Source organism: Thalia democratica, chromosome 8 (assembly GCF_965202585.1).
Source record: "Thalia democratica chromosome 8, ktThaDemo2.hap1.1, whole genome shotgun sequence".
Lineage (NCBI taxonomy): Eukaryota > Metazoa > Chordata > Thaliacea > Salpida > Salpidae > Thalia > Thalia democratica.
The window spans coordinates 11,220,637-11,278,647 of record NC_139172.1 but is presented as its reverse complement, the minus strand read 5'-3'; the positions used below and the strand labels follow the sequence as shown (position 1 = coordinate 11,278,647).

The 58,011-nt window shown below is 25.6% G+C and overlaps 2 protein-coding genes across 3 annotated transcripts; both read left to right on the top strand.

The window, feature by feature from the left end:
• The first annotated feature begins 9,389 nt into the window (after positions 1-9,389).
• Positions 9,390-32,794, top strand: LOC145841872 (F-box only protein 8-like). 2 transcript variants are annotated; one of them, XM_082949163.1, is made up of 9 exons: positions 9,390-9,514; positions 11,702-11,811; positions 15,215-15,300; positions 21,912-22,029; positions 24,091-24,209; positions 25,292-25,360; positions 25,473-25,591; positions 29,787-29,896; positions 31,972-32,794. In XM_082949163.1, exons 1-9 carry the CDS (start codon positions 9,433-9,435, stop codon positions 32,131-32,133), a joined length of 975 nt encoding a protein of 324 aa, XP_082805289.1. In that variant the 5' UTR covers positions 9,390-9,432; the 3' UTR covers positions 32,134-32,794. The 2 variants fall into 2 exon arrangements, with proteins under 2 accessions (XP_082805289.1, XP_082805290.1); XM_082949164.1 differs by having other exon boundaries at positions 9,396-9,508; positions 11,798-11,811.
• A 7,195-nt stretch (positions 32,795-39,989) lies between these two features.
• Positions 39,990-57,481, top strand: LOC145842912 (serine/threonine-protein kinase PLK4-like). Its single transcript, XM_082950386.1, has 15 exons — positions 39,990-40,064; positions 43,620-43,969; positions 45,331-45,532; positions 47,181-47,277; positions 48,700-48,858; positions 49,576-49,838; positions 52,319-52,562; positions 53,302-53,454; positions 53,626-53,736; positions 53,819-53,943; positions 55,326-55,435; positions 55,659-55,896; positions 56,181-56,410; positions 57,103-57,292; positions 57,385-57,481. The coding sequence occupies exons 2-15, from the start codon at positions 43,648-43,650 to the stop codon at positions 57,479-57,481; spliced, it is 2,541 nt and encodes an 846-aa protein (XP_082806512.1). The 5' UTR covers positions 39,990-40,064; positions 43,620-43,647.
• The last annotated feature ends 530 nt before the right edge of the window (positions 57,482-58,011 follow it).

Below are 58,011 nucleotides of genomic sequence, written 5' to 3'. Positions count from 1 at the left end.
AACCTAATCGTAGCGCTACAAGATTTAACGAAACAACTATATTACAAAAACCTTTCAAATAATTCAACACAAGTTTAATTAACAAAAGTAAATTTAAAATTAACACAAAATGAGTTTAATTATTGTTTTTTGTTTTTACACAATTAAAGTTTTACCAATTTGACCACTGAATCATAAAATGAGTCAAATCAATTAATAGTTGCAATAATATATAGCATAAATTCTTTAGAAACTATTTTGTTTCATTCTATTAAATGTTAAAAATGTAAATAAAAGAAAATAAAAGCAAAAAATATCTTACAATGCCGAAGTCTGGATTTTTGTGAGCTGAGAGACAAGCTCAAGTTAACATAAAGTTTTGATCATATTATTTCAATTTTTAGACCAAGATTAAGCCCAACTTATACAGTATAAGAATAATGATAGTTTTTTAAGTATATAACTGCACCAAAAACGATTAAAAAGTGTAATAGTAAACGAGTAGAGAATATAGTTAGTTTAAATAAACAGGTTAATCTACTATTATGTAATGATTTTAACTTAACTACTAGTTTAAATAAATGTTTTAAACCAGTAAAGATTAGGCTTAAACCTATTTAACTATACATCTGTACCAAGACTCAAGTCGGGGCACACATACTTTACTATAATCAAAACTAACAATATATACACCTATTTGGGCACGACTGTTTTCGATAACTTTTTTTTATTCATTTAAATGTTGTTAGAAAAGTTATTGTGTACATTTTGTTTTCAACTTTCTAAGTAAATATACTATTTCGAATTTCCTTTTTTCTCTTTTGTTTGTTAAATTGTTAAAAATTAAGTTGTAAAAAAACATTTTTTATTAAATCGTAATAATTTGTAAAAGCTTGTGATGTACGATTCGATAAGCAAAATGTTTTTTTGTACACCAGGTATTTAAACCAAACTTTTTGAGCGTTTTATATTCTTTTGATAAACAAAAATATTAAGCATAAGCTTTAGCTAAAATTCCAAATTTGTTAGTATTGAAATACAAAAACTAACAAACAATCTAATAAAGCATTTATATTTTATTTTAAAAGGAACTGTTATTTTTAATAAGAAATATAAACGAAAACCTTTTTAGTACTATAAACATATTACTTTAAGTTAGCTGAAAAGTTAGTCTTCTTCTTCTTCGCAGGGGAAATGACTTCCCGCACTTAACAAATATCTTATTACATTTTGTTCTATTTTCATCCTTTTACCACGACCACTTATGTGGTCCTTCAGGTGTCCCTAAAACCTTTCTACCGTTTGGGTATGAAGTATGAACCCAACGGTTAAAAGGATTAACAAAACTGATATGATTATTAACTGTATAATGGCAATAATCCATAATTGTTAATATTTTTTTTTTTAGTTTTAGTCAAATACAAGTTTTCATTAAAATAATAATTTTTATATATGCGACAATAAATTGTTGATATAGTTAAAATAAAATGTCACTAGTAGTAACAGTTTTCTATTTTTGCTTTAAAGAGCTTGTCTTCGTCTCTGATAACACCTGTAAAAATTTGAAAACATTTAGTTTTAAATATTAAGTTTTAAATAAGTTTCCTAAAACCCATATTAAATTGTTCAAAAAAAATTTTAAAAACTAAAAAGTTTACTGCGTACCATACGCGGGTGCGTATTTTACCGATGTCTTTACTTTGTTAAAAGCACATTGAAGAAATCCGGACTTTGTAGTAAAAATGGGTAGCTGTCAAATTTGCACGAGCGTACAAAATTTTATGAGGGGACAAAGTTGCACGAGTGCACGAAATTGCACGAAGGGTCTTTTTGGCACGAAGACACTTTTGCACGAGCAGACAATTTTGCACGGATTAAATATTTTACTCATTTAATTTTTAATTTTTTAATTAATTTTAATTTTCTTTTTTTTAAATTCAGTATATATTTATTTTTGTTGCTTTTTTTTGTAATGTTTTTTTTTTACTATCACTTTTACCCCTAACCCTTACCATTGGTCGGTAGCTTTTTTTTTCTTTGAATTTTTTTTTCTAATTATTTTTATTATTTATTTTTTAATCTTTATTTTTACTATCACTGTTATTCCTAGCCCTTATCCTCGGTCAGTAACTTTTTTTTTTATTAAATTATTATTTTTTTTCGGTTTTTTATTTTTTACTCTCGTGCAAAGCTGACCCTTGGTGCAAAATCGCCTTCGTGCAATTTTATCCCCTGGTGTAATTTTGTGCCCTCGTGCAATTTTGTGCACTCGTGCAATTTTGTCTTCGTGCAATTTAGACCCGTTCCCAGTAAATATATACTGAATATTATATAAAATAAGAAACATTTCCTGCGAATAATGTGAAATAATGTGTGTTCCGATTCGTGTATATAACCAAATTTTAATCACGACCATAGATTTTCCTATGACTCGACATAAACTATTATCAAAAATCCTTTAAAAAATTAAAAATATTTTATTCCTATTGTCTATTAAACGATAAAAAACGCTCAAAAAGTTTATTTCAGGGACTTGATAAATTACGGAACCTTTCGGTTATCGAGTCGTACACAACATTAATGAAAACTAAACATTTACTTAAAATACTTTTTATTAATTTTCAAGAAAATTAACTTGAATTTATTAATGTTTTATTTTTTAACAAGACAAAAAGTTTTTGTTTTAATAACAACATTTTTATACGCTTTGATGATGATAACTAATTATATTAAACTAATATGATTTTTTATATGAATAATCTAATAATCTAATACTTAAATATGTTTTACTAATCTAAGTTGATGACTTAATTTAATAATCAAAAATTGCTGATAAATTATACTTTTACTTAGAACCTTAACTTTTATAACAATTAAACCGTCTAATCTGCACATATTTTAATGCATTTTATGACAATTTTTAATATTAAAACAGTGGTATACTAACATTTCCCACCCACGCTCAATTCCCAGCCACACAATTCCCACCCGGATCAAATCCCACCCGAATCAATTCCTAGCCGATCAAATCCCACCCGAATCAATTTCAACCCAATCAATTCCCACCCGGATCAATTTCCACCTAAATTAAATTCTACCCGATCAATTCCCACCCGATCAAATCCAACCCGAATCAATTCCCACCCGATTCAACTCCCACCCGATCAAATCCAACCCGAATCCATTTCCACCCGAATCAATTCCCGCCCGATCAAATCCCACCAAAATCAAATCCCACCCAAATCAAATCCAACCCGCACAAATCCCACCCGATCAACTCCCTCACGTTCAATTCCCATCCAGGTAAATTATCACTGGAATGAATTCTCATTCGACTCAATTCTGTTCATAAATATTTTAAATAAAATAACTATCATCCTTTATATATGTTATACGGTTAGTTCAGATCAATATTTTTATGCATAAATTCTAATCCGTTTAATTTTTGTACATGTAAAGTTTAGAAAAAAGATTGATTATAAGTTTCAGTCAAGTTCCATTCTTTTTAAGTTTAAAATTTCATATTACCTCATATATTTCGACAAAAAAAGTTTTCTTTAATAACGTTTAACAATTAAAAAAAATTATAAAAGCTTTTAGTAAGAGAAATTATTAGTTTAACAAACTTTTATTGTTTTCGTTTTCAGTAAGCTGTACCTTACTGCAGGGGCGTGTTTAGACTGGTTACCTGGAGCCTGTGCGACCATAAAAAAATACAAAAAGAGAAAAATAAAGTTTCATTTACTAACCAAAAAAGCTGTTTATTCATAAACTTTTACTTGTTTCGCTTGTGCTTTCTTTCCAAAATTGTAAATGTTAAATCAACGAGTATAAAAAATGCTTTAACAACCATATGAAATAAGAAAATGCAAACATTTTATTTTATCGTAAAAAAGGTTTGTTTTTGTGATATGCGCTAATAAGAAAAAGCTTTATTTTCTTTTCATTGTGTCATAAACGGCTTATAATTTTTGAAACTTTGTTTGTAAAGAAGACTTTTCATTAACTTATGCGTTATTTACAACTTTATATTGCAACTTTACTTCTAACTATATATTTATTAAAGTTATACATGCTAATTCAAGCACATCTTTTAGCATGTTATGTATAACGTGTGTTTTTTATTATGATTCCAGCTTTGATTCTTATACATTGAAAAAGACTTTAGACTTTACAAAACTATTTAAACAAGACCTCTATATAGTGACATTACTACATGTTTTTTAATTTTCCATTTAACTTCAATTTTCTCGTGTTCTTTTATATTTTAAATCAATTTTGTCTTTTCTTTTTGTTTCGCTATTAGATAATGAATTATTATTAACATTTGATAAATTAAATGAGTTAAGTAGTTTTTAAATTTATTTAAACTAACAAGGTTGTTAAGTAAGAAACTATTTATGAATTAGACAAAAAAAATTATAGATATTTGACTGAAAAACGTTATTGATAGTTTAACATTATGTATTTAAATACTATGATTAACATATATGTTAACAGTTGATTAGATGCTTATATATTTAAAAGACAACTTTTATTTATAGTTAGAAGAAGAATGATTCTAAACTAAAGCAGAAAATAGTGTTTCTCTATTTGAAAAGGCCTAGAAATGTTTCTGCCACACTGAGATAATTTTTTTTTAATGATCTACACAACGGTTCGACAAACTGTGGCTCATACTTGTAAAAGTGTGGCTAGAGAGCATGTTTATATTTTATATTGCGACCAGTGAATACGAAAGTTTAGTCCTCTGCTAAAGAAAATTCGCTCAGTTACGCTATAACTTAAGTTCTAATAGTTAAATATAATTAAGAATTAAGAATAATTAAAGAACATTGTTCAATATTGTAACATATTGTTAAACAGTTTTTAAAAATAGATAAAAGCAGAATTAAACTATTTCAACAATCACAAGAGTATATGAAAAAATATCAGTTATGAAGTCAAAATAGATAAAATAATATGTAATATGATAAAGTATTTCAGAGTAATATAATGATAGATAATTATTTATACTGGTCAGAACACATCAAAATTTTAAAGAGCATTATAATAAAACTACGTAGTTTTCAAACTACAAAAATTTATGTATAGTTTAAAATTTACTTTTCATAAGTCATACAAGGTACGTTTTGTCGTCTTGAGGCAGAACTAATATAACTAATATTAATTAAATGAACGTTCTGTAGTTTATTACCCAGTACTTTCTCGCTAATCCGGCCGGTTTCAGTCGAGAAGTAGACTTATTTATTTTAGCTAAAACCACTGTTTTAATACAAAAAAGTATTCAATTTATTTTTTATAACGAAGCAAGAAATATATTGTTAAGTTATAATGTTAGTATTTCTTCCAAACTTATGTTTTATTTCATAGTTTTCGCGCTTAGTTATAATAAATAGTTATAAACTCCAAACAACGAGCTTATACAGCAATTTGCGTACACAATTAATAAAAAAATAGTACACAATTATTTTAGTTGGTTTAAAAGCTAAGATTTAAAGAAAAAATTGAATAACAACTGAACAACAACTTTTTTGAATAACAAATATTTTTTAAAAATGACCAATTTTTCTATGATAAGCTATTCGTACCGCAGGCATCAAATACTTAAAATTTTTGTTAAATTAAACTTAGGAAGTATTGTTTTAAACAAGAAATATGAAACATTAAGCTAATTAAAACAAAATATCTTCCAAAATTTGCACTTAAAAAAATTATGCCGAGCAATATTAGTTATTATAGTCGTTACAAAGGTAGATTTAATTGGATATAAAGCAGTTACCGTAGAATACTTTGTTATAAAAATAGTTCGGGTACTAAAAAACTTGAATTTGCGTTGAACCTGATTTAAACTAAATTGTATTAGCCGTAAAAGCATTTTACAAAAGATAGGCCAATTTTCCTTGCCGGCCGTAAATACTTCAAAAAATCTAGTAATCAACGAACAGAAGTAATTTAGGTCTAGAGTTTAATAAAATAAGCATTATTATAATTTTCAAATTCCAAAGTTCTTATTAAAGAAAACTATGTTGTACAGTACTATATAATTTTGTTGTTTTAATTAATTACAAAAACTAAAATATAATTAAGTGTCAATGTCAATTATTCCAAGTCGTTAAAATAAATTAATTGGGCATAAATTAATTACCATGATAGAAAATGGTTCCGATACTAAAAACTTAATTATTATTTAAACCTGATCTGGATTAAACTTTAGTAACAATGATAGCATTTTACAAGTAACAGACCAACTTTCTGTTGCTCGCAAGTCGTAATTATTTAATTATCGTAGTTATCAACAAACAAAACTAACATTAAACTAAAATTATGATAAAATAAGCAACAGTAACAATTTTAGCTTAAATAAATAAAATCGGTTTTACCTTACTAATTTCATATTTCAAATGATTTTTTAAATCACAAAAACAAAAATTTTAATGTGAGTTCCAAACGTATTAACATTTTTACCTAGTACAACAATAAATTTAATCGGGTTTGATAGTTTAGTGGGAATTGACCGGTCAGGAATTATGTGGATGGGAATTGATTCGGGTGGGAAATGATCGAGTGGAAATTGATTTGGGTGGGAAATGATCGGTTAGGATTTGATTGGGTGGGATTTGATTTGGGTAGGATTTGATCGGGTGGGACTTGATTCTGGTAGGATTTGATCGGTTGGGATTTGGTTCGGGTGGGAATTGTGCGGGTGGGATTTGATTCGGATGGAAATGCTTGGGTGGAAAATGATCGAGTGGGATTTGATTCGGTCGGGATTTGGTTCGGATCGGATTTAATCGGGTGGGAATTGTGCGGGTGGGAAATGATCGGGTGGGATTTGATTTGGGTTGGAATTGATCGGGTGGGAATTTTGCGCGGGTTGGAACTGAACGGTTCCAAAAACGGTAGTGTTCTATATTAAAACAAAGTAACTGGCAAATTTTCTTGGGAAAAATACTTTCAGACTAAACTAAATATTACAATAAACTGTAATAACAAATTAAAAAAAAAACACTTTTATAATAGAAAAAAGCCTAACAGTATATTTTTACTACATCGTTTTCTTTAATGTTTTAAAAGTATTTTTTGTCTAAAAAGAACATCGCGTGCCGTAGATTTTTGGTTCTGACATGCTAGCATAAAAGTTTTCCGACCAAAGTATTACAACTAGTTTTTTATTCATCAGTAAAAATTTGTTCTACTTATTTAAAAAATGACATTAAAACAAACACTAATTAAAATCTAATGATAAAATACTTTTATTTATTAGTCCTTAAACGTTATAAAATAAAATAAACACGTTTCCAATGCGGTTTATAAAAAATTTAGTACAGAAATAGTATTTTGTTTAATTAATAAAAATTGTTTTACTAATCTCAACTTTTACAAAATAATAGAAATTCGCTTTGCATTTAGTTTCAATTATGCTTTTTTGGTTACTTTAATAAAATTAATTCATCTCTTAAATCTCAAAAGAATATTAATTTAACTAAATTAACTTTATTTATATTAAAGTCTTTAACACAGCTTCTCTTATTTATAGTTTGATATAGTACTTTAAAATTTATTCATTAACTAATAATATGAACAGGTGTACTTTCTTTAAATATTAAGATAGTGTTTTTTATTATAATTGTTTTGTTGTACCTTTTGTATTTTATCAATTGTCCTGGACATGACGTCAAACTGTTCCGGTGTATGACTCTATAACCGAAAGGTTTTTTCGTGCACCAGGTCATTGGACTAAACTTTTTAAGCGTTTTTTGTCGTACAATACTGTGAACAGGCGTAATTTTTTTTGTGAGCTTCCAAAAAATTTTTTTTTAAGCTTATTAATACTAAAGTTATTTTTCTTTCAACAAAGTTGTGAGCTGATGTGACATTCTTTATTTTTCGTTTAGATAGATTTCATTCTCTTATAAATCTAGTTTAATCGAAGCTCTAGCTTAAACTATATCCTTTGTAGTTTGTACACCTATTTAAAGTTCCTTTGTACACCAGGTCCTTAGACCAAACTTTTTGAGCCCTTTTTTATCGTTCAATAAACAATAATAATGTCCTGGGCATGACGTTAAACTGTTCTAGTGTATGACTCGATAATCGAAAGGTTTTTTGTACACCAGGTGCTTGGACCAAACCTTTTGAGCGTATTTTTTGTCGTTTAATAAACAATAATAACCATATTTTGGTTCAGTTTCTATCTAATTCTTATCGAAATATTAATTTTAAAGTGTTTATTTAATATTATTGTTATAATCGTAGTTAAAGACATTTATATTTTAAGCAGATATAATTAAATTAGTGTAGTTTTGCCACCATAGGGTGTAGTTATGTTGTTTAATTAACAATAAAATAAACTTTTGGTCTAAAGACTTAGCCTAGTGCACGAAAAAACCTTTCGGTTATCGTGTCAAAATGTTTATTTATTGTTATTTTAAAATCTAAAATAGAATTCATAAAATAAAAAAATGCTTTTAATGTCGATTATACTATTTATTTAATCTTAAATAAACTTAAACGCGTATTTTGTCTTCAATTCATAACTGGTACCTAAGAAACACCATTATTTAAAAAAAGTAAATAAATTTTTCAGGCTAAATAAACTCTTACATTTATACTAGTTTGTTTGATTTTTTTTTACTAACTACTACCACAATACTAGTTAAATAAACTTTAATACTTTTCGTGTAGTAACAAATTAAAAATACTGACTTCCATAAGAATTAGAAATATTATACAAGTAAATATTTAAATACCATTAAGAAAAACAACTAATTTCTTTAATTGTCATCATGATATTAATGATTATAAGAATAAAAAAGTTTTTAAATTATGCGTAAATTATAATGTTATGTTAGTTCTAAAGAAAAGTTTAAATGTCTTTTTTTGTTTATTTTTGAAATTTTATATATCTTTCAATTTCAAACAAATAAAATTTTGGCTTGATGATACAGATTAACAGACCGGTTTTTATTACCGAACAGACTATGTTTTTATTTAAACACTAATATTTACATGTAATTAATTGAAATATCATGATGTTTTTTGTAAGAAAGATACTAACCTTAACAGGTAGTCTTGTCCTGAACAAGACGTTAAAAGGTATCCGTGGTGTGCGACTCGATAACCGAAAGGTTTTTCGTGTACCAGGTCCTAAGACAAAATATTTCGTGAGTCTTGTAATAAAGTCTATTTATTTGGTCCTGGTAATAACCAAGTAGTGGATGTCAAAACAAAAAGTTATGAATATCAAAACTAAACTGACACAAAAAACTAAAATGCGTGTGGACCTTTCGTACTCATCAACCCTTTTTACTATAAACATTTTTATCTATCAATTTTCAATGTTATGTTCAGTGCTTGAAAGATTTTATTTACATTTTGACTATAAAAAACAGAAAATTTTATTTTTCAGTATGAAGATATTAAATATGTTAAAATAAATCCAAATAAACAATGGGTCAGAAGGCACTCCGAAGATTGATACCAATAAATGAATACGAAACCATCAATGAAGACAATTGCATTAAAAGTAAATGTAAGCAAGTTTTAAACTACATCAACTAAGTTATTGTTTAAATATTTTCTGTTCAATAACACTTTTTCCTTTATAGTTATTAATTTGAAAACTTTAATTCTTTTTACATACTTGTGAGGTTTAAAAGTGAAAAGACATGTGATAGCTCCTCTTTCCCTTGCAACAATTAACATTTCAACAGGAATAATCTATTTAAGAAAAACATGCTTATTGCTTGTATCTAAACTTTCTATTTTATATGGTTGCCACACACTCCAGATATTTTGAAATTTAAGAAAATCTCTGTAAAACTCATGACGTCTAAGGATAATTTGAATTTATTTCTTAATTTCAGCAGGGTTGCCAAAACACCTGGAATCCTGAAAAAAACCTAAAATTAGAAAATATATAAATAAGAGAAAAATAAACAAAGATCACAAAAAAAATAGAATGTTGGAGAATTTATCTTAAGTAATAAATTTTTATTAGATAAAAAATATCATGGTTTTTGGTATCAAACAAATATCATTAAAAAACCAGGAACTTTAAGCTAATTTTACTTATAAAGTAATTAAATTTAGATTAGATACAAAAATATATAATGTAGGTAGTTTTTTTTGTACAGTGCTTCCTCACTTGTCCAACCCTTGCTTATCCTTGCTAATCTGGCCAAGAAGTAGATTTATATAATTCAACTGGAATCAATGCTTTTTTATAAGTACATGTCTAATTTGATTTTCAATAACTAAGCCAGCGGTTTGTAATAACTTGAAAGTTCTTAAAAAATTAAACTTGTTCTTGAATTAGTTTTTTTCCTGCCATACAAATATAAGAATATTAAACTAAGGGATACTCTAAACATCAATTTTTTAATTGCAATGATACTGGGTTGTATTTAAAAGTGTTGCCAGGACATACTTAGCACCAGTGCACAACCAGCCGGAAGAAACTAAAAACTCAAAAAAAGTGTTTCACCATATTCTATTCTGTGAGTTTTATGCTAAGAAACACAAAAGTTATGTCAAACAAACCCCTAATCTGTCTTTTTTTAGAAAGAGTTCTGATACTAGTTAAACAGTTTACAATGAGGTTGTAATTTGTTTTTAATAAATTGTTTTCAACCTTAAAAAGTTTTGTTTTAATCAATTTTTGTCTGTTTTAATTATTTGGTTTGTTGAAGAAAGTTAAAATTAATAAACATATATTAAAATGTACTTTTCATTATATTCATTGTATAGTATAAATGAGGTAGATTAATAGAAGAAAACAATTTATTTTTTGTTGTTATCCGGCCTTATTTACAAAAAAAGCTTGCCTAACATGACCGTATAAGTGAGGAAGCACTGTATCAATAAAAACTTTATTTATTATAAACACATTTTAAGTAGCTTTACATTATCTTTTCAATGTAGTTATACTATTTAAAACAATTTTACAATGCTAACATTAAAATGATGTTTTGATTAATTTAGATTTGGTTTCTAAGTAATTTTAGTTTTTTGTACAGTAAGAATATAATCCCAATAAGTCTAAAGAACACCTGTTATTAGTTTAAAAACATTGACATGTCTTTCATATTTCCTTATTTTTAGTACATTAGCTCAATTTATTTTACAGTAAGGTATGTTAGATATATTGCAATGCTGTTAATATATTTTGTGTATTTTTTCCTAGAACTAGTTTTACTTAGTTTAATATATTTTAAAAATAGAAAGACACTACCAGGGTTGCCACTTTACCTGGAAAAACCTGGAATTTGACAATTTAGGCATAAATAACCTGGAAAAACCTGGAATTTGAGATATTTTGAAAAAAAACATGGAATTTTGATGAAAAAACCTAGATAAACCTGAATTTTTAATAATTTTAACATTTTAAGTAGTAAAATTTGATTTGACACAAAAAATCTATCATATAAATATTTTTTTTTTGTCATCATCAAAAATTTTTAGATTAAAAAACACATTTAAAGTAACTTTACAGTATCTTTTCAATGTTTTTATACTATTAAACCCAGTTTCTTATATAGAAATTAGCTTAAAACAAAAAATAGACCAAAAATGTGTACTTTTAAAAACCTGGAAAAAATTTGGAAAACCTGGGAAATTTTTTGAAAAAACAAGTGGCAACCCTGCACTACTAAATTGCTAACATTTTTTATACTTAATTTGTTGTTTAATTGTTTTTCTTAAACAATTTTTTTTGCAGTATCATTTAGTTTGAAAACGTTGATAAAGAGTAAAAATCCACAAATCTCCCAAACACAGTTTAACAATTTTGTTGATTTGCATTTGTTACCACCAGAACTTGCACTTCAGGTTTTTTTTAATTTAACTTGATAGTTCTATTAATATAGTAAAGTAAATTTTAATTTGAACACCAGGGATTGGCAAACTATGGCTGGTCACTAAACCGTAAAACAGTGGTTTTATATACACTTTTATAAAACAGTTAAGAAATATTTTTGTGATTTAAGCAAACAATTAGGCTCTTAATTACGTAACTACTAATTATTTTCCTCGACTACTAAGACATTGAAAGGTATACAAGTGGTGTGTGATCCAATAGCTAAAAGAAGTTTTGCGCACTAGGTCCTAAGACCAAATATTTTCAGAACATTTTTTGTTGTTCATTAGATAAAATATTATTAATTCATTATTTCATATTTTGTCATATTTTTTGTTTAAAGTGGTATTTTTTTATTAATTATCACATTTTAAAAGTAACTGTGGTCAGAATTTTTCTGCATAGTTCAGCTGAGAAACTTTTTCTATAAAAGTTCGCCCTTTACTTATAAATGCTTATAAAAGGCTGCCAACCTTGTTGTACACTAATTAGGTAATTCTTTTTCAATGAAAATTAGAACTAATTTTATTAGTAACAAATTTTTAGTAGATCTTCTTATGTTGTAAATATTTTAAGTTATTTTGTATTTAGTGTGGTGTATTCTTGAAAAGTTTTAAGGGAATAGGAGGGGGTCTAGCATTAATATACAAAAAATATCATTGACTCCTATATGAAAGCTTGAAATAAAAATTACAAGCCAGTTTTTACATAATTAAAGAAACTTATTAACTTTTGAAATATTTTAATGTTTGTAAAAAGTTTAAAATACAAACGTATAGATTGCAATTTTTTCATTGTCTATTTTCTAAGGAATGTAAATATTGAATAAAAATCTATCTGATCTTTCATTTTTTGAGCTGGAAACCTCAAACTTTCCGGAAACGTTTCTTTTATAGTTTAGAAGACTTTTAATGTTATGAGTTAAAAAATATTAATAGTTTTGAATTTTAGTTAAAAAAAATTTTTTTAGTTTAAAAAAGTTTAATAGTTAATATTTTTTTCCAAATTAAAAAATAATCCTAAATAAAATTTATTTTTAATTTAGTAATAGTAAAATTTGAAGAAGATTTGTTAAAAAATGAAAGTGAAGAGAGGTTTTTAATAAAATAATCTTTTTTTTATTAGGAACCTATTGAGCAAACCGACTTTAATTACTTATATCTCAAAAATTGCATTGAATTTTTTCTAAGCAGTCAAAAATGTCTGATAATTCAGATAAAACAAAATAAGTTCAACTTGTAAAAATCAATGCAAACCCCTTTATGCCCTTTATATGGTACTAATTTTGATAATTGTTACTTTACTTTGAAAAAAAAAAAAAAAAAATTAAATACTTTTGTTCAAAACTTTATCAGTTATTAGATACTAAAGCTAAAATTTACACAAACAATATTTTTAATTAAAATTAGGTAAATATTGCAAAACCATATAGGGTTGCCACAAACTCATTCTAGCTAACTCATTTAGTGTTACTAAAAAGATAAAGTATATGGTTGGAAAAGCTTCTAGAACAGGGGTTGGCAAATTGTGGGCAGGGGCACAAGTTTGGCCCTCAAAGAGAAAGTATGTAAACTGTGTTGTGCCTTTCAGCTGAAAAAATCTTCAAAACAGTAGAAAAAGTAAAGTAAAAATTCATAATTAGGTTCTTAGTTTAATAAAAAGTAATTACTAGAGCTTTATCATTGCTTATTTATTCATATTTTGATTTAAATTAGTATACTTTTTGACTACTACAATTATTTCTAATAACTGTGGCCTGCAGAAGACTTTTTTTCTACACAACAACTTCTAAGACTACATTATAATAATTAATTTAAAAAAAACAATTTGTAAGTATAGTAATTTAAAAATTAGTAAAAAAAATTTAACCAGGAGTTTTTATTGAGGCAAATAAATCTTAAGCTCGATTTTTCATATATTATAGGATGCTAACCGATTTTCATGGTTATTATAGATAGTTAACTAAAAATTCTTACATTTATTTGATGACTGTAAAAAGAAATCTAAAAAACGTTACATGACAATTCAACTAAAAAAATTAAAATTTCTTATTTTTTTTGTCATAACTAAAAAAGATAGATACATAAAAAAGAGGTTGTAGGTCATATAAATGATATTATGATAACAAAAAGTATTTATCAAGAAGAGCTCTCAAAATTACTAAAGGTTATTATATTTTGTAACTTATTTTAGCCATGTCTAAAAAATATTGAAAATTTTCCAAGAATAAAAAGTGCCTTTTTAAGTAACTTATAATATTAAAGTAGTATAGAAAATATTTTGATAAAATCTTCATTAGAATAGATAATTAACAGATATTAAAAACTATAGAAGTTAAGGGCATAGGGGGGGGGGGTAAACACCCTTTTTTGGTTTTTTATCTTATTTTATGTAGTTTTTACTAAGCTACAAGATGCTTTTTACAGATTAAAAAAATTCAAAATAATTTTCGAGATATAGCCGGTCAAAGTTGGAGGCAACAATAGGAACCTTATGGGAGGCGCAAACTAAAACGACAAAAATAGACTATTTCACTAAAAATCTATCTTCTCCTAAGTTTTTTGGGATAACTACCTCAAATTTTTAGGAAATGTTCCTTGATAAATTTAGAATATTCTGTCGGAACAGAATTTAAAAAAATTAAAAAATAAAAATTTTATAACAAAAAAACTAAAAAAAAATGTTTTTTTTTGTTTATTTTTTATATAAAATTTTTATTTTTTAATTTTTTCAAATTCTGTTCCGACAGAATTTTCTAAATATTGCAAGGAACATTTCCTAAAAATTTGAGGTAGTTATCTCAAAAAACGTAGGAGGAGATAGATTTTTAGTGATTTCTAGTTATTTGCAGTTTTAGTTTGCGCCTCCCATAAAGTTCCTATTGTTGCCTCCAACTTTGACCGGCTATATCTCAAAAATTATTTTGAAATTTTTAAATCTGTAAAAAGCATCTTGTAGCTTAGTAAAAACTATATAAAATAAGATAAAAAACCAAAAAAGGGTGTTTACCCCCCCCCCCCCTATGCCCTAAAATAATCGTGCACCATGCATAGAAAAAATAGAATAATTTACCTAAAATTATATAACTTAAAACAAATAAAAACTTCTTTTTCTCCACAACAGTAAAAAATTGGTGCATGTCTCAGCACCTAAAATTTTCATGTAACCCAGAATGAATTTTCTGTGCAAGGTTGCACACCGTGAAAACCACCGGTCTAAGGACCATATTTTGATTTTAGTTAAATAAGTCATTTAAAAACTATATTCAGAAAGTATACATTCAAGAAGTTATATGTAGTTATAAGTGTTGTAAAATTATTTCTAATTATAAAGTTTATGTTACTAAATTAATTTATTTACGATATATTCATACAGATATTGCGCAATTTAAATGCCACAGATTTGTGTCTAGCTTCATGTGTTTGGTCAGATCTTGCTAGTGATGAATTTTTGTGGCAAAAGTTAGTTTTAGATTGTGGTGTAGGTGTCTTAAATAATATTTTAAATAACCAACAACTTTTAAAGTATATACAATGCCTATGTTGGTAAAACAAAAAGTTTTTGTTATTTAAGATTTGTAGTATACGATGCCTACCATAGTTTTTTTATTTTATTTATAAGTATAAGTTACATAATAGTAGTTACAAAAACTTGATTAGATTTCATTTACTTTATAATTATTATTTTAGTATTATTTTTTTAAGTCCTAATATTTTACATGAATTTAGGTTTAAAAATACACCTTTTAGCAGGGTTGCCACATGGTCAGGAAATCAGGAAAAGTCAGGAAATTTTTTTTAAAATGACAAAAGTCAGGAAAAAATAGGGAGTTTTAAAAAATGTCAGGAAATTTGATAAAGTTTCAAAAAAAGTCAGATTTTGTCAGTTTAAATTTACAAAATTCCTTATTATCCAAAGCCTTCAAATGGTAAAAATTAATTAAAAATCCTTTATAAAACTGCAAAATTTTTCTATTGTCATATTGAACAAGTACCCTACTTGAAAAACTAGAAATTTTCTACATACACTAAAATAAAGTTAACACTAACATACAACCACCTCTTCTTTTTGCCCATTGACCTGTTTTAGTCATCCAAAAGGGGTGATATTGTTTACTTTAGGAAACCATGCCTTTATTTATGACATTTAACAAATATAATAAGTTTAATTGTGTTAACTTTTCTTAAACAAACAATATTTTATCAAAATACTTGACTACTAAATAAAGTTAGCTACAGTCACCTCTTGCGAATCTACGCACTCGTTTAGTTACACTTTTTAAAATTCTTAAAAATTACAAAAAAAAAAAACTTTTAATATTGTAAATTTATTGTAAGTCTTTAGTTTACAATATATTTGTTTTTTTAAGTATATTTTAAAATTAGAAAAAGATAAATTTTTAATAAGAATGATATTTTTGCTTTTTAATTTTTTTCCTTACACAAGGAATCTATTGAACTCTATGGCATTACTCTTTATATTTTAGGTGTCTTAGCCCTCTAAATACCTTTAAATCAAACAAGGTACAATGTTCTTCCTCAAAATATTTATTTCACTCTTATATTTGGATATAAGAGATCATCAGTTGTTACAAATAAATCTTATTCAAATAGAATATTTCTAAAGATTCTCTTTGAATAAGATTTTTTGTAACAACTGATGATCTCTTATTTTTATTCAAAATATAATTTTTAGTGTTTGTTAACAAAAAATCCAAAATAACTTCACTGGAATATATAATAATAACAAATTATACAGTATCCTTCTTTTATTATACTGACATATGTTTCTGTGTGTTAACGGATTAACATACTTCAACTGGGCTATGAAATGGAAGGAAGATCTCATATATCCAAATATAAGAGTAAAACATTGTTTTTATTATAATAAACTGTAAAAATATAAAATATATAAAAATCCCCTTAAAGCTAATTAAGTTGAGAACTTTGAATTGTTTGATATAAAGCAAATTACAATATCAAAATATTTATGGCATAAAGTTTCATTTGCAACTCAATTATTCTTACTTGTTGCTATTTGTTGCTAATCGAGTTTTCAAAATTCAAATAAGCTTTTCTGTTAAAATATAACTAGAATACCTTTGTTAGTACTATACTGATAAAAGTTAAAGACGATAATTAAAACTATATACACGATTAGTAGTTAAATAGACAGATGTTAAAACATGTAATTATAAGAATTTTAAGCAGCGATGTTATTTTAGTTTCCTTATAAAGGTAAAATTATTATTGTAAGTTTATTGTCATACGAAGGACCCAGGCATCAAAACCTAGGCCACTTATACAGAAAGACATACAACAAAAAGACAAAAATAAACCAAAATTGTACATTAAAAATGAAAAAAAAAAACAGAGTTTAACTAATTAAAGTTTAAAAATTAACATAAAAACACAAAAATTATAACACAAAATTTATAATTCCGGTGCTTCCGAAAAGAGAACAACAATATCCTACTTCAACTTCACCCGAACAGATGGTTTCACTCCAAAACTGGTTTCACTTTCATTCGAACGACTGGCTTCACATTATTTGAACAACTGGTTCAGCTTTCATTTGAGTAACCGGCTTAACTTTTATCCATACAACTTGTTTCACATATATTCGTATAACTAGAACCGCTTTTATATGAACAACGTTTTTCATTTTTCTTAGAAGAGCCTGCTTCATATTTACTTTCAAATCTTTAATACTCAGATAACTCAGCGTTTGTTGGACTTTCGTAGTAGCTGATAAATGTTGAGAACACTGACTATAAACAAAACTTAAGAACCTAAGGCCTCTAGCACTTTAACAGCCCAATAAACTATGTATTAAGGAACAGGTTTTGTTACACAGAGGAAAGGCGCCGCTAATAAAATAAAGCTATAGGTTAAACCAAATTAGACAAATACAACCAGTGGTTAATGAAGAAATAACAACAACAAAAAAATCACTTATGAATTTTGCTAACAAAATATTTATTTAAATCAAACTTTTTTAACCTTAACCGAAAATGCTCAACTTTTTTACAAGAAACTAATTCGTTTGGAAGCTTGTTCCTTAATTCAACTGAACAATAAAAAAAAGAATTATGCCAAACATTATTATTGAAATTATGTCTGCATGTAAATTTTCTGCTGTTACCTCTCAGTAAATAAGTGCATTTATGAGGTTCAAAAATAGACTGTAAATTAATTGTAGTTTCACTATTAATCAGTTTGAAAAAAGTAATTAAGTCAAACTCAATCCTTCTATACTCTAAAGACTTAATACCAAGTTTTGAGAGTCTATCAAAATAAGATGTGTATGAGATGTTACAACGGTTGAAGACTATTCTTGTATATTTTCTTTGAATGAATTCAAGATGGTTAATATCTTTCTTCAGGTATGGAGACCAAATTGGTGTGTTGTATTCTAACTTAGGACGAATGTAAACGAGATAAATTTTTTTGAGAATGATATATCTGTAGATTTAAAACTCTTTAAAACTTTAAAAGAAATAGTTGATGCAATTTGATAAACGTAATTGATATGGTGGTTCTATTTTAGGTTTTCAGCAATAAAAATTCCCAGATCTTTAAACACTTTAGTTGAAGGTAACCTTATGTTGTTTATTCTAAATTCAGAAGTGATACTAGATGTATTTTTTTGAATGTTTAGAACCTGACATTTACTAGGATTTAAAACTAGTTTTCTTTCTTTTAGCCAATGATAAATTTTATCCAAAGATTTTTGTAGAATTGAGTTAGAATGGCTAAAAATTTTTGTATCGTCTGCAAAGAGATTTATGTTGCTATCGACATCTACTTCTAAAGCTATATCATTGATATAAATTATAAATAAAAGTGGGCCAATAACCCCTCCTTGAGGCACTCCACTGAAAACAGGTAAAGACTCTGAAAAAGTGTTACCAATAACTACTTTTTGGGTTCTGTTTTCAAGAAACTCTTTGAACCAGCTAACTAAACTTTTATGAATTTTGTATTGAGTTAAAGTCTTTATTAGTTTAAAATTGGATACAGAGTCAAAAGCCTTTTGAATGTCTGTGTAAATAACTTTAGTTGACTTATTGCTTAGAAATGAAACCAACCATGAGTGTAAGCAATTCAACAGTTGATAACTAGATGATCGATTAGGTAGAAAACCAAACTGTTTATGTGAAATTAGCTTATTTAAAAAAAGGTGATCAAGTATTTTTAGAGAAATTATATGTTCGAAAATTCTACAAAAACTGCTTGTTAAAGAAATGGGTCTGTAGTTTAAAGGGTTGTACTTACTACCTTTTTTGTGCACTGGTATGACATATGAGACTTTCCACTGGTTTGGTACAGAGGATGTAGCTAGTGAACAATTAAAAATTAGTGAAATTGGAAGAATTAGGGAATAAATAGTACGTTTAATAAAATATGAAGGAATGTTTTCAGGCGTTCTGATTATTTTATCTTTTAAATGATTAACAGACTTAATTATTTCATCATTGCTTATGAAGAAGTTTTCATTTCCAAACACTTTTTACTAACAAGTGTAAAATTTTTGTCATCACAATCTTTAATAAATACCTTTTGAAAGGACCTGTTAAAAAAAGAGGCTTTATCAAGTTCTGATATTATTGGAAAATTATTTTCATTAATTAATACAGGTAAAGAAGGTGTTAACTTGAGCTTTGATTTTACATAGCTGTAGAATTTTTTTGAGTTTGTGTTTTGGCAAAAACGTTTTTCATGTTCTATGTTGAACACTTTCACTGCTTTTTCATATTTTTTTGATACAGTTTTGTATTTTTCTATCATCTGCTTATCTAACTTACATTGTTTGTAGAGTTTTAGTTTTTCTCTTAACAACTTTTTTATATCAGACGGATATGTTTTCATTTTTCTGTCTTGTTTAATCAAAGGCACAAATTATTTGATTGAAAAGTTTATTGTTTTGATAAATTTATCATAAAAAATTTGTAGATTTTTTGAGTTGTTAAAAAGAACTTTCTAATTTATATCTGATAAAAATTTATTAATATTCTCAAAATTTGCTCTACGAAAATCTGGATAGAGTGATTTAGGAGATGGTTTTTTACTTTTGTGAACACTTATCCCAAACAAAATAACATTGTGATCATTTATATTTGTTAAAGGTGAATCAACCAAATGAAACTTAACTCTATCTAATGCCATATAATTACAAAGCAGTAAATCGAGGATATTACCGTTCTTATGGGTAGGTGAGTCAATAAGTTGTGTAAGGAGATTATCTGAACAAAATTTAATAAAACATTTGTGACAGTCATTGTAGGTTGTGCTTGGGATATTCCAGTCTATATTTGGCAAATTAAAGTCACCTAAAATGTAAAAAGGAGACTGTTTTGGAATAAGGTTTCTGATTAAGTCGATCATGTTTGAAACAACAGCTAGAGATTTAGAGGAATTTGGAGGGATGTAGACACATAAAAATCTCAATCTGAGTCCTTTAAGAATCAAATCAAAACACAAAAATTCAAAACCATCAGATGAAACAAAATTAGTTTTTACTTCAATTAATTTTAAATTTTTTTTAAATATAACAGCAACGCCTCCTCCCCTGCCTATTCTGTCATTACGGATTATATTATACCCTAGAGGACAAAAATTTGAATCAATAACATTTGAATTTAACCATGTTTCAGTAAAAAAAAATAAATCTAAATTATGTGTACACATATAACATTCAATGAAGCTTATCTTGTTTAAAATAGATCTTATATTAGTATATGAAACATTTAAAAATAAATCTCTACTAGAGGTTAAACTATTAGAAAAAACAGTGCCTGAGGCCTTAGTATTAGAACAATTGAAGATTAAACTAGATGACTTAAGATGCATGTCAGTGTTTAAGCTAGACTTATTAGGCCCAGAGATCCTGGGCGTTAAACCGAAAGGGCAGTTGAGTACTTTCAACTATTTTGTTTTGTTTTATAACGTATCTCATGTTCAAATTTTTACTTTCAGCTTCTGCTTGTTTTTGTTTTAGTTCAAATCTCAATTTTCTAAAATGTTCCATCTCTGATTTTGTTCGATCAATATTAATGTAGATACTAATTTGTTTTCCCAGATGCTGTATTTTAAGGTTTTTTAGACTCAACAGTCGTTTTCTGCTAGATTGTGTCAGTAGCTTCAAAATTATTGGTCTCGTTTTATTGCCGTTGTATTTACCGATACGGTATAATGTATTTAATTCAGTTTCAGCTATCTTGTTGGAACCTAGAGAACTTTGTATTTTATTCAGGTCATTTTTTGCATTTTCTACCGTATAAACTGATGTATTGCTAATGTTTTCTGGAATATTAAATACTATTACATTTCAAGTTTTTTTTTCTTTCAATTTCCTCTCAGTTTTAGCATTTATTTGATGTGTTACTAGTGACAATTTACTGTCAATGTTACTAATAAAGTCTGGTTGTTTTTGAAAGGAGTTTGTTGATGCTTCTGCATACATTGAAAGTTTCTTTTCAAAATTATCAAACTTTTTGCAGAACTCTGTTTTAAATTTCATAGAACTTTCATTTAGTGAACTGATTTTGTGATCAAGAGACTTTTCTGTAGTTTGTTTCTTGTAGACCTCCTCATGAGTTTTTTGTGTATTCTGGATACTGATTTCAAGTTCCTTGATTTTTGTTTCATACTGACTTTTCAAGTTATGGATTTCTTTTTCCATTGACTGAAATTTTGCATCATTCTTTCTTCCTAGTTGTAGCAAACTTTCCTTTGTTGCTTTACTAACTTTGCAGTTTTCAATGATACTTTTTATTTCCAATTCAGACATTTAATTTACTTAAATATAACCTTTCTTTCTTTCTTTTATTAAGAATTATTAAGTAAAACCTTCATAAATTGTTATGAAGGTTTTTAATAACCTGTAACTGTCTTTAAAAGTTAGTTAAGTTTATTTAAAAGATTAAATAAAACATAGATTTTTATTCAATATAAACAAAATTTACCAATAGTAAAATTTGTAACTTGTATTTATTTAAAGTTTAGTATTTAATTTAGATAAAACAAACAACAAAAGTATTTTAAAATCCTTTTTTTTTTGTTTACTGCAGGTTGTGCAAGTCTTCATGGGGTTATTGCTCAGCATACAAACAGTGGAAACGTTCATATAAAAAATTATACTTATTACTAGACGAAGGCTGTCTTACATTTAATAATAAACCTGAATGGGTTAGTTTAGTTTTGACAAAAAAAAATTGATGTTCTTAACTAGTTTGTTTCACTTTTCTAAAACTCCTGAGCAAAGTAAACAAAAGTTCTTTTTTAACAACCGCTCTTTCTTGATATGTATTAAACCATAGTTTGTTATGTACAAAGGAAATTAAACTAGTTTAATGATTTGTTTTACATTTACTTGTTTTAATTAAGGCCATAGGGGGGGTAGGCCATGTTTTTTACAAGTTGATCTTATTTTATAGAGTTTTTACTAAGCTTCATGTTGCTTTTTACCGTTTTTAAAAATTCGAATTAGTTTTTGAGATATGACCGGCCAAAGTCCGGCCGCATAACAGGTTCCTTATGGGGAAGGAAAAACTAAAACGGCGAAAAAAGACTAATGCAAAATATATCTCCTCCTTCATTTTTTAAGCAATCTTATTCAAACTTTCACAGTCTATTCTTTATACAATAACAAAAAAACGTTATTTGTGACTTTAAAAAATTTCAAGTAAAAATACCTATTTTTTGAAAAAAAAAATTTTTTGATAAAAAATCATTTTTTTTTTAATTATTGTCATAAAATTTTTTTTTTTTTTAATTATTAAAATTCACAAATAACGTTTTTTTCTCATAATGTAAGGAATATTTTCTGAAAGTTTGAAGAAGATTGCTTGAAAAATGAAGGAGAAGATAGATTTTAAAGCCCGTTTTTAAAAACTCGAGAAAAACGGCTTTAAAGTTACCCTTTATATACCCTTTATTAAGACAACCCTTTATATAACCGGTCATAAAAAAAAGTTTCTAAATATTTTTAAAATCTAAAAAGAGCATCTGAAAGATTATGAAATTTACTATAATATAAGTCTATATGTTATTTTTGGTCAAAAAATGGCTTCTACCCCCCCTATGGCCTTAAATCAATATAAAAGAATATTTTGATATATAAATAGTGCTTTGAACTAAAAATAATCTTTTAAAACTTTGTTAAATGGAAAAATTTTTCTTGAATATTTACTTCTAAAAATATTTACAATTTAACTTTTATAGCTTGAGGCTAGTATGTTTTTTTACATTAAATCATTATAGTTGTGTAAATTAAAATTTCTTTTATTTAGTTTAAAGTATTTTTTCTTTTAAGTTTAATCTCAAGTATATATATAATATTATTTTATAAACTTTAATGAGTAAATTACAAATATAATCAGTATGTCCTTTTTAAACAGAGTTACTGTTATAGTTTATGCTTTACAATTTTGAACCATATAATAGACTGATTAAACAAAATTGATAGTCGCTAAATACTATTAAGCTTCATAAAATTTTACTTTAGTTGTTTGTTTCAATTTAAAGCTCAAAAATTTAAGGATTCACAATAACAATTTGTAAGTTATTTTAAATACTGAAAAATACTATGAAATAAGGGTTGGTATAAGAATTTTGAAATTAGTTCATTGGGTTATTAGCATAAAGTTATCTAGTTCAAATATTAAATAGTTTGACAGCTGAAAGCCAATGAAAATAATGATTCTTTTTTTAATACAAAATTTCTCTTAATATTCACAAAAATACTTACTTTTATTTAATTGCTATAAGTATGTATGACGACGACTTATGTAAATACAGCTCGAAGAACGGTTATAATACCAAATTATAGGTTATTAAAGTTAAAAAGAAAAGAAAACTAGTTAATCGGACTTTTGAAATGTAAAAGCTGTTTTTTAATAGAATTCATCATATACCTTCAACTACTACTTTTTATAAAAAAAAGTAAAAATGTATTATATTTACCTGATCTTATATGAGTTGATTCGTAGATAATTTAATTTGATGATGAATACAGTAGTAACCATTTAATGTTTTATAAGTTTATTAAATAGTTAACAAAATTATACTTTAAAACAAAAGTTAACCGCAGATACATTAAAAAAAAAAATAATTTGTTGAAGTAGTTATTTAGCTATATTGAAAATCTTTACAAATACTAACTTACGATATATAATACTAAAAATTATATACTAAAGAGTTTTAATTAATAAAATTGACTTAGACGGTGTCTACATGATTAATTTTTAGGGAGTGAAATACTTAATTGACAATAATGTTCTTGAAAATGAAGATTGTAAAATTGCAAAGTTTTTTCATTCTACTAATCGCTTATGCTGGCAACAAGTGAGAAATTATCTCAATACAAGGTATTTTTAGAATTATTTTATTTGGTCGTTAACAAACCTTTTAATTTACTAAGACTTATTTCTTCTGTATATTGAACTTTATTTATCTTCAACAACCCTTAACTTTTTTTGATAAGTAAAACACACCTTACTTTTAAAAGCACATTTCAATTAAAAAAAAATCTTAAAGAGTATAGAACTAGTTTAAAAAAAAGTATAACTTTTAAAAAGCTTATCAAATATAATTTTCAAACTTTTGTAAAAAAGTTATTAGATTGTTGAAAATAATATATCTACTGGATCTGTAGATCCATTTGTAAAAATTAATAAACTATCCTTTATAAAACTGCAAAATTTTTCTATTGACAAGTTGAACAAGCAGTTTTTGTATGCTTTTTAGTATTGATGATCTGTGGTAAGCACACTTCCATGTGTTTATAAAATAGAAATACAAATAGTTTGCTGATAGAGCTGTTTATTGCGAATACATCAATCATACACAGATGGAAGTTAAGTGATTGAATTCAGCAAAAAAAAACTGTTGTTTTTAACCTGTATAAAAATTAAAATGAAAGCTTAATATACTTTCAAGTGTTTGATTATGTATTTTAGAATAAGTTTAAATTAAGAGTTTGATTTAGAAAATTCAGGAAAATTATAGTAAACATTCAGGAAATTTTTCTCAGTTTGATCTATGGCAACAACTATAGTTGCTAAACTTTTTAAAAGTTTTTTTTTTTTTTTATAAAAAAGTTAACTACATAACAAAGTGTTCAGAATGTATTTTAGACTAGCTATCTAAAAACATTTCAAAGATACTATTAAACATTTAAAATGTAAAACTAAAGGTTATTTTTAATATTTTTTATTTCAATTTTGCTTTACAGAACAAAATCCGAATAGTTAGTTATTTGTGAAACTTAAACTTATTGTTCCTTTATTAATAGTCACATCGATTTCGTTGTTTTTCCAAATACTACTCTACATGCTTTTAAAGCATATTTTAGTATTTCTTCTTTTAAAGTTTGATAATTGTTGATTTATTAATTAGCTCTAAGCAAATTAAAACTTAATGTAATTTTTACTATTTTATGTTTTTGCAGGAAAGGAGTTTTAGACGAGTTTATAAAACTTCAGAATTTTAAAAAACAATTTCTACCAAATGCATTAAGGTAATTATTGATCCTAATTTGTATTAACTTAACTAAAATAATTTTTTTTTAAATCATATGATTATTATATAACATCATGTATATGAATTTTAAGCTTTTTTAATTTTCTTAGAAAGTTTTTCAATGCTATTCAAGCTCCTACTTTAAGTGACCAAGAAAATTTGCAGAGTTTGATTGAAAAGTTTTCAAGATTATACTGTGAAGACAATCCAGAAATTAAATTTAAGTCAGGTTACTTCAACATGTATAATGGAATTGAAATATTTTTGTTACTAAATTTTGAGAAAATTGTAATATTTTCATACCCTTAAAAGCCTTTTTGATTTTAAATACAACTCTGATATAATGAATAGACTAACAAAAAAACTAATGTTTTATTATATGCATAATTGTTTTGTTTAATTGAACGTCCTTAAAATTTTAATCTGATAAAAGATAGTGGAATATTGTTTTCTACTTTTGAAAAGTTATAAACTTTTTAACACAGATCAAAACTCTAGCAATATTAAACATAATCTTATCATAACTAAATTTAAAAAAATGATAATAAGAATCTTTATTAAAAGCTATGAAAATGCACAAAAAATCGTATCTAGAAGTTGTCTTGGTCATATATTTCTATATAGGCATGCTTTATATGTTTCTTATTAATACTTAGTACTGCTTACTTTACGTTCAAACCTTCCTGACGCATATGATCCTTAAGTAAGTGGATATAATTTATTTTTGCAACTACCTAAATACTGTGCTTTTCTTCTACTTACCTTGTAAATGGTTGACCAGTAGTGGCATTATCAGAATGGTCACCAAAATCTTCCAACAATTTATGACTGATAGATTTCCAAGATATTTGATTGGATAAGGGATTCTGACCTAATAGTCATTTTTATGTCTGATAAGTAGATGATAATATCTGCTCCTGCTTTAATTTTTTGGGCTGGTCTATATGTATCTGGATGAGGACGAACTTTTGAAGGGAGATTTTGAGTATCTGCTCTCACTGTAGAGAGGAGAGCGCGATTGTCTATAGCTTTGGCGGCTAGAGGTGACTTATAACCTTCATGTCTTCTCATTTTCTTTAGACCAGCAGCAAACTGATTCTGCAATTTCTTGTCATGAATCGTCTTTTGTATCATTCTGTCCATGTCATCTTTCGCGTCTCTAATATGTTGATGCTTTGGTTTTTTAGCCTGTTTACGCGTTACAACACCTAAAATTGTCTGAATGCCATTCTTCCGTGTGCCTGCTCCTGTGGACTTCGATCGACTCCTTCTCTGCTGAAGTCATGCTGTAAATCTTACACTTGAAAGGTGGATCTTTGTGTATGCGACAGGTATGAAATCTTGGTAGGAAAAGAGTTTCTGTACTTGCTCTTTAACATTTTATTTCTCCATGTTGCTCCTTTAAGTGTGTCACTTGATCATGCTTCTTCCCGAATATGAGGTTGTAAAACATGGGACACGTCAAAGACCTCCTTCCTAGCGAATTTGGTTCATTTAGGCAGTAAATGACCTCTTTAGGTCATTAAGTTATTGTTTCCATTATGTTGCAGACTAGTTTCTTTATTCTGCTAACACATCTCTTTTGAAAGTCATTTTATAAGTTTTGCTCTATTTTGTAGAACTTTAAATTTTAGTCGAACATATTACGGTATCAATACTTTCTAATGCAAATAATGGACTATTTTTAATGTATTCCAGCTATTGTCATCTTCCTTTTCGACTATCGAATATTGCATATTTAATATCAACCATCTGATGTTTTACGTTGACTACTGGATGTTCCCTATTGATTGTTAAATATTTTATGCAACCATCGGAATTTTTTCTGTAAACTATTGAATCAGTGATTACAGCCACCCACTTTATTAATTTAGCTACGCAATTTTCAGATTTTTTCATAATCAATTACAAACCAGGGTTGCCACTTTACCTGGAAAAACCTGGAATTTGACAACTTAAGCAAAAAGAAAACTGGAAAAACTTGGAATTTTGAACAACAGTCTCTAAAAAACCTAGAAAAACTTGAAATTTTGACAATTTTCACATGTTCAGTAGTAAAATTTTGATTTTACTCAAAAAATCTATCGTATAAATAAAAAAAATTTGTCATCATCAAAATATTTCTTTATTAAAAATCATATTTAAAGTAGCTTTACATTATCTTTTCAATGTTTTTATACTATTTAACACAGTTTCTTACCTTAAACTCAAATTTAAACTAAAAATAGACCCAAAAATGTGTACTATTAAAAGCCTGGAAGAAATTTGGAAAACCTCGAAAATTTTTGGAAAAAACGAGTGGCAACCCTGCAAGCATAAGATCACCTTATTTGTCTTGCGCACATTTAAATAACCGATTTCCTGCAACTACGATGGTTATATTTGACCCGATTTCAAATGCTTACTACCTGCGAATGAAGGCAACCCATGTCCTTGGCTGGTCCCACGGTCGTCAACCCTTGGTCAAATCAGCTGAGGTGCCTTTGACATTACTCCAGCATTAGAAAACTTAGAATCTTGCTGATGTTCCACTATGGTAGAGGTCAAGAAGTCTACACACTACATTACAAGGTAGGTTTGGCGTCTGCTACTCTCATTCAAGGATCAGACACTTTATTACAAACGTTTTCAGCTGTTTTAAAGAAGATCATTTATGATGATTAACTTCTTATTTAAGTAGTGCAGTTTGTTTAGTTGTTAAGTAATGCATGATCTGAAAACATGGCAACAGTTGATGAAATACGACATTACGAGCTACATAACCTTCCCGTCTAGAAATTTAATTAATTAAACTGTGTTTTTCAGTTTTTGTTGGATATCAATACATATTATAGGTATAAATATAAAAGAAATTACTAAATCTTATATATGCTTTGCACCTAAAGCATAAAGCTTTATGTGTTCATCATGATCAATGTTAACTACTAGACAGTCTGATGAACTTTAAAGTTTTCTACCTTAGTTGCAAAACATATGTAGTCCGTTAATTTTTGTTTTTACCATTGATATTTGTTGCTCTGTTTTATTATCTAAAAAGTATAGAAAACTTTCAACCAAATTTAAATAAAACAGAAAAATATGTATATAAAGAAAACAGTTTGAAATTTTTATTCGATACTTTTTTAAGGGCACAAGGGGGGTCAACCTTGTTTTATTCTAGTTCATCTTATTTTGTAAAGTTATATTTGAGCTATCAGCCATTTTAAACAGCTTTAAAATATTCAAATTAATTTTCGATATATAAGCGATCTAAGTCAGTGTGCTCAATAGGTTCCTAATGAAAGGCGCAAACCAAATACGAAAAAAAAAATCTATTTCATTAAAATTATATCTTCTTCATTTATTAACAAATGTTCTTCAAATTTCCAGAGAAAGTTAATTACTAATATTTAAGTCAATTGAATGCAGAAATTTATTCAATATTAAAAAATTAAAAAATAATTAAAATCAACACCTATATTTTTTGTTTTAACTATCTAAAGTTTTAGTTTGTAAACATTTTGTAAATTGCAACATTCAAAGTATTTTTAATTATAAAACGAACGTTTCCTAAAAAATTGAGGTCTCTAAGCTCAAAAAATAAAGAAAAAAAAGAATTTTAAGTGAATTTTTAAAATTCTGATAATATTGACAATGAACAATTTGTTGTCCATACTTTCGAATAGAAATTTTTTTTCAACAACATCTATATCTCAAAATATAATTAAAATTATTATGTTCGATAAAAACTTAATAATAATTTATATTTTTAGCTTTAGTATAAAAACCAATGTTAGATTTAGTAAAAACAAAAAAAGTTTCACTCCCCTATGCCTTTAATTCCATTATACTTACTTTTAATTTCATTTCAATACTACTAATCTTAATTTCGAAATTGTATAAAGTTATTTAAATTATTTAAAATTATTAATTTTTGTTAATTAAAGATTCTAACGATACAAGTGCGTTGGAATACAACAACTATTTCTAAAAGTGTTAAAATATTGATAACTAACGAGGTTTCTCTATTTTAAACTAATAAAACATTTTTCATAAGTTAAAAAGTAATACAACAAAGAATTTTTTACAACTTATACAAGCTCCGTAGAACTGCGGTTATTAATTTCACTTAGAGAAATGTCGTTAGTTTTCAATAAGTTTTTAACAATTTTTGAGTTTTTATAATTATTGTTCAATTTGTTATATACAGTTTAAGTTTCAAGCCTGGTTATACTTAAAAAAAAATTTCATCAAATAATTAAGAAAATATTTTTTTAGGTAATGTGAGTTTTCAAAACTATCGCAGCTAAAAAGATAAAATATGCAAATTAATACTAAATAATGCTTATTATATAATAATCAATACTGTACGTGAGTGTGTTTATTTTTGCTAAACTGTTGTATAAAAAAAATTATTTAAGAACCTTTTTTTTTTCTTTATTTAGAAACGGTAGCGATGTTGTGCTATGCCCTTATTTTGTTATCAGTTGACTTAACTAGTCCTCATGTGAAAAATAAGATGTCTAAACGTGAATTTGTCAAAAATATATGTCAGGTTCGTTACTTTTAATTTTTTTTTAGTTAGTCACCATTTTGTATATATTTTTGATTTGTTTAAATTTAAAAACTAAGGTGATTTCCTTTTTGTTATTTAAAACAAGAAAAATTTTTGTATTTTCAAGCAGGTGTACTTTTAACAAAATCTTTAATAAAAGTCTTTAGGGTTGGCGAAAAACCTTGAATTTGCGAAAATTAAAAATAACCTAGAATTTTGAACTAAAATCACTAAAATAAACTGGAAATTAAAGGAATTTTACTTGTAAAATGATCAAATTTCGATTAGATACAAAAATCTTTCATAAGATAAAAAAAAATTTTGGTCATCATTTAGAATTTTACTTATTATAAAACATATTTAAAGTAAAATTACAGTATGTTTTTAATATTTTTATACAATATAAGACTGTTTTTACCTTGAACTTTATTTTATACTAAAAATGGACAAAAAGACTTGTACTTATAAAAACGTAGAAAAAAAATTTCATAAAACCTTTAGCTAACGAAACTAAGTTAGAGTTTTTTCTAACTTGGAAGTATGTTTTTATTAAATATCGAAAATTATAGATTGGTTTGCTTTATATTTAGCTTCTTTTTTCTCAATAAACCTTTTATAATACTTTTTAAATTCTGTAAATTTGAAAATTTTAGCATAATGTTTAGCATAATGTCTTCCTACATGTTATTATATAAATTTTTACAGATTTTAAACAACTGAAGATCTCGTTTTCAAACGAGTGAAACATTGTATTGTTAATAAAATTTAAAATTTATTTTTAAAAATTTAAGATTAGGTTTTTACATAAATAATTTTTTTAAACTGATGCACTACAAAAGCAAGTTTAATTATCTTATATAAATGTCTTTATGGTAGATAAAGATGAATGATATGTAGATAGTCTTCCTTTTTAATACTAGAAACGGACAGTTTTTAACTTGTTGTAATAAGTAAAAGTTGTTTATAAAACCATTGAAAATAACTGTCTCAACTCTGTGAGATAAAAGCACTGAGTGAGATATTTATCGATTATTAAAAAAAAATAATTCTGTTGGAAAATACTTACTTATAATGTAATATAATGAAATGTAAATAAATTTTATATAGACTGTAATTCAAGGCTTATCAATATATATTGAAAAAGTTATAATAAATATATGATAAAAGTTCAAAATCTAAGCTTACAAATTATCACCTTTATTTATTTAACTTATAGTAGTTAGCTACAGTTAGCTGTAATAACGACTGTACACGAAGAATTAAGAATTCCCTTAAACATAACTTAATAACAAGAATATTGCATGTTGTTTTATAGTTTTTTATTTAACCTGTTGTTTAAATACGTAGTTTAAAATAACTTTTTATAGAATTTTTAATCCACCCCTGTTTTATAAAATACAAATTATTTTATACTGGTTTTTTCTAAAAGCTGTACTTTATATGCATCTTCTAATTTTTTTGGTATATTTTCTTTATAATGTTTTTTATAGTGGATAATTAATGCAAATTGTTTCTTTAACTTATGATTTGACTTAATTATATTATTTTCTAAATGTTTCTGTGCATTTAATTTTAGTTATGTTTTTTGTTTTAATTTTGTTTAGTTTTAATATTTTTTCAATAAATTAAAGATATCTTGCTCATTGTTTTAATGTTAAAGAAATGAGACAGTTTTTTTTTCAATGGTTTTTTAGCCTACTTTTATTGACAATGATGAATATTTTTTAAGTTTATATAAAACAATTTAAGTAAATGACTACAGTTAGTTTTGAAATAAAACAAATTTACCATTTTTGTGTTTTGTTGCACAAGTATTCAATATATTATTACAGTCCTTAGATATTAGTTTTAAACAGCCATTGCAATATTACATTTTTTTTCAGTATTATTATTCTAATACAATTAGATATGTCGAAAATATAAAATTTTATATATAAAGCAAAAAAAAACAAAAATGTATTTTGTTTTAACCCCAAAAACGTTCATAAAAAAGTATATTAGATTAATTATAAATATAAAGATTATTAAAAAATACATAGTTTTAAATAATCGAATAACACAAAACTATTCAACAGGCAACTCATCAGTTGGAACAAATAAGATTTAATAACTTGCCACCTTGGCAGCAAGTAAGATTGCAATTATCTGCTAAGGTAAGTAGGGACTTTGCAGGCCATCTTTATGACAATGTGTATTTGTGTGGGCATGTAGCACCTCAAAGATGGGAAAACTATTAAACACTAAAGTATCATGTTTTAAATGAGTTTTATTTCTTGTGTTTTTATACAATATCAAAATGTTTTTTTTTTACTAAAATTTTATACTAATTTCAATATAAAAAATATTTTTGGTTTGTATAAAGTGTTCTTTTACAACAGAGATTTTAGATTTTTATACACGTTCAAAATGTTAGTTTAAATACTTGATACTAAATTTTTACCCATACTCATATAATCTTAAAGCTTACCTTCATGGTAATATATAAAACTGAAATTACTAAAAACTTTCATAAGCGAGTATAATAAATGTAAATTGTGTTACAAAAAGTCTTTAACTTGTGGTGTTTCAAAAAATGTTTTATAAATAAATAAATAAAACTAAAACTACAGTATGATTGAATTGTACTTTAAAAACTTCAAAAGTTTATTTTTTCGAAGCAATGAAATTTTTACTTAAAATACAAGAATTATAAATATTCTTCATATTAGAAACTGTTTCCTATTAACATTCTGGAATACTGTTGTGATTTTTTTTTCTTCTACGTTTAACTAAGCTTGTTAAATTTTTGTATTAGCGATTGTTTTCACGAAGATAAACTGAAATTTCAAATTTATTATAAAAAATACCTCAAAAGTTAATATTGTTTTTTTAAAGTTATAGCGTTAAACTAACTAAATAATTGCTACATTCTACAAGATTAAAGTAATCAAAAAATTATATCTTTTGATGTTTCCAAATTTTTTTATTTTATTTATTAAACAAAAACTTAACAAACATTTTTTTATAATTTCAACTGTACAAAACTTTTTTTTGGACAAATTTTTTTCAATAACTAAAAAGTTTTTCTTGATCTCCAAGTGTCTTTGAATATTTTAGCAAGTTACCTTTTGGTGTTTTGAAAAGTTTTTAAATTATTATAAATCATAACTTTTTTTTCTTTTTGGATTTGTTTATTATTTTGATAATAAAGTATGTAATTTGTTGATTTTAACAATTTTAAAAATTGCACTTATTTAGTCATTCTTGGATTTGAAGTATTATTGTTTATTGAACAACAAAAGAAGCGCTCAAAAAGTTTTGTCCAACGTCTTGGTGTAAGAAAAAACCTTTCGGTTATTGAGTTATACACCCAGGATACAGTTTAATGTCTTGACTAGGACATAGTGTTCAATATTTAAGACAATTTTCTTTTAATAAAAAGTAAGCTATCAAACGGTAGCTATTTTTTAACGGATATCATGATTGCCCAAGAAAAAATACAATGACATAAAGCGGTGCTTTGCTTTTTATTAATTGAGATAGTCTTGTATACATGTGTGATCAGATTGCAGTTACGGAGTTGGCGATAAATTCAGAGTGAACCAATTTTAGAGTCACAAATCTTAGCGATTAATAGCGTATTGAGAAGTTTAGCTTATCCTTCTTTAAAACTTTCGTAAACTCGTTTAAAAGAATAGAGAACAAACATTTAAAAATGGAGTTTGTTATTAGTCATCAATAACACAACAGTCAGCAAACTGCGGCAAGAGAGCATGAATTTGTTTTTAATGAGCTCTCTAGGCCACCAAACAAAAATTTGCAGCCTGTTTCTAATATATATAGTTCACATAATTTTATCTGTCAAATTTAGATTGATTTCAATTTAAAACCTGTGATAAAAAAATTATTAAAAAAGATTTATTTTTTAGGCTGAAAATTCTAAAAAGAAAAGTTTTCTTTAAAAAGATGTTTCTTTATAAATGAATTTATAACTTGAGAGATTCTTAAAGTGCTCTCAAAAATAAGTAAGTGAAACCTAATAATATAAAACTAGGTAAACTGAAATGAATTACAACTATACACATATTAAAAAAAAGGATTTATATAAAATGTTAATACTTGTAGAAAATTTTTAGTAATTTCAATGATAAGTAAATTTTATCTTTACTTATATATGACTTATTTAGTCCTTAACATTTATAATCTATTCTACTTAGCAAATCTAATTTATAAGTAAGCAATCATTTACAATTTAGAAATGGTGTGGTGTCTATATTAAAATTTTTTTCTATTGCCTTTTACAAAAATATGCATTTAGTGCTGTAACGTGTTTCTACTTGTGAAATAAATATATAAAGATGGGAAAAATGTTTAATAAAAACTGTTTGTGTTTCATTATATTTCTTTTTTAGATGATTTTTCATATATAGGGCAAGAGTGCTGTATTATAGTTTTATCTTTATACTCTCACTATTTCATTATACTTTCATTGTTTAACACAGCCATATTTCTTTCAGAATTTTAATTTAATCTCTTATTGTTAACAAAATTTCTGATATACTGAGGTATAACTAAATATTTATCAATTAGTCAAGGAACATAGGTTTACAAAGTCTAAAGATATAGAGAAGTGAGTTAGCATTCAAAAACATATTTTAAATTAAAAATATACAATAAACCTAATTTTTGCAATATTTAAAAATTTAAAGTTTCTATTTATTAAATTTTTTAGAATTCTAAAATGCGTAACTAAACGAGAGTGCGTAACGTCACGAGTGCGTAAAGATGCGAGAAGTTACTGTAATTCATTTATTTTATAACTAACTTAAGGAATTAAATTGAGTCCTAAATCTTATATAAGTTATAACTTTGAAAATATAAATAAGTACGGTTGCTTTATAGCAGGTATAACATTTTGCAATTTTATTTCTTCTGCTTGAAAACACCCTACTTTCTTAGTTTTTAGTGTTTTTTGTGCTTATTTATGCCCTCCTAATAGAAAAATTTTATGTATAAATATTCTTTAGCACTTGTAGTGTCTAAAAACTGAACAAATTAACTCACCTCAGATTCTCTTTATCAAAAAGTGATGCATTGTAAAATAATGTTTTAAAAAATTTCCTTCAACGAAAGAACAACAAGACAGGTTGACAAGATGAGCTATAGCAGGACAAGATTAGTTTTAATTAAAAAAAAAAGTAGTTATAACTATTAAGAAAAAGTATTTTTTTATATTTTTTTCTAAATATTTACTTTTTTTTGTTTAAAGAAACATTTTGTTACGTTGAAAAATTTGTGTAGTTGTATTGTAAGAAGGTCTTAAATTAATGGATTTTTTCTCTGCAGCTCCTAACAAAAAATATCGCGCGATGCCACTAGTGTTTAGCAAAATAAACTGCCTTGTAAACAGCTACATCAAAATTCCATTTATTTTTTAAGCTTAACATAACTGCAAATTTTGATTAAAAATAAACGCAACAACACTTAAGGTAGTCTTTATTGCGCGGTAGGACTTTTTATAGGCAGATTAGTTACAGCATCTTTGCAAAATTACCTATTTATATTTTTTATGACATCACAATTTTTTGTTTAAGGGTAGACTTTTGGAATTTAGATTGTGTAAAGAAGCGAAAATAGTGGCTAGGCTTATCATAAATATTATGGAAAGTTTTTGTATTTGAGATTTTTTTAACAAAAACAACTTGGTTACACATGAACTTTATAAGTAGGATTTATGTAAGTTATATCTTGTAAATTTACAGAAGTAGCGGTTATAAAAAGTTCTGCAAAAACAAGAATAAAATTAGCTAGACTTATTGTATATTTTATGATTTAAAATTTTCAAAAAAAAACATTATTTATTAAAAAAAAATTTATCAATTAGTTTTGAGGTTTTAATCATGACAACTTTTGATTTGTGTTCAATACTTTGGTATAATGGATTAATATACATAATATAAATTTTTAGGTAGTTAGTATAAAAACTAGGGTACAATTAGTTAAATTTAAAATATTTAACCCATAATTTACTTGATTACCTCCACATAACTAATAATATGATAATAAGAGAAGTATTTCTAATAAAAGTAATAAAAAAAGTAATAATCAGAATGATATCACATAAATATGAATCCTAAAAACATTTTTCGGCTATATAATTCTTCAGCATTTGTTTATGGCAGTACTGTTTACACTGCATAAAAAAAAATTAGAGTTCAACATTCTACAGGCCTATCCACTTCTTTTTTGTTTACAAACAGAAATGACATTTAGTTGTAGCAACACCTCAATAGTACCCATATTTTTATTGATATTACATTAAAATATGGACAGATTTTATTGCAGCAATTCTACCCATAAAATAGTACCAATAAAAATACCGACCTTAAATTGCGTTGTACCCCCTATAACGTCATCATGCGTCGTCCCTGTTGAATTTGGCAAATTCGTAAATGTTTCGAGCTAGCTACGTCCATGCTTTATAGTAATATCAACATCTAAATATTTGTAGTTATTGCTGCAACGAAGTAGTTATACGTTTTCTAAAAGTTAAATCTGCTAGCCAACGAATACTTCTTACTTTAATTTAAAATATAAAGTTATGCATTTTTAGACAGAAAAAAGTTGTAAAAGGTACTGTATTAAATTTATAATGATGTTTTTAAATTTTTATTCTGTTGTTGCAAGTTTATAGTGATTTGTACTTTATACTCTGTTTTATTCATCATTAAGTGAAGTTTGACTAGATTAGCTGTACTTTTAAGATTCATAGTACGAACTTTAGTCATAAACTTTTAGTTCATCATTGCAGTAGATTCATTACTTATGACAAAAAGTATTTTTCTAAATTTTTACTTATTAATAACGCTACACTGCAACAATGCTTTTAGAATGTTCTGTTGTTGTGTTTTCCATTGAAACTAGATGAAAAGTATTTTAAATGTGTCCAAATTAAGCTACGTTACGTGCATAGTTATTCCAAGTTTAGCTACCTGTAAAATTACTGCCATCATTAAAAACAGACAAGTAGTGTAAGCTTTTTTCTGTCTGACATAGGTTTTTTTGCAGTTAATTTTTTCGTTCAAACTTTTAAACGTTTAGGAACTAGAGTGTCCTCTAAACTTGTTATATGTTTGGTTTTATTCCTTGATTTTAGGAGTTTATTAAAAAAAAAGAGTAATAATTAAAAAATCATAGCTTTAATTGTTATAGTTGTTATAATGAAACTTAAATTAACTAATATTACGAGCTAAATACCAACTAACTTTTATAGTTGTATCATTAAGCCTTAACTAAATAAAAATACACTCAAGTATAGTTATAGGCTTTAAGTAATATTTACAAAAATCAAAACAACTGTTTAACGCGTTTAAGCTATTAACTAAAATGAACATCTTATAGAACTGAGCAGTTTTTTACTGTTGATTGAGTTTTTACACACAGTTACTTTTTGGTTGTTCATCAGGCTAATAGCGTTGAGTCAACGCCGTTGATTATTAGATACATTTACATAATGAGTTTTGCGTTTTAATTACAAAATAATTAAAAAATCATATTATGTAAAGTTTTTGAACTTAATCATACAGTTAGTTACTTAGCCAATAGATAAGTTTATTAAACGATCGTTAACTTTGCTCAAAGAGCCATTTCCGCATTTAAAAAATACTTCAAACTTTAAAACCAAATATTCTCTTTGTTTTCAAAGTCAACTCTGAACTTTTTTTATTCGAAAGCGTTTCTTTGCCTTAATTTTGAAATAATTTCAATTAGATTTAGTTGTGACTTTTTGAGTGGGGCCCATTTGAGAAAAATGAGCTGTTTTGGAGATTTTTACTCATAAGGAATTTCAAGCAATAAAAAAAACTTTATTTTGTAAAATACTTATTAAAATTTGAAGTTTTTTAAAAAATGCTTAAATGGTTACTCAAACTAGGGTCTGCTGCAATTGTAAAGTTTTTGAAATGTTTTCATATATATTATTATGCAAATGAGGTAAAGTGATAATACAGCATATTACTGAGCACATCTATAGTCTATCTATACCCTTGTATGAAAGGTATGCATTGTCTTATAGTTTTGAGAAAGAGTTTATTTTAGAACTAAAGATAGCTATAATAATTCAAATTCTCTAAGCATTTCTCAAAATAATTTACCCAATTTCCAAACAACATTGTTTATTCGAAGGAGTTAATTTTTTTCCAATGCGTATATCGGCGTTTGTCTTTCAAATACGCGTCAGTTACATATTGTTTTGCTGGTTTAGCATTTACGATCAATGATGTTCAACATATGATGAATCGACGAATCAATGAATTGTCGACGTATTATCAAATTAAGCTCAAGCCTATAAACTACATCGAAGAAAATCAACATTGTTTAGTGAAAAATAGTCTATATATTCTTTGTTAAGCGATTGGAACATTTAGTTTCCGTCTAAATTGTTTCCGCCGTGAGAACCTTTGTTGTAGCAATTATTTCGTCAAGATTGTTAATATAGCATGCTTGTATTATTATAGATAACTTGTTTAATAACTTGTACAATTTATTTCATGAGGTTTAATAATTCTTTTTTTAGAATAAAATACTTGACATTAATTCAAAGTATTTTTTATTCATAACTTAGGAATAAGTTATTTTAGTTAGACCAATATTTGTAAATTTAGTACTGTAAGTTACTAGTTTACTAGGTGCGTAGTTTAGCTAAGTACTTACAGACCACATATTTAAGACCATAAAAATAACCAGTATAGTAAATACTCTCTGTGGTTCTACCCTTATCCCTAACCCGCCTTACCCAAATATCTAATAAATAAGCTGAAAAAAAAGTTTTATTCATAAAAAATAAAAATAAAAATAAGTAAAATACTAGCCAATTAGAAGCGACCTTAGAACTGCAGCCAACGCCTCGAGCTAAGTAAACGCTCGTGTTTATTAAAGAAGTTGAGGATTTTCGCAAAAGCTTAAAGCTCTGACTAAGCTGTTCGTTAATATTTGAAGCTTGAGCTTTAAAAATTTTGTTTAACGAATTGGTGGTTTTTTAAACAGCTAAGTGAACAAGTCAAGCATAAAGTTTTGGAGTAATTTTAAGTGTAAAATAAATTTTTATCACTAGTTTAGTATTTAAAAGCTTTGTGAAGTGACAATATATCTTCATAATTTACAAAGATATAAGTTTTATCATCATTTATGGACTGTTAATTTTTTTCAGTGATTCTTTAAAAAGTTTAGTGAAACATTTGGAAAAGTTCTTTTGCATTGTTTTTAAATTGCTTGACTTTTTTAAACTTTTTAAAATAATCATAATTTTTTTTTGTTTTGATTTTGTGATGAAAACTACTAAACTTGTAGATCATACTTTGTATTATTATAGCTTATTAAAATGTTATTTTTTAAACTTGTAGTATGGTTTATACACATTATACCAGGCATTCAAATGACAATATTTTTTTAATTGAAAGACCTAAAATAGCGCTTAACCTAAATTCCTTAAGGTATTTAGGTCTAAAGTTATGGGCTAGTGTTCTGAAAAATCTTAGCATTTTCAGAATGGTGAGTTTAAATACAGCTGAAAAAAAATCTTTTTAAGCCATTATACTGAGTAAATTGAAAATCCTTCATTTTATTTCATTTTTGTTGCATGTGGATGTTGCCTAATTGTGTTTAGTTGGTATTTGTCATGTGTTTTATTATAAATGTCTAGTTATTTTGTATCTATATATAAAATTGTGTAAATTTGAATTAAAAGTTTACAAATATATATTTTGTTTGTTTTTTGATTCGTTAAACAACTGTGGATTTTATATTGATTAAAGTTTATCAAGTTTTTGTTACAAAAGAAACTAGTTTGTCAAATAGCTTTAGTACAAAGTATAATTTTCTTCAATCTTAAAAAATAAAAATATGAAATAATAAAGGGTTTAGTTAAATATTAATAAGTTATTATAATTTCTTTCAATTTGTTAAGTCTAAGTATTTTAGTATTATTGTATTGCTGTTTACAATTTTTGTTGTAGGCAGTTATGAATACATATAAAAGTTAAAATTATCTTAAAAACCTTTTAATAGTATAATTTTTATGAATGAAGTTTGTATACTTAATTAAATTTTTACAGAATATAGTTACTTTAAAAATGCAGATAAAAAGAAGTTATTCAAAATTGCTCTAAGGTATCATATATTACGTTTTTAAGTAAGTTTATTCTATTGTTTTTAAATACTGGATTTTAAATAATCCATTATGCAGTTTAGTATTTTATTTAACTTGAAGAGGTCACAATTTTTTGTCACCAAAACCTGGTTGTGAATAGAATATTTAATTCACACATCTTTATTTAAATAAGCTCTTTACATTTCAGTAAGTTTAGCAATCATTTTTAGGTAAGACAAATAACTATATAAGTAATGCATTATAAACTTTTAAAATTAGTAACAAGAAAAGTTAAATATTTTTTTTGCACTTAAAATAAAACAAAATAGATAAATAAAAAATGATTTTTCAGTGTTTTAAACTAAGATATTTTTAATTATACAGAGAATGGGTAGTTTGTTAAACAATGACTGTCCTTAAAATTAATGGTACTGTCCATCCTCTATATTTCGGCCATGTTGGGCAAGGTTTTTTTGTAACTATGGTCTGATTAGCTTTTGACCAGATAATAAATTTTTTTATTCTTTACATAATCTACATATTTTGTATAAGCAATGCACATAGATAAATGATACGCATACTAAATTTTCTTTTATTTTAATGTATTTTCATATTTTTCATCAAACCAAACTATTAAAACAGAAAAAAAGTTAGCAAAACAAAACTTTTAAATCTTAAAATCAATTAAACAATTACAAATCAAACTGTAAAGAGTTTTATTTATATTGGTTTCAAGTTTTAAAGTGAAAACACTGATTTTAGTTAAGTTAATTTAATCCGATGTTATACCTAAGATGTATTGTATTATTTAATTATATTTATTATAAACAATTTTTTCACTTATTTGTTTAGTCAGTTGTAATACTTCTTAATTAAACAGAAATTTTATCTAAATTCATATAATTTTATAAAATAAGAAGAATTGTATGCCTTTAGCTAATCTCAAAATAAAAATAAAAATGAAAAGTTTAATTCAAGGAGATAAATACAAGTTTATTAGTTCATGAGTTTTTTTCATAAAGCATTGTTACTTTCAGTTAGTCAATAAAATTAATAATATCCTAAGTTACTATAAAATTCTGAAAACTAAAATAAACATGTATGATGACGTTTATGCTTACCTTAAGTTTACAAACTATATTTAATCACATAATATAAGCTACTTAAAACTGGTAAAAAAGCTTAAAGCTACTTTGAATAAAACTATTACAAAATATATTAATTTTTTTTTCATAACAGTAAATATTGTTTATAAATGCTAAAAAACATGTTACCAAAATTATAAATGCTTTGTATTTAAAAGACATAATAACATAAGTCTACTCTAAATGATACTACAACATACTTTTATTAAATTAACTAACTAAGTAGGATCTGAATACTAACTAACAATTTTTAGCTAATAAGTTTAAATTGTGGATTCTGACTAACATTAAAAGTATAATATATAAACTTCAATTTACAAATTATTAAGAAAAAAACACCAATGCTAATAAAATCCACTGGTGAAAAGCTTAAGGGCATAGAAGAGTAAGGGGTTTTTTACATGTTGATCTTATTCCAAAGATCTTCAACTTAGCTAACAGTTGCTTTTTACCAATTCTTATAATAAAATAATTTTTTGAGATATGAAGGGGCAAAGCTAGAAAGCTCAATAGGGTCCTCATGGAAGGGCTGAGTTAAAAAAACTATTATATTAAAAATATATTTTTCCTACAGTTTTTAAGCAATATTTCTCAAACTTTCTCAATTTAATCTTAACTTAATAATAAAATGTTCCTACAGAAGAAATGGTTAAAACTTTGGGTAAAAATATATATTTATATTTTTCCTAAATTAAAAAAAAAATTATCTTGTTGTATATTGAAATTTTTAATTTTTTTAAATATCACAATGGCTTTTTTCTTGTAATCAAAGGATCAATTCCTGAAAACTTGAGGTCAATAGCTTTTAAAATTAACAAGAAAATATGTTTTTAATGAGTTTTTAAATTTCTGAGGAAAATTAGCGGTGAAAAAGTTTCTATTTTATAAAAAAATACTTATAGTTCATACTTTAAGCTTTATAGAAATGCCAATGTAAAATTTTGGATTAAGCCTTTAACCCTTTATACCCTTAATTCTGCTTTGGATGCAACTATAAAAATTTTCTACTAAATTATCCAATAAACTTACAAAATAAGATCAGAATTTTTTTTAAAGGTAGTGCTTTTCAAAATAGTTCTATTTATTTTTGAGTTCTGCCTTTGTGTTTTTTAGATGTTAACTTAAGTTGTAAAAAAGTTGATAAAAAACTTATATAGACTAAAACTAGAAGCTTTAGGTATACTTTAGACAATTTATAATTAAGAGATTCTGATCTTATTTAGTATCTCTATTTGATAGTTTATCAGCAAATTTGTTATATAGTTTCATCCAAAGCAGATTTATGTTTATGTTTTCATTAAAATTATAATAAAATAACTTCTACTGATTTTTACAGGTTTTATAGTTAAAAATAGGTGAACTACTAAATTTAAGTAATTTTAGTAATTATTTTTTTACAGTTAAAGTGTGTTGATTCGTCACACAGAAAAATATGTTGGTACAATAAAGGGAGATTACTGTATAATTTGTTTTAAATTATATTCCAGTGAACTTGTTTCAGTAAAATCTTTTGTTAGCAAACGATTAAATCTATATTTTGAACAGTTATTTTCAATTTTATTCAGTAGATTAAATACTTTTTTAGTGTTTATTAGCAAGCTTTACTGACCTTTAGTAGAAACTGTTAACAAATTTCTTAAACAGTTTAATTTATTGTAGCTTTAAGCTTTTTTACCAGTTTTCATTACATTTTGTTATGTGTTTAAATATAGCTTGTAAACTTAAGCTACGCCTTAATGTTTCGAATTTTTGTTTTTATTCTAAGAATTTTATTGTAACTCAACATCTTATTAAATGATAATTTTTTTTATATTAAGATATATTTTAATTAACAAATTTGAATAAGAAGTATAATAATTGACAATCTTAATAGCTAGAAACATAGTATAGTGTTAAACTTGGCATTGGTATTTTTTTTCTCTCTTTGATAAAAGATCAACTTGAGAACTTTAGTTTTTTTTATTCGATATTAGAAAAGTTTTAGATAAAAAATTAACATAAGTTAAATTGAATATTTTTTAAAACACTATTTTAACTGTAGTAAATACTAACAAATATAAAATGGACACAATGGTCTGAAAAGACGGCCTAGCAGAAATTGTTTTTTAAATAATTTTTCACAATAGTTGACTAAAAAATCAAGTCTAATACTTAATTCTTTTTTATTTAAATTTTGAAGTGTACAGAATCATAAAAGAAATTACAATTTACAACACTTGTATTCGCAAAGAATAAAAAGTACATAAATGTATGTTCCAAGTTGTAATTAATCAAGTTTTTTTTTAACTTATACAAATATTTCAAAATTTTATATATTTCAAGTAATTTTTTTTTTAAAGTTTATTAAAAGTAAAGTGTTTTAATATATTTAAACAATAGCTAACATTACTTGTTTAGTTTTGTTTTAACATATTTTACAAAAAGACATAAGCTATATTGAATAACATTTTAGGAAAGAATAAGAAATCTCTTTTAACAAGATGACCTACAAGCATAATGACTTCACTTTTGGTAAAGAAGTTGGTAGAGGTGGTTTTGCTAAAGTTTTTAAAGCTACACACAAAACTACTGGAATTGATTATGCAATTAAGCTAATAAATAAAGTTGAAATGATCAAGAAAAGATTTGAAAGTAGAGTCAAGAGCGAAATTACAATCCAACTTCAAATGGAACATTCTAATATTCTTCAACTCCATGATGTTTTTGAAGATGAAAATTATGTCTACTTGCTACTTGATTACTGTCCTAATGGAGACCTAAGCAAGTATATGAAAAACAATGGAAAACTTTCAGAATATCAAGGTTAAAAATTTAAAGTACTGCTAAGTATTACTTTATGTATAAAAAATAAATACAATATTATTATGAAATTAGTATATTGATTATAATATCAAGTACGATTATTTGAAAACTTAAATATTTTTAGTTTAATTAAAGTATATCAAAAATATTGTTTAATATCATAATTTTACAACAACAGTTAAAGAAAACATTTTGAACGAGTGTTTAAGTTTTATGTTATATTGTTATTATTTTTTATTATAACTTCTAACATAAACTAGTGTCAAAACTTGTTTCATTATAATAAAGATAAATGATTACTTTTAACAACGAGTTTAATGAAATGATTTGGTTTAAAAAGTGTTTATATATTTTTATATAAAAGTACAACTACTTTTTAACTTGTCTACAGCTGTTTCAGCGCTTAAAGGCGTCTCTTCAGAGGAAATATAGTTTTATTGGATTTTTTATTTATTTTACAATTATATTCACTTTAACGTAATAAATGTGCTTAGCCTATTTTTAAAAACACTTTTTGTACAAGTAGAACTGTTTTTTGTTTAGTATTGTTTGTTCTTAGTTTTGTTTTGTTTTTATATTTAGTTATGGTTTTTTAATGTTTTTTTTAATGTATACATTATAGTTATAGAGGCAGGGTTTTTGTCTATTTTTTGTTTAGTGCTGGTTCTTTTGTGATATCTTGATTACGTATTTTCAAAGCTACTTAAGTTACACGTTTTTTGATTTTGTTTCAGTTCTGCAAAGTATCTCACAATTTAACTAACAGATTTTGTTTAAAACAATTTACTATAGTTTAAAATGGGAGATACTTTGCAGAACTAAAACAAAACCAAAAAATAAAACATGAAATTTATTTAGTTTGGAAAAATACGAATTCGAAAAATCAAAATAAAAAATAGCACTAAAAAGAAAAAAAAAAGACAACAACTCTGTCTCCATAACTATAATATGTACATAAAAAAACAGTAACTAAAATTATAAGAAAAATAAGAATAAAAACAAAAAATATTTTCACTTTTACTAAAAGTGTTTTTAAAATAGGCTAACCAAGTTTATTTAGTATGTTATAGTATGTATTTGAAAAAAAAAACTTATCCCAATAAAACTTTATTTGCTCTACAGAGACGCCTTTAGGCGTTGAAACAGTTGTATGCAAATTTAAAAGTAGTTGTTTTTTATAAATAAATATTTATCTCTGCAATTTGCATGGAAAACTGTGACATTTGTTAGTTAAAAAAACAATTTCTAGCATATGTATGTATATACTTAATAACATGGTTATTATAACTTGTTCTTCTAAATAACTTAAAGTCTCAATATTTGACTGATATGTCTTATTTACGATAAAAACTAAACGACAGCAAGGAATTTCATGGATCAACTAGTCAGTGGTTTGTTGTACTTGCACAAATGTCATGTTATACACAGAGATTTAAAACTTGCAAATTTACTGCTTGATGAACATTACAATGTCAAGATAGCAGATTTTGGTCTCGCTACTGTACTTCAAAATGTTGAAGACATGCATCATACAATGTGTGGTACACCTAACTATATGGCAAGGTTCTTAATGATTCAAAGAATATGATATTACATTCGTTTTAGTTAAAAAATAAGTTTTTTGACAATGGCATACAAAACGAATATAAGATGTATTTTCAAGACGTAGAAAATGAATAAAATAAGTAAGATAAGCAAAATATCTAGTTTTTAAATTGTAATAATGAAAGTTTAATTTTAAATTATGTAATATGTTAAATCATAAGACGCGCGGAAAGTTATAGAAAACATTTTGTTTTATAAAACTGATAAATTTACTTAAACAAACGTTATTATCTTAACTTGTTTAGTAAGAATAGACTAAAGTAAAATCTGTATAAAAAATTTTTAAAGCTAACAAATAAAACCAAAAAAAAATATTGCAAAAGTTTTGTATATGATATTCAATTCGAGAGTTGTTATCAGGGCATTAAACTTGGTGTATGATTCGATAACCGAAAGGTTTTTTCTACACCAGGTACTTAGACAAAACTTTAAGCGCTTTTTTTCTTTTAATAAGCAATATATAATCCAAATTAATTTATTTTTAAACATATTTCTAACCCTAAAACTTTGTATAATAGTAAGTCTTTTTAGTATATAATCTCAAGTTTAACAAAAGGGTTGATCATACCAATTCAATAATCAGGCCACAAGTTTCGGTAGACTGAGACCATTTTTCGATCGTGACTGACTGATGAGGCCTAATAAGGACGAAACCGGTTTCAGTCTACCGAGAGCTTGTTGTCTGATGATCGAATTGTTATGATCAACCCTTTTGTTAAACTTGAGCTTGTTCACGGCATACGAAAGTCCAGGCTTCTGCTCTGCAGACTTTCGCCATTGTTTTTGTTGTTTAGTATAAATTACGAGACATTAATTACTATAAAAATGATTACTAAAATGTTGTTCAATATACCTATAAAACAAGGAATTAAATAAATTTGTTACATAAATTTTAAAGACAAATTTTATAAGTCGATATTTACATACTGATATTGAATATCTATTGAGTATTTTATAAAACTTTCAAGCATAGATTAATAGTAAATTTGTTTTAAAATTGTAAACTATCAGTTATGTTGTACGCTAGTTTTGTAAGTTAAAAAATTTCGAAATTAAAGTGCTTAAAACTTTTTATTGAGTTTTTTACAAAAAATATCTTTTTAATTATATCAAGTATAGTTTTCAAAATGTAGTAAATTATAAAAATATAATTTTTTATTAAAATTCTGTTGTATTTTAAATTTTTATTAGTTTCCGGTTGTAAACCGATATTTTTGTTAATTTAGTAGGTCTTACTATTCAGTATTTTTGTTATTTTAATTTTACCTGGCTTATGAATATATACTCGTATATAATAGTATCAGATTACACGCAATAATTTCAACAGCCGGCATTAACGAAATTTTTTTTATTAAGTTTAAACTTGCCCATTGTTGGCGGTTATGCAACTCTGACATCTTGTGTTCATTACTTAGTCGTTGCGCATGTAATATTTATCGTTAGCTGGATTATTTATTTAGTGTTCTAATTTACTTAAAACTTTTTTGCTTCATTAAATGGTTGAAATAAATAAAGAATATCTGTACAAATTTTAATGGAAATCTAATTAATCATTTTTAACTAAGTGTTTACATTTTCTGTTTTTTATGCTTAAAAATGATAATAGAGAAACGGTTAGTGGAGATGGGCATGGTCTTGAATCTGATGTTTGGTCACTTGGATGTTTATTATACACTTTTCTTGTTGGTAATCCCCCATTTGATGTCAGTTTACTGTTTTTAATAAAAACTAATATTTGAATGTTTCTTTTTACTTTTAAAGTATTATGTTAGTGAAATTTAAATAAAGTTTTTTTTGTCAATTTTTTATAACAAAACTAAAAAATTAACTTTTATACTTTCATCTTTATAAATAGCTAAGCAATCACTTTTAAACTATAAAGAATTTAAACTTTGTTTTTAGGTTTGTTAATTATGTTATAAATTTAAAGTTACTTTACAAAGTGTACTGTAAAAATTATAGAATACATTTAATTGTTCAAACTAAAAGTGTATAAAAAAGCTTTGTTAAGTTTATAATTTTTAATTTTATATGTAAAAACTTTTATATAAATTACTTGTATAAATAGTCTAATACGGAACTTTTTCATGTTTTGCAGAATGATAATTTTAAAACTACCAGCTCTATTTACTTATAGACTTTATAATTTCTATTTGAACATTCCTTTTGTTTTTTTTTTAATTCAATTATTACTTGTTTGATAAATAGCTGTAGATTAGATTAAATCATTACTCAATATTTTATAAATTGAGATAATTTTTCAACTTAAGTTTTAAAAGTACTTTTTTTAATAAAACTAATATTGTTTCTATATGATAGAATAGTAACACAGGTCGACCGAGTTTAAGTTTAAATTTTATTTGCAAAAACATTACGTTAACAATCTAAAAATCTGTCAAGCTGTGTTATTAATTCAACATGGAGAAACGTTATTATGATTTTGCTTTATAGTAAAACAGTAAAAGATCTATACTTCAAAGAAAGAAATTATTTTTTTTTTTTTAAACTTCAATTTGCAAACATAGTTTTTCTAAAAGAGCTCATCAGTGTAATAAATAAATCTTATTCAAATAGAGTTCTGTACTTATGTATGATATGATAATAAATTATGAAATTCACCACACAACCAACAATTAAAAAAAAATTGGCCATCAACAACAAATTAGATATTTTTTGCGCCATCGATGATAAATAATGAACTTCACCACACGACAAACAATCATTATTTATTCGTTATTTGTTATTGATGGCGCGAAACATCTCAACTTTGTTGATGATGGCCGACATAATTACTGGTTTTATGTAATATGATATAAAAAACAACTTTTAATGATTTTGCTTACAATTTTTTCAGTGGTTATGTCACAAGATAACAAAATAAGATTAGATTTATCAAGTAAAACCTTACAAAATTTAATAACACAAACATTTTGACGTATTACAAAAAATATTTAGTTTGTCAATCTTTAAAAATGCTAATGTAAAATTGTTTTAAGTTATAGACTTTTATACTTCGAAAAAAATTTATATTTTGATTATGTTGTAGGGTTGTCAAATTTTTTTAATAAGAATTGATTAATAAAAAGTAATATAAACATTTAATAATGTTTATATATAATTAATAGACAAATGTAGTAAGATCAACATTGAAGCGTGTAGTTATTGGAGACTATGTCATTCCCGAACACGTCAGTAATACAGCTACTGATCTTATAAAAAAGTTACTTATGAAAAATCCTCAGGATAGAATTACTCTTGAAGAAATAATTGACCATCCATTTATGGTTTGTAAACAATTGATCTAATATTTTTTTTGCAATATATATTAAGAGCACAAAGTTATTTTAATAATGTAACACTTTTAAATTACTAGTATATCTTAAACTTATGCTGCAATTTCGTTTTTTTTTTTTTTGATAAGTATCCAATGACTTGAGATATTTACAATAAAATTTTATGATTGTCTGCATAATTAACTAGTAAAAATATATCAAATAATTGAATAAAATAAGTTATTTCAAATTTTTTTAAAAAGTAACTAAAGTACGTAAAAATGTTCAACAGTAGTTTATTAACATGACTTCAAAAAAAAAATTAAAATAATTTTGAAATACAGTTGTTGTTATAAATACAGCGTTTTGTTTTAATGATGGTTGGATAATCAACCTAAAGAATAAATACAACCTAAAGAAAAGTGACATTCTTGATTTTAGTTAAAAAAAGCTTTTCGACTATTGATAATTAAAAAAATTTAAAGTTCTTACACTGTTTGTGCTGGTATCAAATTCGTTAAAATTAACGCTTAAAATATACTAGTATTTTTAAATATCTTAGGAATTTCCAAGACCTATAATAAAAGATATGAATATATGTATTGGTATATAATAAATACATTTTATATATAACGTTAGATTTGTTTTAGTTGCTTTTTAGGAATTTTATTATGAGTTAACATTATATATTTATTTAATGAGTTAAAAGTAATAATTTTTTCTTTGTAGAAATCATCATCATATGTAGAGCGCTCAACTTCTCTAGACAGCGGAAATCAAACCTTGTCAAGTGGTAACTCGAGTAGAACTCCATCTTACAAGCCTGTCTTGCATGGAAACTTTTTGGATAATTTGTTAACTGAAAGTCGGCAGATTGAATTAAATGATGCCAATGAAATATCAGGAAGTAGAAGCTCTTGGTCACAAAAAACCAAATCGCGAGTATGTTGTGATCAACTTCCAGCTAGACCAAACATTCACACTTCCCACAAGTAAATTTTTAATTTATTTGTGTAAAATAGTTTTTTTATTTAAATATGTAAACATATGGGTTTTTAAAAAAATGCAAGTTATAAATTTACCACTTAAAAAGTTTTCCACATGGAAGATGTTATAAAGTACATTGTTTGAAATATAAAATTAGTTTTCGAAGAAACTTTCATGGAGACAGTACTCGGGTTTCTGAAAATTTTAAAATGTCTCATAAATGGCACACTGTTAAAATTTCGCGCAGTAAATATTACCAAAGACCCAATAACTTTTTATATTTTTAAGCAGATCAATAGTTACTTTATTATGTTAATATTGATGATTTGTGTGCATCTACAGCACTTAAAGCTTTTTTCGTTATATTTATGGCACCTTTATGATGTTTTATCATATTTTTTTTCCATTCAACGCAACATTAGTTTTTATAAAACTTGAGTGATAAACTATATATGAAATAATTTCCAAATAATAACTTAGTTTTTCACTAGTTTTTACTAATAAAGTCTGAGCAAGACTTATTATATCAGACATTTATATATTATAAATTATAATTATATAATAAGATATTATTATATCGATAGCCAAGGAAGTAATACAGTAAATCACAAGTGTTACAGCTGTGATGAAAGGGCAACTAACTTATGCTTAGGCCTTCAAGACTTCTCCATATAATTAAGAAAAGTATTTTTTATGTGTCTCTTTAAGATAAATATACAAAATTTAAAGTTAGTCGTTTGCTTTTAGAGATCCTAGCGAAGCAAGTTTGCTTGATTATAGTATTGTATGAATATAGTGTAATATATAATAAGAAAAATTCACAGTACTCTCTCTTTATTAAACTAACATATGTTTCTGTGTGTTAACAAGTTAACACGTTTCAACGAAGCTCTGTGAAAAAATAAATACTGTAGGAAAAGAATAGAAGCTAGATAGGTGTATATGTGTGTTTAATAAAGATAAGCATAATTACTATAGATTAATAGTTAATCATAGATACAATATATGATGTTATATCCGACTGTTATAAAACTGTATCGTGTTTGTAATGTTAAAATCTGAATTGTATTAAAAGCAAAGTTAAATACAAATTCTAATAACAAATCAAATTATAAACTACTTACATGTAAGTACAAGAGATACTAAACACAAAACTAAATGGTTGTTAAGTATGCAAAAAAATTTAATAATAATTACGTCACAATATTATGTTCCAAAACATTACTAAACTAAAATGCATTTACATTTCATTTTTAAACAGGTAGTCTATTTTTATTTCCAGAAAAATCAGCCAGTCACTTTAATTAAACAGAGCTCTCACAAATAATTTGAATGCATAATAAATAAGAAGTTATGTTATTAAATCCATATATTATAGATAAAAGGAAGTAAAACAACAAACTTTAGTTTTTGAATTAATAAACTTAAACTAAAGTCCCAATTAATTGTAGTTTAAGATATTTAGAGCTATAAAAACTTTGGGTAATATAAATCTCCATAGTATTAGTAATGCTTAAATCTAAATTATAATATAAGTAAACTAAAATACAAATTAAAGAACAAATTAAAATGTGAACTATACTTACATGCAGATCCAAAAGACACCACCAAAATTGTTATTAAGTGTTCAAAATTTTGAATAATAACAAAGTCACAACACCTTGCCCAAAAACACCCCAACTTAAATTGCATATACATTTCATAAATAGGAAGATAATTAGTTATTATACTTATAGAAAAAAAAAACAGTCGGGTACTATAATAAAACAGATCTTTTACAGTTATTTTGAATATATAATCCATAAGAATCTATGTTTAATGTAAATGTAAAACAACAAGGTAGTTATCTGCAGTAAAAAAACCACTTGCCGATCTATCGTGCGTAGTAGGTAAAAAAGCACAGTTTATCTGTAATTTGTTACAGGCTTCCAATTAAATTTGGAACTTAACACATGAATGAACATAAGAAATATAGTTGAGTGAGAGACAAAAACCAGATAGGAGAATGAGGGGTGACATGTAAAAAAAATTAAAACATGAAAAGTGAAAGCGCCAAGATATTTTTTGAAGCAGTTTGTGCAATTAAATAGATAGATATTGCGCTTTTTTTGATTGTTCCACGGTGGTCTGCAATCCGTCGGAAAACATGCCTCCATGTGATCACCTTATAATATATTCGATCACTTATTTAATTGATTTAATTTTAAAAGTTCAAAATAATTGATTAAAAGTTATTGTTATTTCTGTAATATGTGCGTGAAATTTTAGCAAGAAAGTTATATATCGGTCTTTTTTTAGATAACCGACTTGTGTCAGTGTGTCCATAAAAGTTTCTTCAAAACAGCTAAAATCATGCACACGGTCTTTTTTAAGTTACTTCCAAAAAAAAATGTTTATGTCGAAAATTCAAAAGTTGATTTTTAATAATTACAAAACATATATTCAATCAATAAAGAATATTAATCTTAATAAGTTTTTACTAAAGGTCAGTAGAAGAAGATCATATGATTTCTACCATATCTCAAAACTTAAGTAATTTGTTCAATCAAAATAGTAAACAACTGACAAAAAGCAGACGAAGATATTCTCAATCCCCACAAAGATTTGTAGTAGATGAAAAAGAAAAACCATTTAATTCATCTGCACCTAGTTTCAGTCATTCTGATGATGAGCATTCTATGCCTCAAACCAAAAATGACTTAAACAAAAGAAATAAACGCTATTCACATGTTTGTTTAAAAATATTTTTTTTATCACTAACCAGATTTCTAAACTCGTAAACAATCAGTAACAATTTTTTGTTGTTGACTTTATTGCATGTTTTGAAAATTTAGAGACTTTTTTTACAGCATGGAGCGTTTTGCTTATTTAAACGCATTGACCTTGAGCATGCTTAACAGGAATCAGCATGCTTCAATAACTCATAGGCTAGTTTTCCTATTGATAATTGCTCAAGGATCGTACTGTTTAGAAATAAGTCCTCCGCGGCACGCAGTTATTCAGAATAATTGTAGAAATAATTTTAAAATATAATTTTACATTAAAAGTATCATGAAATAAATGATAATGAAGCACTAGTAATTAGTAATTTTTAAATAGGAGCCTAATTTTAATTTTACCACAATTTTTTTGTTGTTGTTTTGGCTGCAGTTTGCCGACCCCTGTTTTAGAATAATAATGCTCATTAGTTATGAGTTTAGCTTAAATATAGTATTTACAAGAACAGTTAAGTTTTGTGTAGTTTTTAATTTCATAGTTGCTGATTTATTAAATTTGTTAATAAAATTATGTTTAAATATTTTATCTAAACTGTTATAACAAAACAAAGATTGTTGTTAGTTACTTTATTAAAAAAACATTAAAAAAAATATGATCAGTGAAATCTCGTATAAATTGAGTTTTGGTACTCTTTTTTATAGATTCTCAAATGAAAATAACTTATAGCATTAACAAGTATATTTTTAACAGAAGTTTGAAAGTACAAAAAACTCACGTACTTATACAAAGCAAGAGCAAAATACTCCATCTTTTGAAGTGAAGACTAACAATAGATTGATTGATGAAATGTTGATTAATACATCAAGATTGTTGCCTGCCAGACATCGTAACAAAAACACTATTGTATGTATTAATAAATGACTTGTTAACTTTTTAGTTTTATGAATCTCATATTTTAATATGTACTACTATTTATTTTTTACCAAAAGTTTATTCAGTTTAATAATAAATGAGAATCTTTAATTTTTTAAAGTATTAATTTTAACCTATGATTACATTATCAAAAACTTTTAGCTTACTATTCTCCAAAATGGATGGGCTTGTTTAGAAATTATAAAAAGTTCAAATCAACTGGAGAGTGTGTATGAAGTTCTACTCGTTTCAAAAGATGGAAACTTCGTTAAGGTTTTTTAATTACACTAGTATGATATTAACAAACATTCTGTTTGAATTATTTGTTTATTAAAACATTTTATATAATTTTTAGACTTTCAAACCATCAAAGAACACTGTTATCAAAGATTCACCAATTGAAACTCCAGATTCAGCGTTAGAGTTTCACAAAGATTGTCTCCCTGAAAAATATTTTAATCACTACAAGCTTTTGTACAAGTATGTAAAAAATATGTTAATTGATGTGTAATTTTTACTAAACAAGTTCTCTTCAATTTGTACTAAACATTTTCATTACTTTTAAACAATGACGTCGCGTGGTGCAGAGAATTAGAAAATTCTCCAAACTTAAAACTTTTATTTTAAACTAATTCAAGACCTTTTATATTACAACTACATCAATTTTTAAACGTAACAAAAATAATTTCTCCTCTAGTCTTATTGTCCTCGCGTTGTAATGAATTTTTAATAATGGTTATCATTTTTAATTTACTTGGTGCTGAAGTTTATGCAGCTCCAGCACTAAGCCATTTAACAAATTTTTGTGTTGGAAATTAGTATGCGTTTTAAAATGCAACTGTCACAGATTGAGCTTGCAGCTTCAATATTGCAAAAGTTTCGTTAGAAAAAAAAAACACTTAGCAGTTTAGATAGAAAAATTCACGACGGTCATGTATACATTTGGCTGTTTTATTGTATAACTTCATGACTACATAACTTTCTTTTTTTAAGGTAATATAACAAATTGTAAATAATTATAAAGCTCAATGCCTTAGCTTTAAAATAATTAAAAAATCATTGAGTCGGTACAGTTGAAGCAGGGCACCATATAAAGCAGCGTCTTTAAAAGCTTCAACTCCATAACTGAAACTTTTTCTACTTTTTTTTTTTCTAAGTGGAACAACAGCTTCAGCGTTGTTCCTTCCTACTGTATTTCCTTCCTACTAAAACTTATCAGGTACACATAGCCACTGTATCAGTCTTATCAAACGGGATTCAGTGCTTCTGTACTAAATGGTCCTTTTGTGGGTACAGTCTGATCTCTGTTTGGTTCAGTACAATGCTTATTGTATGATTACGAAAAACGTCTTAGGTTTCTGACGATAGCTAAAAACATTGCTATAATAATCATTTTTCTAAAGTTTTTTTTTACTTAAGAATCATTAATTATGCAGATTTTACAAAGTATAATGTTTCATTTAAAAGTTTTAGAAAAATGTTCTAGATAGTTATCTATTATTAAGTGTAAACTCTGAGCATAATATTTTTTTATACTGAGAAGTTAAACTGATTGTTGGCTAAACTTAAAAGTAGTTTGTGCAATATCCATTAAGCATAGCTTTATAAAACATGAATATAAAGTAACAGACAAAAGCTCTAAATTTAGTCGAAAAGTTCTGATTTGAACATTTTTGAAAATATACATCTAATATATAAACATATACAAGTTTATACTTTCTTAAGTTGTTTCTTATTTTAGAAGAAATTTACTGTATAAAAATATATGATTATCACTTAATAGAATAATAGTTTTTTTTACCTTTAAGTAGAGTTTATTTCAAGTTTATAGTATTAAATTATCTAAAATCGAATTAAAACAGGTATGTAGAAATTGTAAGATCTCAAACAGCTAAAATAACAATTTACACTGGACAAGCTAAATGTATACTAATGGAAAATCTATTTACATTTGAAATTTACTTTTATAATGGTGCGTTTATTTATTTTTTAACTACATATAAATTTAGTAAAGTATTTTATTATAACTAATTTCCATTTTTTAGTCTTTTTCTAACAAAAATAATTATTTATGTTTATTTTGTAAAAATAGTAACAAAAAAACAAGCTATTTTTATATATATTTATAACCAAGCTATGTATTTAACATTTAAGTTTGTATTAAACTCTAAAAGTACTTATTATTTTTCTTTTAGGTGTAAAGTTATCGAGCTCAAAAGGAAAAACAGAACTATCAGATGGTAACGAGACCGTAACTTCACAGCTTGACCTACTTGATTTTTATAATGATGCTTATGTGCCTAAAAGATACTCAATTTTTGTTGATATCGGAAGAAAAATACGCGAAGAAGTTATAGAGTTAAATGAAAAGTATGAAAAAATAACCGAGCATTTTAGCAGTCTAGGATCTGTTTTTCCTCTCAGAATAGGAAGGTTTAAATATTTACCTTGATCATTACTATCGTTTAAATTTAAGTGTCGTGTACAAATTTTCAGTATTTTAGTTCGGTAGAAGTTAAAAAAATACTGCTGTTACTAAAACAAGATAGTGCTAAAAAATTATATATCAATATTTTTGTTGGCTTTAAATGGTATTCTTTTTTTTTTTGCAAAGTAATTAACATGTAATGCAACAGCTTTAAGTACATTATAAATCTGGCAATTTGGTGGTTTTTGAGTTGATATTATTGTTATTTTCTAAACTTAAACTATTTTAGGATACCTTCTAATATGAAAACCAAGTTTTTGCAACAAAAAAGCAGTAATGTTACTAATGAGAAAATTGTTGTGACACAACAATCTCCCCAACCAACTCAAGTTTCTATCAAAGTGAGTGAGTCACTCATGTCATTCAAATCACAACAGGAAAACAAGAAAATTTCAACTAAAGAATGCGAACCATCTGTTGTAAATCCAACAATGGACCGTTCTGCTCATTCAAAAATCGGTTTGATATTATGAACTGCTTAAAAATATCACTTAACTTTAGTTGTTTTTAAAAAAAGCTATAAACAATTTTAACTGTTCAAAAATATAGGTTTAATTGTTTGCTAACAAAAGATCCTAGTGAAGTAACTTCACTGGAATATAAATAAAAACAAATTGTACAGTAATCTTCCTTTATTGTACCAACATATGTTTCTGTGTGTTAACGAATAAACACACTTCTACTGGGTTCTGTAAAAAAATAATTACTTAATTACTGTAATGAAAGAATAGAAGCATAGAATAATTATGTTTTGTTGTGTAATTTAGCTTACTTTACTTATTTTAGACTTAATAATCACAAATATCATATAGTTTTATAACAGTCGGATTTAATATTGTATTTTACCTATTATTAACTATTATCTGTAGAAAATATTTTATTTTAATGAAAACATGTATACACCTACTTTATACTATGCTTCTATTCTTTCATTACATTAATTATTTTTTACAGAACCCAGTTGAAGTGTGTTGATTCGTTAACACACAGAAACATATGTTGGTACAATAGAGGAAGATTACTGTACAATTTTTTTTTATAAACAATTTTAATAAGTTTCAAAAAATGAAAAAAAAATTGTTATATATGTTTACAGTAAATATTTTAACTTGTTTGTGATGTTTCATACGAATCAAGTATATTTTTCTCAGATGAAGATTTAGTTCAAGATACTAGTTGTATTGTGAGGAAAATAAAAGTTGGTAACTCAAAAGTCCATTATTTAAAACAAGGTAGTAAGGATATGTTGTGGGTAAGGTATCAAGATAATAGTCAGATACTTATTGATGGATGTAATATTTTCCCTGTCAAGTATAAATTTTCTGATGGTGAAACCAATGCGTTAGTTTGTGTTTTTTTTCATAATCTTATGAAAACTTTTCAAATAATAATTTTAAATTTACAAAATTATATATATTCACTTTTGTTTTTAGGTACGACAAGTTTGTCAAGCTACCACCAGTTGTAAAAGAGACTTTATCAGGTCTTGAAAATATTATAGCAAAGACTAGATTTCACCATGTACCTTGAAGAAACTTTAGTTTTAAGTAAAGAATTTTTGTATTTATATACAAACAAAAGTAATTCAAAGATGATAAGTTTAAAAAAGACTTTGAAAAAGAAGAACTCAGAGAAGTACTAAAAACTGTACAGTCTATAAATCGGAAAATAGTTAAAATAATACTTGAAATGTACCGTTTTGCCACATAAACTTTTAGCTTTAGTAGTACCTAGTCTATGTTTTTCAAAGCTAAAAGCTCGTTTAAGAGATGTTATGAATTGTTTTATTGATTTATGATTAGCTTAAAGTATTTTTTCATTGTGAATTTTCTTTGAAACCATTAGTTTTTTGTTTAAAACATTTTAAAACTTTTTGTTTGTTGTTTATTTTATAGAACATTAAGTTTATTTATAAAATTTAAGCTGCTTAAAAGTAATTTTATTTTAAAAGGCTGCTTTATTTTGCTGCTCGCAGTAAAGTATAAAAAATTGCTTTTTTTAGATAAAACTAATTAGGTTTTATTGTTTTTCTTTCCACTTTTTTGATAGTTTTGGCTTTA

Excerpts from the sequence above, each read along its gene's own strand:
- LOC145841872 (XM_082949163.1), top strand. The coding sequence starts at position 9,433 with ATGGGTCAGAAGGCACTCCGAAGATTGATACCAATAAATGAATACGAA. Across the intron at positions 24,210-25,291 it reads AGAAATTATCTCAATACAAG|GAAAGGAGTTTTAGACGAGT; the intron begins GTATTTTTAGAA and ends ATGTTTTTGCAG. Across the intron at positions 25,361-25,472 it reads TTTCTACCAAATGCATTAAG|AAAGTTTTTCAATGCTATTC; the intron begins GTAATTATTGAT and ends TAATTTTCTTAG.
- LOC145842912 (XM_082950386.1), top strand. The coding sequence starts at position 43,648 with ATGACCTACAAGCATAATGACTTCACTTTTGGTAAAGAAGTTGGTAGA. Across the intron at positions 45,533-47,180 it reads ACACCTAACTATATGGCAAG|AGAAACGGTTAGTGGAGATG; the intron begins GTTCTTAATGAT and ends AAATGATAATAG. Across the intron at positions 53,944-55,325 it reads CACTACAAGCTTTTGTACAA|GTATGTAGAAATTGTAAGAT; the intron begins GTATGTAAAAAA and ends GAATTAAAACAG.